At 47.4% G+C, this 71,083-nt stretch overlaps 3 protein-coding genes and 1 non-coding gene across 7 annotated transcripts in view; 1 reads left to right on the forward strand and 3 right to left on the reverse strand.

Annotated features, from left to right (window-relative positions):
• Positions 1-13,402: 13,402 nt before the first annotated feature.
• LOC103183773 (MAGUK p55 subfamily member 2) lies at positions 13,403-48,104 on the forward strand. 2 transcript variants are annotated; one of them, XM_042343350.1, is made up of 13 exons: positions 13,403-13,562; positions 16,966-17,053; positions 34,205-34,323; positions 36,917-37,069; positions 38,203-38,358; positions 38,883-39,110; positions 43,847-43,978; positions 44,286-44,394; positions 44,850-44,918; positions 45,707-45,868; positions 46,110-46,312; positions 46,899-47,027; positions 47,187-48,104. In XM_042343350.1, exons 2-13 carry the CDS (start codon positions 17,023-17,025, stop codon positions 47,361-47,363), a joined length of 1,668 nt encoding a protein of 555 aa, XP_042199284.1. In that variant the 5' UTR covers positions 13,403-13,562; positions 16,966-17,022; the 3' UTR covers positions 47,364-48,104. The 2 variants fall into 2 exon arrangements, with proteins under 2 accessions (XP_042199284.1, XP_007899609.1); XM_007901418.2 differs by having other exon boundaries at positions 34,205-34,305.
• trnaa-cgc lies at positions 25,145-25,217 on the reverse strand. The gene has a single exon. It is a non-coding gene; the product is annotated as a tRNA-Ala (tRNA).
• Positions 48,105-64,948: 16,844 nt separating the features above from the next.
• The window catches only part of LOC103183767 (galactoside alpha-(1,2)-fucosyltransferase 2-like), a 6,269-nt gene continuing 134 nt past the window's right edge, over positions 64,949-71,083 (reverse strand). The window contains exons 2-3 of one of the 3 annotated variants that reach the window (XM_042343193.1): positions 70,512-70,604; positions 64,949-67,077 (exon numbers count right to left, since the gene is read on the reverse strand). In XM_042343193.1, coding sequence (XP_042199127.1) covers positions 65,949-67,013 — 1,065 coding nt within the window. In that variant the 5' untranslated portion in view covers positions 67,014-67,077; positions 70,512-70,604 and the 3' untranslated portion in view covers positions 64,949-65,948. Of the gene's footprint in view, positions 67,078-68,148; positions 68,957-70,511; positions 70,605-71,083 lie in introns of those variants that run through there. The other 2 variants (XM_007901414.1, XM_042343192.1) reach the window with 2 other exon arrangements.
• LOC103183768 (galactoside alpha-(1,2)-fucosyltransferase 2-like) lies at positions 69,198-70,533 on the reverse strand. Its single transcript, XM_042343194.1, has one exon. The coding sequence runs from the start codon at positions 70,531-70,533 to the stop codon at positions 69,481-69,483; it is 1,053 nt and encodes a 350-aa protein (XP_042199128.1). The 3' UTR covers positions 69,198-69,480.

Genomic DNA, 71,083 nt, shown 5'->3' on the forward strand with positions numbered 1-71,083 from the left:
TGTCAGCCTGAGTCGTTGGACAAGCTCGAGAGTGAATGCCATTAAATCGCGCAGAAAAAAGGGGTTTGACACAAAGAAGCACTCTCTCCCCCTCCGTGCACACTCGCACACTTGCACTCACACTCTTGCACACGTGCGTGAGTGTTGTGTATATATATACACACACACGCACCCACGCCCGAGCATGCACACACTCTCACCCGTACACCCATGCATGATCTAACGCAACAACGGCGGGAGGACGTCCCAAGGAGAGACACACACACACGGAAATGACAGAAAAGGCAGGCACCCCTTATATCCGTACACCCCTTTCCTAGATCCCTTTTTGGAGAACGAAATCAATCGTCACCAATTCAGTTCTCTTTATAAAATCGCACTGTTTTGTGCATTTAGTGAGATTTAGCAGTCGCGGCTGGAGATAATGCCGTGAAGTCACTGCAGGTGTATAATCGATCAACTTGTTCCATATTATTTTGCTCTTTAAAAGGAGCGAGGTGTTTTCAACTAGGGTTTTACTGGAAAGTTTTGAGCTGGAAAGTTTTGAGCTTGCAGTCTAGGCTGACACTAGACACATCTCCCCCCACAGTGCGGTGCTGGGGGGGGAGATGCTGTTATTAGCTTTGGGTGATTAAACTGAGGTCTCGTCTGGCTGCTCAGGTGGACGTTAACGATCTCACAGCGCTGTTGGAAAAGAGAAGGGAATTTGCCCGTGGTCTTGGCTAGCAGCCCCCTCACAGATCAAATTGGCTGTTCATTTCATGGCTGTTTGAACAGGACATTGCTGGACGCGAATCGATTACAGATAAACAATTCAAACGTCTTACAGCAACTCTTGAGTCGTTCAAGTACAAGGATTATTGTAATATGGTGTGCAGAATTGGGTGCTTAATGTTTCTGCACCACCGAGATTAAACCAGGCGTTCTGCTCCTCGTCTTTCTCCCGCCCCGCACAGCCATACAAGCGCACGCGCTAACTCACTCACTCCCCAAACACTGGGAAAAACTGCATCACTGCTGGCAGCGCAAGCACAGCAGAAGAATAAGATCCGTTGGCTCAGACACATCTGAGCAAAGTTGCTTTCAACCCTCAATTGAGACTTGGGTTTCCTTTGAAGCTCTGTTTTGTTGGTTCTGATGGAAGAATACATTTGCATATCATTATTCCGACATTACAAAGCTTCTGCGAGCCATCGATCAGCGGCGCAGACCCATTAAAACGGTGAGAGAAAGAGGGCGGGGGGGGGGACGGAAAATAAGGGACATCAGTTAGGAAACAGTGAGTCTGTTTTCATCGTTTTGATATTTAACGATTATTTTTCCAGGGCACGAATTGGCTGATGGTTTTTCGCATCCAAATTAGGCCATTGCTTGTTGCAACCAATGAATTAATAAAAGATTTATTTTAATATATAAAACAAAAGTAAAAATAAGGTCATGTTCAAGGCTGGCGGGCTAGCTCGGTCGATAGCAGTTTTTTTGCGGGTTCAAACCCCACGTTAAGACGTGGAGCTCATCTAGAGTAGGATGACGGCAATATACGATTGGAGAGAAAAGCAAATTTCTCCTGGTGCAATGGTTAATGATTCTCCCCCCCGCCTCCCACCCCACCGATTAACATTTGATCATTTGCTTGACTGTTTCACAGCTTCACGTGGCTATTTGCGTGACATGATTGTGCGCAAATCGACTGTCTCGTTTGCCCACAAAAACGCACAGTCACTTTACAATACATCCCGCGAAGCGCTTTGGGGGTGTTCTCCTGACGTGAAAGATGCTGTATCGTAATGCCGACGGTGTCTCAACCTGATCAACACATAACGGGTGCATCAGTTGAGCGGGTGGTCAGAGGGCAAATCGGTGGCATCCACAAGACCGGAGTTGAATGGTGATGAGAGAAAATCGAGAAGAGTCTTATCGGACTTTCCTCCTTGACAATTAGTTGGAGGTGACAAAAATATGGCGTGTGATGGGGTAATTATCGCATGCGACATTCCACTCACTCCCAACCTCGCATCTCAGAGGAGTCCAGTAGCTCAGTGGTTAGAGTACTTGCCTCGCAAGCGAGAGACCTCGGTTCAATTCCCAACGGGGCACAGCGATGGGTAAATTTCCTTACCCCACACACCCGCCTCTGTTTACCTGGCAGTGGGTAGGAACCCAGTTGTTCGTCGATTGGCGGATTAGCTTTTCCGGGGGTAATAATTCCTTCAAAAAAAAATCATTTTTGATTTCAATCCACTACTGTTTGTAGGACGCTGCCGTGTTACGCCCACAAAATGCAGTCAATTCACTTTACAGTGTACTCTGTGAAGCGCTTTGAGACGTCTCGACGAAGTGATAAGGCGCTATATCAAATGCAAAGATTATTATATATATATATATAAAAAAGATGGATTCCTTTTCACAAATCTTTTGCAGAGTTTCTCTGATTCCCTTTACGTGATCGGTAACCTACATCAGTAACAAACCAACCTGGGACATCACCTCTAAGGGGTCAGGTGGTGGACCTACAAATTGCTTTAAGCTTTGTTTGCTCAAAATGCAATCAGAAACAATCGATGGGGAGATTCACTCCCTTTCACTGAAATGGAAAGCTTTGCTGAATCAGATTGAATGGAATCACATATGTGCCCTGAGGAACAGGGGAGCACAGAGCACATCAGGAATATTGACAGACATCAGAGTCTATCCATTAATGTGCTTGTTGGGTCTTCTGATGGATGGATGGATATCAATCCAATCTAATAGTGCTAAAGACCAAATCTCTCTGAAATAAGCTCAAAGTCCCAACTCGGGGCTCGAATTCACCGCTTCCTGAGCTCCTCAAGGCCATGACTCGGTTTGTTGCGAGTCTCAGGGTAGATCAGATCTTGGCTGAGGGCTTTCGATCGCAGTGGGGACAGAGTTCGGTGAGGAATCATTTACATTGATCCAGTGGACGTGAATCACAATGGTCTTTCAGGAGACAACACCCACAACAACTTGCATTTAATATAGCGCCCTTCACTGAGGGGTAGTGTCCCGGAGCACTTAGAGTAGAGTAGAGACATCAGGAGTAGAGCTCCAGTGTCGTTTTGTGCTGGTTCAAATCCTTGCGAAGACATCCCGGAGCGCTTCACAGGAACATACCGTAACGTGTAGTGACTGTGTATTTTTGTAAGCGGACGCAGCAGCCGATTTGCTCACGGCGGGCTTAAAGATGTACGTAAAATACCTCCCACGGAGCTTGCTAAGGGTAGTCCGACAAGTCCGGGGAAAGAATGAAGCAAGGCAAATGGATTTCACCGAAGCAGCCGCCGGTAACAATCCACCCATTATTTGGAAAGGTTGAAAGTTTGAGAGAGCTTCTGAATGCGGATTGCACAGAGCAGTCCTTCTTTCAAGCTTGGAATACGGAGGGTATGCGAGTGTGAGGCAGTAATAGCACTTAAAGGGGTCACCGTTGCATGCAAACAGGGTTCAGCGAGATGCCTGTGCAGCTTCACAATTCATTACAATAAATATGAGGCCGAGAACGGCTTGAAGGATGAGTAGAACTTTCCCTCGAAAGAGCAGGGCATTTATACAGTAATAACATTCAAATTCCACGTGCCATTCACTTTGACACTGAGGAATTGGGCTGCTCTTTGCAGATAGGAACTTCTGCCTTGCAAACTATCAACCATCTGGCAAGAGCGCTCCGCTCTTTTGGGAACATGGAAGGATCAGAACGCAGGGTGTGGGGGGAGGCCATTCAGCACGTTCCACCTCCGAGCAAAATCCCATACACTCGGCTANTTTTTTTTGCGCTGAAATCTTCATTACTTATTTCTAATCAACTTAATAATAATAATAATATGCTCATTTCTTACGGTGTCTTCAACCGTTATCTCTTACGTTCTCTTCAACCGTGCCTTCACCTCCCCTCTCGACTCTCTACCCCCTCCTCGCTCCCTCCCTTCCCTCCCCTCACCCTGACCATTTCCCCCCAATGCTCGGGTCCCGACCCAACTGTCCAGCGTCTTGGGACTGTCCACCCGACGTGAAAGGCGCTCTATAAATGCAATCTTGTTGTTGTTGTTGTTGTAACTTGTAGAATGAACCCTTTGTGGAGCACTTGAAAGAAAATTCAAAGAATAGCCTTTCCGAGATTTAAACACGTTTAAGTCAATGGAGTTTCACTGTCGTGTTTCGCCTGATTTCTGTTCCACCTCCTCCCTGAAAAATCACATTTTACTTTCACTATTCAGAAATCCAATGAGAAACAATACTTGTGACACGCATTGTGATTCCAGTTCCCAGGGCCAACTAGGCGCCAAACCAAGGCATTTAATGACTGAATTACTTGAATATTCCATCCAAAATAACCCATTACCGAGCGAGTGCATTCAAAAGATTTTTTGGCAATCATTGCCAGTTGTTATGAATAATGATAGCTTTTTTTTTATTCTTAGTTTTTGATCAGTCGTTTGCTAAATGCACACGTTTGTACACGTAGAGTATATCCCATGAGACGTTCTTTGAGACGTCCTCCTGACCTGAAAGACACTGAATGAAATACAAGTATTACCGTTGGGTTATTACGGGTTTAAGTCATTCTGCAAAGATGATTTGTAAGTGCTTTTCCGTGATGGGTCAGCCGGACCCAATGACACTACCGCGTTACCTATGAATCGATATTACTTTTCTTAGTGTGTTTGAGCGTCCCAAAAATAATATAATAATAATCCTTGCATTTGATATAGCGCTTTTCACGTCTTCGAGACGGATAGACTGTAAAGTGATTCGATTGTATGTTTGTGGGCGAAATATACAGTCAATTTACTTTACAGTCTATTCTGTGAAGCGCTTTGAGACATCAAGAAGACGTGAAAAAGCGCGATGTCAAATACAACGATTATTATTATTATTATTCCTTATTTCTTACATTGTAATTATTTGGGGCCACACCAATAATACTCTATTTGGTCATTCATGACAATAATACAGATGATTGTTCTATCCGTATGCACTTGTGATTCGCAGATTATTGCGATGTTATTTTTCGATGTAACTTTTGCTGGTTTGATGTTCGTATCAGTTGTTCTTTCCCATCAATATCAAAGCTTTACAAATTATCCAGTAAATATACTTAGCTCCACTACGTCTAATCAGATACTCTGAGTGTGCTAGGCTGGATTTGCTGACGATATGGTTCTGGTGCTTGACGATGTATTTGGTATTTCGAATTAACGTTTCCTTTTAACAACTTAATTTCATAATGTCGTGTCGTAATAGCTTGGTCTTGTGCTGATATTATGAGAGCTTCTGTTTCAGCTTTTAGATTCCCACCCATCAACCAGTTGTAGCTTTGGTCCCTATCTATGCCTTGTTCTTCCATTTCTCTCGGAAATTGACCGCAACCTGATTTTCTTCTCCTCATTATTCTACCACATCTTCTTTTCAAATCCGTTCATCATCATCATTATTATTATTATTATTATTATTATTATTATCATTACCAATCTTGCTTAAGAGTCTCCAAACCAAGCCGGGAATTTCATGCATCCCACCTACACGTGGAAATTCCAGAGAGAGATTGTTGGAATGGACTGCGCTCTCTCTCTCTCTCTCTTTCTCTCTCTCTCCTTGGAGGGACGCATTCCGCTTACCTAATTCCGGAGAGTTTTAGGCGCAGGTTGGCAAGAGCTTAGGAGACCCCAGAGCGTGCGTTGGAGTAACTCCTGGAGTCTAACCAGCTGACACCGCACAGCTTACCATGGACATATCTATGTGGTGATATTCACAAAACAGGTAGGAGAATAGTAACTGATTCTAATCTTGAATTATTCCTCGTGAATTACCTTATAGTTTCCTCCTGGGGCATCCTGATATAATTTTCTCCACAGGATGGAGCAAGACCAGCTGTGTCTACAGAGAACCAGTGAGCTTGACTTGTTGGAAGCACTTTACCAAAGAAGCATGGGCTTAGATCAGCTCCTTGTTACTCATTTCCAAACCCTGTGAGGTCGGCTCTGTGCTGTCCATGAATTGAGAGCTGTGTTTAATGTGTGACTGAGACTTTCCTAAGAGGTTTTATCAGAGGAGCCGCATGTGGACTGGCTTGATTTAAGCCAGCACTGCGTTTAATGAAGTTACTGTTCGATATTTGGCGGATGGGATGTTAAAGGTCTCTCAGTTTGGAGAGGCTCAAACAGAGAATTGGACATTAACAGGTCCTCCCATTCGCACACACCAGAAGCCAGACACTCGTGTTAAATCATTCAGATTTCAGGGTAATTACTAGTTCTGTGAAGTATCATCTATCAACATCCAAGGTTAATTGGAATAGGACGGGCTGCATATTTAATGTTACATTTATCAGGTGAACCTAACTCAGGCACCCACTCCCCCCAGGGGTTTTGTTTAAAAGATAATAATCTTTGCATTCTGATACATCTCACCCAAAAAAAAACCCTCTCCCAGAATTGCTATCGAGTCCGTTGACCGTTGTTTTTTGTCGGAGGCAAAACCCTGGCAGTTATTTTGCGCACCGCGACGTCCCCTAAACAGCCCTGAAATTAATAAGTCATTTTATCTGGGGGATCGTTGGCCAGGATGTCGGTTTCTGGTATCTGGCTCTTTCCCCCCCCCCCCCACCCCACCATAAAACAAAAACTTGCTCTTCTCAAGGCTTGGGACTCTGTGAGGGTTTCGTCCTGGGCTTTGAGGGGCTGAAAGGCTGTTTGGGCTTCAAAGGCAGACCCTTGTTTCGCGAGCTCATGACTTTGGCTCGGATTCCATAAGGGAACACTGTTGGTACAATTTTGCGAAGAGCTTGAGTTTGCACGATGAGGTCAAGCGCAGTGCACGGACTAATTGGGTGGGCTTGCAAATCTTTCAGGAATGTGCTCCGGCCGAGACAAAGAGAGACGGAGAGAGAGACACACACACACACAGACACAGACATACACAGGGACACACACACGCACACACAGGGACACACACACACACAGAGAACACACACAGAGGGACACAGAGACACACAGACACACACCCACAGAGAAAGAGAGAGACACACACACAACACAGCGATAGAGAGAGACACACACAGAGACACACACACACACAGAGAGACACATACACAGAGAGAGACACACACACACACACAGACACATACGCACACACAAACAAACACAGAGTGACCCACCCACACCCACAGAGGGACCCCCACACACGCATACCACAGAGGGACACGCGCACAGAGGGATCGCTCCCACACACCCCACCCCCACCCCCACACCCACGCACCCCCATCCCCACCCCCTACGCACCCCCATCCCCACCCCTAACCCCACGCACACATCCCCCCACCCCCCACCCTCACACACACACAGAGAGGGACATACAGGGAGAGAGATAGATAGAAAGAAGGCAATGTAAATGCGAGCTCCAGGGTCTCAGGGGAGGGAGGAATCCTTTTGAGGGAGCAGTTTGTGGGTGCGTCACACGGTGCTGATGTGGCGAGGAGGGCTGAGTTGCTACGAGGCAGAGAGATGTGCTGTAACCAAAGCTGGGCCCCTTTCAGGGAAACAACGTCAACGTTAGCTCCACGGGAAAGTGAGAGCAGCTTCATTGCAACTCCTTTCAGACCCCGTGGCTTATACAGGTGTACGATACCGGACTGTCAGAGCTGCAGCTGACATTCCATCGCAGGTTTGAACATTGTCTCCGAGACACAGTGATCTCATCGGTCAAACCCTAATCTCGTTAAGGATTAAAGCCGTGAATCTTTCAGTGGTTAAACAGCCAACGGAACTGCTCTTCGGTCTGTATCGGAGAGGCAGGCAAATGAAATAATAATAATAATAATAATCCTTGCATTTGATATAGCGCTTTTCACGTCGGGAGGACGTCCCAAAGCGCTTCACAGAACACACTGTAAAGTGAATGGACTGTATATTTGTGGGCGAACGCGGCAGCCAATTGCGCACAGCAATGTCCCACAAACAGTCGTAGATTGAAAATGACCAATTTATTATTGTTTTTTGGTTTTGGAGGGATTATTATTAGGCTCTGTGTGGAGTAAGGAAACTTGCCCAAGGTTTCGCCCTCTGCCTGGAATTGAACTCAGGTCTCTCACTTGCAAAGCGAGTGCTCTAACCACTGAGCTACAGGACTCCACGTCACTCCGTAGTGAACCGAGCAAGGCCAGAGGACCCGGGTTTGATTCCCGGACGGAACCTTAGGCAAGTTTCCTTACTCACAGCACGTCTCTGTTTACCTAGCAGTAAGTAGCAGCCGGGTTGTTAGCCGATTGGTGGATCGCTTTCCGGGGGTTAAAAAATACCTCCGAAGGAAAATAATAATAATAATAATTTGGTCGCTCAATCCAATCGTGCGGGACACCGCAGTTGTGGCCACGTTTCTCCCACAAAATATACACAGTCGATTCACTTTGCGGTATATTCCACAAAGCGCTTTGAGACGTGATAAGGCGCTGTATCAAATCCAAGTATTATTATAATTAGGCTTAAACGCAGAAAAAAAACCCGCAGTATTTGGCACTGTGCGCGAGGTGTAAGCGAGCTCAACAGCGTTTGAAGTTATAAATCTTGAAAGCAATGGGTTTCGAAGCTCCGGGAAATCTCATTTCCAAATTGATTTTCTATTTATCATTCATTGCAAAATTTCTTTTTTTTTTTTTTTCGGTTGCCATATTCCCCCCCATCCCTCCCTCCCTCCCTCCCCACGCGCCTGAAGGCTGGTGCTATTGTAACCCAGTCGGTAATTAACACTCGGATGCAATCTCGAAATAAAGAAATGTGCCTTAATCCTCGTCACACATCTGCATTGGTGGAAGTGGGATGGAATTACATGGGAATCCTTCAGGCCGTTTCTTCATACAAATTACACGATCTGTCCAATTCACCGTGAATTCTGTGAAGGGCTTTCAGATATCTCATGGACGTGATAAGGCACTGCACCAAATGCAAGCATTCCCCCACATTCCCTTCTCCTCGCTCCCTCCCCCATCTCCCTCGCCTCCTTCGAGACCCTCCTCTTTGACTGAGCCTTCAGCCGCCCTCCCCGCCCTCCCCGATCCCGACCACCCCCCACCCCACCCCGCTCCCCACCCCACCGCCACCTCAAGCTCGGGTCCAAACCTCTGACTGTCCAGCACCTTGGGATGTCCTCCCGATGTGAAAAGCGCTGTGTAAATGTACTTTTGCATTGTATTATTATGAACAATAATAATTAACAATAATCTCTATACTGTGATGTCTTAACACCGGTAGAAACCCCCACAACCACTCCATCTCCCCACACCCCCCCCCCCCACCACCACCCCCACACACAATCACACACATACACACACACACAACAGCTTAACTGTTGTCATAGTAACACAGCGCAGAAGATGCCACTAATCGCCAGGATGCAGATATTTCGGGTTAGGAGCTCGCTCGCTGTTTTCTGCCGCAATTTCATGTGACCCAAAAATTGAAGGCGAAGCGGCGAGTTCGAACCGGGGTCAGACTGCGGAGCTGGGAGTCTGCGGGGTGTGGGGGAAAGATTTGTCAGCGGGATGTCCAGCCGTCTCTGGGAGGCCACTGTTCGGTCACAAAGTTTTTCGCCCCCAAAATATACGGCTGTTTCACATTGCGGTGTATCCCGTGAAGCGCTTTGAGACGTCGTCTCGAAGACGTGATGAGGCGCTGTATCAAATGCAAGGATTATTATTATTATTATTCAATGGTCTCCTCTCTCTCTCGGTATCTCAGCTGATTAAAATACCTAAATAAAGCATTTTAACATCACCCCACACCACCTCCCACCCACCCCACCACACCTCTCCCCCGGCACCGAATATGGAGCTGAAGATAACTTGTAGATGTATCTCCCATACTGCCAGGAACAAGGCTCAACTGGTCCATGGAAGTTAGTCACTGTATATCTGTATGTGTGTCTGTGCATCTGTGTGCGTGTGTGTGTATATGAACGTAGTGAAATGGTTGACTTTTAAGAGGTTTTGTTGTCTTCTGTCCTCAAACCTTTCTGCAACAAAAGACCTCGTAAACGTAAGACCCACGAGAACGCCCAGAGCTTCGGGTGATGGAGACCCTTCAGCCCCTTCTGACTTTATCCTTTCAGCAGCGCCCCCACCCTCCCGTCCCATCTCACCCACACCCAACCTCCACCCCCACCCACCACCCCTTTTGTTGTTGAACCCCAGGCCTTCCGGAGGTTGCATTCGTGCTTTACAGCTGTTTCTTCACAGCGACTGGCTGACAACTAGTCCAAGGAACTAACAGAAACCCGGAGGGAACTGCGCAGTCAAACGACTGCGTCTTGATAATTGGAAGCTGTTCTTGTTCTTGTCAATGTATTTGTCCGCAGCCATTTTGAATGTAAAACATGCCGAGCTGCCTCAAATCACTCTCAAGACCTCTCCGGATTTGATACGCGGGCGAGCTCTGGAAATGCTCAGCATTTATTAGCTCCTGAGCTAATATATATTGCGCCTGATCATTTGAAAGTAGAGCTCCACGTCGGCTCTCGGAGGGCACTTCACGCTCTCGGCTCTCACTTTGCTGCAGCCCTGGAAGACCGCTGGGTTGCGAGTGAGATGTCAGTGTTAAACTGGGATCACCTCTGTGTTCGTTGAATTGGACGTTAAAGATCCTGTGGCCCGACTTGAAAGGTTGGGGTGGGAGGGGGGGGGGGGAGAGGATGGAGTTTCTCTCCTGGCGTCCTGGCCAGTAATCCCCCTCTCCCACCCTCCCCCACCCCTTTTCAAGTCGTGTTACGTTCACTTACAAAACACAGTCATTGCACTTTACAAGGAATCCTGCAAAGCACTTTGAGACTTCTCGACAAGACACTCTATTATGAAACGCAAGGGTTTATTATTATTATTGTTAATTAAAAGAAACATCTCCCTGGCACTTCCTATTTGCTTTTCCTCTTGTTATGAGTTCTTACGACACTCTGTGGTGGAGTCCTGTAGCTCAGTGGTTAGAGCATTCGCCACCCAGGCGAGAGGACCTGGGTTCGATTCCCGGGGGGCAGAGTGAAACCCTTTGACAAGTTTCCTTACTCCGCACTCCTCTGTTTAACTAGCAATGATTATACTTATTATGTGTTTGAAGTGAAACGATCTTTGTCAAACATAAGAGCCACATACCCAACGCAGCGACAAGTGGTCTGAAGTTGGTTTGTAAATGCTTAGGGCTGTTTAATCATTCTCGCCTGCTACATAGCCTGTGTCTGCATTCTTGCAGCGTGGGCTAAGCTGACATATCGGCCTCTGTGTGCCAAACACACAGAGCTGACTCTTCTTTTTGCTGCGTGGAGCTATTTTGGCGACTGAAGGCAAAATAATCTGCGGAATTTCACGACTGAATCCCGTTAGAGTTCCCCGAGCGAGACACCAGTCACCTTTGGGATAGAGTTTCAGAGAGCGAGGGCGGAGTGGCCGAAGGTTTGCGCCTGTTACGGTGGGGACGTGAAGCATTGAGCAGAGCAGAGGGAGCGGTTGGTAGGGGGGGTCATAGAGAGGTAGGGGCAAAGGCAATTCAAAGTGAGGACACGGATCATGAATTAGACCCCCTTTGATGGTGCGGGAGGGGGTGAGGGATTGGTGTGGTCGAGGAGCAGTGGAATCACGGGAGCTGCAAAGCTGGAGGCGTTTGCTCATTCTCAGCACACCTGTGTTCTCTCTTGAAGCCCTTGGGTGTGCACACGGCAGTTTATTGATAGGCCTCAAAGGAGCTCAAGTACTTATTCACTTTGATCAATGGGTCAATAGAAACTTGATCCTGTTGATGATCAGGACCTGGTGCACTGTTGGCTGACTCTACCAATAATAATAATTATATTAGATGTAGGGCCTTATCACATCTTCAAGACAGCTCAAAGAGCTTCACAGCATCCACCGTAAAGGGAACGACTGTGTGTTTTGTGGGCAATGCGTAACCGGTGAGGAGCGGGGGCTGCGATGAATCGCGGTGCATCGATTTGTCACAGAGACCAAGCGAGAACGAGGTGGCTTTGTAAAGGGGGTGGGGGAGAGAGAGAGGGACGGGGGCAAAATAATGCATTCAATTCAAAAGAAATAGAAACGCAGTGAATAGGTTTTTCGCTGCACTGATTCAGGCAGAGTGTGAGAGCGCATTAAAGGTGACTCCTTACTGCACTGAACCATAAAAGCGCTATATCAAATGCAAGGATTATTATTATTATTATTATTATATTCTGCTTAAGCTGGTTTGATGGAGATTAGCTTTTTTTTTTGCACAGCGATTGCTCGGATACAATAAAAGACGGTGTGTTAAACGTCTCTAAACTCCGCCGGTCCGGACCGTAAAGTTACCGGTCATTTATGGATCCCGCCTTCAAAGTCTCCTGGATAAGCTCCAGAGTCTTGGCACAGTGGTGCTCAAGGCTGACGGATTCAAAAGGGCTTCACATCAAAGCTGTGGGCATCGCCTCTTAACCTTTGCCTCTCTCTGTGGAAGTTGGCTCAAGTGAAATCTTACCCCCAACCTTCTTCCCCCAACCCCCAGCTCTCTCTGCTCTTCTCCCCCACCACCACCCCACCCTCTTGCAAAGTATCTGGAGATTGTTGGCCAGGACACTGCACTGGGAGAGACTCCTTTCTCTTTTCGAGGAGTGCCATCAGTCACATCTCACCCACCGCCCATCTGCCAGCACCACAGGAGCTCAGCTTTGTGTACCAACAGCTTTGCATCTCAGCAGAAAGATCAGAAAGTGCCAATCTCTGCCTGAGCCCAATAATTCTCTCTCTCCGAGCAACGAGGAAATCTGTTTCCCTGGTATTTGATGTCCTGGTCTGTTTCAGGCTCACTAACTCTTAATTATAAGAAGAATAGCTTGCTCTATTCCATATTAATTAGTTTACAGCGCAGGAGTTCAAATACGCACGTAAATCCTGCTGAACTAAATCATTTTGATACATCCTCCTGACGTAAAAGGCGCTATTAAATGTAAGGATATTTATGAGAGCTCAATAGATCTCAGCAACATCGGGCGTTTAAACAGCAGCCTTCACATCGGGGCAGCATCTCAGAGCGCTTTAGCGGTGGTTGAGTTTGACGCCGAGCCAGGGGGAGGTGACCCATAAGCACGGTCGAAGAGGAAAGATGGTGGAACATACATATGAGGGAGAGGGGAATGGAGGGACATTGGAGAGGAGAATAGGAGTTGCAGGGAGTATAAACTAGTTTATGGACCAGTTGAGACAAATGGCCTGTTTCCTTGCTGTATGTCGATGTACTGTGTTGTACTGTAGATACTTCCGATGGGATTCTGACTTGACAGAGTGATGGAAAGAAAAGCCTGAAGCAGAACATTGTAACCTTGAAACTGATTTACCGTCGGAAGCCGTGCCATTGAGAGTTCAACTCTCTCATCTTCTCCTGACTCATTCCTAGTTTCTCCTGACTCCAAACCCATCGCCCACGCTCCCGAAAATCTTCTCAACCCGGAGACCAATCTTAGAGCTTGGCTAACGAATCCGCATCGAGTGGACGGGGACGTGGGATTGAGTGCTGTAAGACGGATGAATAAAACTGACGGTAATTTCACCGTGACGTTGATTTCGCTGAGATGGGTATAAATGAACCGTAAGTGGTTTGGGCCTGAAATCTGATTTCACGGTGATTGGTTTCCTCGGTAATGAATGAAAGCAAAATCCATTCACGCTGCAGGTGGGGGAGGGGGGGGGAGAGAGAGGAGCTGTGTCGGAATCATCTATTTTGACTGATTAATTGATCGGACCACGTGATTGCTGCAATGGATCCATCCTGAACTATCAAGAGTTGGTGTTCTGGAAGGTTGAGATCAAATGAGCCGAATTGGGGGCCATTCTTGTTTTGCTCACAGAATACGCAGTCAGTACGCTCTACAGTATATTCTGTGACGCGCTTTGAGAACGTCTCGACGACGTGATAAGGCGCTATTTTGAATACAAGGATAATTATGATTATTATTATTATTATTCATTCCAAATCTCTCTCCTAATTCTATTCATCAACAGGCCGTTGGCAACTAGGACCCGAATTCCTCCGTCTTCAAACCCTTTAACTTTAAGCTGGCGGTTGTAAGCAGGGGTACGAAGTATGATGTGATAATTATCACATACCGCATTTTTACGTCCAGTTATTTTATTTTTTGGTGAGGGGGGGGGGTCCGGACACGGTCTGCCCCCAGCATTTTCTGTACGTTGAGATGAGAGCAGTAGAGGACACAGGATGTCTGTTTTCGTCCTTTACAAAGAGATGTACACCATTAACACCAGCGGGCACTTGGTATTAATCATTAGCTGTACAACATTAATCAGCAGAGAGATGGGGGGGAATGGTGATTATCTATGACAGCTGTATAATTTTATGGCATTTCAGTTTTAAAACCTTTCCGTTTACGGTTAATCATGTAACGATCAGTTCGAAAACCAGACGCGTCTGTTTGTGGTTTCCAACCCTTGGTATCCGTCCCTCTTCCCCCTTCTTCCTCCCACCACACTCGCCTCCTCGCATCCCCACTCCCTCTCTCCCTTCCTCGTCTCTTCCTGTTTGTAAACGGCTTCTTTATTTCCTGACTCAAGTTTAGGGCTGTAAAGTATTGACGTGAGGTCTTTTTATGTCTGGTACAAAAGCAACGTTGCTGACTTTACCTTCACGAACGTCACTCATGATGCTGAGCTGAAACCAGGCGCCAGAGATTACCGTAGTACGAGGAGACTTCCAATGAATTGCCCTGTTTTGAATCTGGTTTTGCGTGACTAGCGTCCGCTGTTTCGCTAACAGGATTGAAAGGCAAATGTTTTCGTTCGATTTCCATTCGCTCCGCAAACGGCCTGCTACTCATTTTCCCAGAATGGGACAGTCACTCCGCTCGACAGCCATTAGCCTCGGAGCACGTTTTCAAAAGTGCGTCAAAAGCCGAGGCCTCATTCGTTTGTCGTTGTCGCTTTCCCTTCTTCGCTTACGTTTTCTTCAATCCACGACTGGTTCGCGTGGGGACGCTGCTGTGAGCAATTGGCTGCCGCGATTCGCTCACAAAACATGCAGTCACTCCACTTATTACCGTATATTCTGTGAAGCGCTTTGAGACGTCTCAACGAGGTGATGAGGCGCTGGGCCAAATGCAAGGATTATTATTTTTATGATGAGGTGTTGCGTTTCCATTGCTTGAGCCCTACGAAGTGCCTTGTTCGAACACTAGGAGTATGAGTGAGCATCGGTAACAGTGATAATAATAATCCTTGCGTTTATCACAGCTTCGCGACGTCTCAAAGCGCTTCACAGAATACACAGTACAGTGAATTGACTGTACACAACTTGCGGGCGAACCGCGGCAGCCAATTGCGCACAGCAGCGTCCCCACAAACACTCGTGGATTGAAGTGACCATTTTATTATTTGTTTCTGTTTTGAGGAATTATTACCCCCGGAAAAGCGATCCGCCAATCGACAAACAACCGACTTAACTCTCGGTAAACAGAGGCGTGTGGAGTAAGGAAACTTGGCCAACATTTCGCCACTGCCCGGGGAATCGAACCCGGGTTTGCGAGCTGAGTCCTCTAAACCCACTGAGCTACAGTGCATCAGTTCTGATAGAAAATGAATCAGATTGCATGTCATTTTCTGAATGGAATGCAAATAATTATTGGAATTCAGCTCGGATAACGCGCCTGTCAAGGCGGAATGTTTAGCAACTTGTCGTCTGGCGATATTTAATGATATTGCGATGCATGAAACGCATGCTAAGTACCACCTGCATCGTTCACTGCTGCTATCAGCGCAAAATCACAGGGAATAAACCAAACGTGGCCATTTATAGTCTCGAGCTACATTGAAAGTCGCGCCTGGCTACACTTTCCACAATCCCGCGCAATTAAGTTGAAAATATTCTTGAAGATACGACACAAGTTACAATACGAGTCGAGTATAAGCTACGAATACAAGTAAAAGGGCGAATTGCTTCCTTTCTGTCTTACGGACCAGAGGTTCAAAGATGCTCTACATTCCTGTAACTCGAAGCACAAATCCTTTTGCTTGAACGTCACTTGTGTCCTCTCAAGTGGGACATTAATTTCCCCCTGTGCGAGCGTGTGCGAGTGTGCTTGCGTTTGTATGCAAGTGTGTGCGCGCGCGCGCGCGTGCGTGCGTGCGGGTGTTTGGGTTTGCGTGTGTTTGTGTGCACGCGCGTGCAGGTGCTCGCGTTTGCATGCGGTGAGTGTGCTTTACTTTGTGCGCGCGTGTGCGCACGTGTTGAGTGTATGCTTTTAAGTGCGCGGGCGTTTGCACGCGTGCGTGCGCGCGCCCGCGCGTGTACGTGAAGAGAGACTAGAACTGAGGTTATCTTGCTCAGAATGTAGAGCAACGGAGACAAACATTGACGTCTGTGGGGTAATTCCGTTTCGTTTGCTCAGAATTTCTCGGATTAATTTGCAGCGACTCCTGAGCTCGCACCACCCAGAGCAGATATTTGGGACGTAGGCAGCAGTTCCAGCTGCTTAGTTATGCATTTCCTTCTCTGATTCTATTTTATTCATGAAGCACTCGGGAGAACATCCGATAGATTGCAGTGGTGTCGTTAGCAAGTCAATTTAGACCTTTTATGTATTCTCGGGTTATTACCTCTCCACGTCAATGTGGCTGACTTGTCTCGTTTCAGCTAAACTCATTTTTTTTAATCCCAAATTTTTCTTAACCATTATCCATTCCCTCCTCCTGCTCCTCTGCTCGACACCCACCCCTCCCCTCCAACCCGCCCCCCCCCCGCCCCCCCCCCCCACGTGAGCTATCGTCGTGGCGCCCACGTCTCGGGGACGTGAAAAGGCTCTATATCAAATGTGAGCATAATTATTATTATTATTATTATTATTCCTTTCGGAGGGGGAGGAATTGGAGTTGACGTGAGTGGCAGCGAGCAGAGATTGGGAATTATTGTAACACGGCTAACTTCTCTTTCCCAGCTTTCCGTCCATCGCGGGAAAGATCGTCTTAAGAGCCTCGGGAGGACATCTGTCGACATGCCTGTGGCTGCTGCCCACACTGATTCGGGTAAGTTGTTGCGCTCGCCTTCTTGTCCGCGCGGGTGTGGTTTTGTGTGCGTTGGATCCCGTCTATAGGCCTTCCTCTTCGCCCGTGACCTCCTCCCCGCACCCCCCACCCCCCCCCCAAAAGCTCGGCGGCGCGCTCCGCCACCGTTAAGCGCTCCGAGACGCCGCTCGGCGTGAAGGAAGCTCTGCAAACAACGTGAGTTATCGTCGTGGCGCCCACCCCGTCTGGGGAGCCTCACCCCGAGATAGTCAGGTCGTGTGTTCACTGGATCCCTGATCTGTCGCATCGCAGCCCCGAGGACTTTCTCTGTTTCCCTCGTTAAGGAATCCTGTCGAGAAACGGCGCAAACTGGACAATCGACCGCTACCTCCCAATGCCCCGCTCTTTCCCCCCGGAACCCTAACACATTGCTCCCACTTCATACGTCTGTCCGATTCCCCTTTCGATCCCCACTTCGCTTGCCACTCGTGCTGGGCGCGCTATCGGTGCTGTAGTCCCGTTTGATCCACAGGTCGTGTTTGACAAGTCGCATGTCTGATCCTGCGTTGGATTACAGTCGCGCTGTTTGCGTTTCGCCCTTTGCTATTGATTCATCAATTGATTGTCTCTGCCCTTTGCTGCTTAGCTCCTCGTAGTCTGATGTTATACACACAGGGTAATGGTCCGGAGGGGGTGGGGGGGTGAGCAGAGGAGCAGGATGAGGGAATGGATAACGGTTAAGGAAAGATTCAGGCTTAGAAAAAAAAAAGATAGCAAATGGGGGAATCCAGAAGAGGATTGAGGAGGAACTGCTTCACGTACAGGATAGCGAGATTGTGGAACTTGTTGCCTGAAAAGGTGGTTGAATTACACCAATAATAGTAATAAAAATAATCCTTGCGTTCGATGCAGCGCCTTATCACGTCTTCGAGACGTCTCAAAGCGCTTCACAGGATCTACTGTAAAGCGGAGTGACTGTGTATTTTGTGGGCGAATCAGATCGATGCGTAGATGCGTCCACGAAGGAAGCTAGACCTTCGTGTGAGGGAGAGGGGAGTAGAAGGAGGGTGTGTGAGGGAGTAAGGAATGGGTGAAGCCTCATGCGGAGTATAATATTTCACCCACAAAATACACAGTCAATTCGCTTTACAGTGTGTCCTGCGAAGCGCTTTGAGGCGTCTCGAAGACGTGACAAGGCGCTGTTTTCTTTGCCGTTTCTTTTCGGCCATCTATCTGGCTGCGAGCGAGACCTACCTCCCTGCGTTATGTCATCAGCTCAGCTAAAGCCGTTGCCTCGGAAACGAATATCACAGAAGCATCTTCTGCAGCAAAAAAGTCACGGACCCGAAAACGAAGCACAGGGATCCGATTGACTGGGTGAAAACACGCTCGCCGTGTGTGACCATTAAAATGTCTGTAACGGTCATCCTTGGCCAGTCATTGTAAAACGGGCGGGGACTGATGGAAGCTGCGTGTGTGTGGGTGTGTGTGGGTGGGTGCGCGGGCGTGTGTGTAGCGTGGACTGGGCTGAAAAGGCAGCTGAGCGCCGTACGTACTGTGTCTCTCGCGAGCGAAGGCATTTACTCGGCCCTATTGAACTCCGACATTCGGATCTCGTCACCCGCCGACTGCTTGATTCACGCCTGTGACGCACGTTTCGTCGGGTCATCTGTCCCCAATCGCTCAAGGAAATCTTCTTGTCTCTTATCGCCACAAAACATCCGGTCAACTCACTTTACAGTATATTCGGTAAAGCGCCTTGAGACGTGCAGAAGACGTGATACGGCGCTGTGTCAAATGCATTATTAATTAATATTATTTCCCCTTCCCCTCCCCACGCGCGGACGATTGTTTAACGTGAAACTAATCGCTTTTGGTTGAGTGTTCAGGAGCTGTAATTAAGGCCGTTCCTCTTTCTTCTGTGATCTCTTTCTCTCCTCAACTCCCCGTTAGTTAGTTTTTTCCCCTTTAGAATTGGGTCATCTGACAAGACCATCCTGTGCCAACACGCTCCCCCCACCCCCGCGCACCCCGACTATTACCGACATCCACCCCCAGATAGAATAGCTCACTTTCACTTCAAAAAAAAATAATCATAATAAATTGGTCACTTTCAATCCAATTTGTGGGGTCGCTGCTCGTGCGCAATCGGCTGCCGCGTTTCGCCCACAAAGTACGCAGTCAATTCGTTTTACGGTGTGTCCTGCGAAGCGCTTTGAGACGTCTCGAAGACGTGATGAGGCGCCGTGTCAAATGCGAGGATTATTATTATTATTATTCACTTTGTCGCTGTTTATTTGTGGGACGTCACTGTGCGCAAATTGGCTCCTGCAACAAAATCCCGGAAGAGTGCCTTTGAGTCATCTCGACCGGGGTGATGAGGCAGGACGTGAAGCGCAAGGGTTATTTTTCTTACGGTGAGTGCTTTTCAGCGAACTGACAACCTAACGGGTCCCACGATCTAGTCTGTACTAACGATTCATCTCCTCTAGAGGGTGTCCCTGTCTGGCTTCAGCACTCAAAGGCGTTTTTGCCACTATCTCCATCTTTCAACGTGTGAACTTTCTCCCAAACGTAACCCTAACGCTAGTCTGGGCTTCAAGAGATTACACCAAGGCTACCCCGGCTATCAAACTCCCTTCTCCTTTCAAATGGTGCCACGGAATCGTTAACGTCCACCTGAGGAGGCAGACGGGACTTTGGCACAACACGACAGCGACAATTTGCATTTACACAGCGCCACACCCCCTCCACACACACCCCACCCCCCCCCCTCTCGTGTAGGGTAGCGACCCAGAGCTCTTGACAGTGGCGAACATCCAGCAGGGGGCGGGGTGGGGAATGAGGAGGTGACCGTAGGCACGGCCGGAGTGGATGGTCTTCAGGCGCTTATAATATAGTATAACATCTCATGTGAAGGACGGAACCTCCAACGATGCAGGGTTCCCCCTCCCCATCCTAACCCCAGCAGCGCTGCGTTGGAGCATCGGCTTGAACTGCGTGATTTCCAACCCCCGACACTGCCGCTTAACCCCCCGGATCACGGGATACACTGTAAAGTGGAGTGACTGTGGGTTAGGGTATTTTTAGTAGGTCAGGGTATTAAGGGGAGAAAGCAGGAAATTGGAATTGAAAGGATTAGTTGATGCACAGATCAGCCATGACCTAATTAAATGCCGGAACAGGCTCGAAGGGCTGAATGGCCTTGTTTCCTATGCGCCTATATTTTGTGGGCGAAAATGATGGGTTGAAAGTAAACCAGACTGCGGCGAATTAACAATGGGCCGGGGGGAGGGGTTTTGGGGGTGAGAGAATCTGAGCACCAGAAAAGCGTTTCGAAATCAGACCGGTGTCGGTCGACTTGCTGAAGCCAACGTGCTTTTTGAAGGCAATCAAGTTGTGTATGAAGTCGCGCAGATGTGCGCGGCAAGTAGGAGTTGTGCAAATGTCTAGGTAACGAGAGGGTGCTACTAACATCTAGATCTGATGAGACGTGTGTAGGTGTCTGGGGGTGTTGGTGGGTGTGTGGGTGTGTATGAGTGTGTGTGTGTGTGCGGGTGTGGGTGTGGGCGGTGGTTCTGAGGTTGTGCTGTGAAGCGATGATGGGGTTTGAGCTGAGCTCTGGGAAGGGATTATCTTACACTATGATTTAGTGAGGGGATGTCAGCAGGACACCACAGGTTGCCAGACAACCAGATTTTTTTGGTCCGAAAAACACAATTACAGTAAAAGCACTCTCATTCCTATTTTAACCTCCGCCTCAGGCCCTCCGTCAGACCTGTGTGAAGCTCTTCGAGATTGCTCCCACCATTAAAGGCCCCACATGAGTGTGAATGATCATTACTTTGCTGCTGTTAGAAGCATTGCCTGTTAGAATAATCCTAATAACCCTCGCATTTGATACAGCGCCTTATCACGTCTTCGGGATGTCTCGAAGCGCTTTACAGGATACACTGTAGAGCGAATTGACTGTATGTTTTGTGTGTCTCAGTTGCTCAGAAGCTATCAATGTTTCCCTGTGAATTTTGTCAGGTTTACTAAAGCAGTTCGGACGATCTAATACACCACAAGATTTAAAGTCAGGGATAATAAACCCTTCAAAAAAAAAGAAGAATTTGGGTCAATAAATCCACGACTGTTTGTGGGACGCTGTGCGTGCCATTGGCTGCCACGTTTCACCCAGGACCTGGGTTCGATTCCTGGGCGGTCAGGACAAAATGTTGGGCAAGTTTCCTTACTCCACACACACACACCCCTCTGTTTACCGAGCGGTAAGTAGGAACCCGGTTGGTTAGTCGATTGGCAGATCGCTTTTCCGCGGGGCTAATAATTTCTTTGAATTCCTTTGACAAAAGTCCCTAATGAGGTCTCGTTCGTTGCTTTCCAATCGAGTGTTTGTTTACAGGTCTGGAAGAAACAAGTGTGAATTGGCACCAAAAATAAATCCGACTTCGCACTTTGCCATGTACCTCTTCACGATCCTTTGAAGTTTCAGACATGACGTTGCTGCTAATTCACACTTGGGGAAGAAAGAAGCTTCAGATGTTGTCCGATCTACAAAACCCCTCGACTATCCAGCGCCTTGGGACGTCTTACTAGCGTGAAGGGCTCTATACGAGTCTAATTTGTTGCTGCTGTTGTTACAGACCGAGACATAATATTTTACCACAGGGTGTTCACAAAGTCCTGTTACCCACATGTTTTTTTACACACACACAGACTAACCAACAACTGAGAGAGAGAATAATAATATAATAATAATAATAATAATAATAATAATAATAATAAGAGAAGAAGAGAGAGAGAGCGCATTCCATTCCAACAACTTTTCATGTGTAGATGGGATGCATGGAATTCTCAGCTTGGTTCGAGGACTCTTTAAGCAACGGTGATGGGTTTCTGCGTGTGCTGACCCCTGAAAAACACCCGGAAACGTGTGGAAAAACTCTGATATTTGTATTTGGAAGTACTTCATTGTATTCGTTTCAAGTGTTTAACTCTATGTAGATAGCCAGAGGATCAGTGTGTGTGCGTGTCTGTGTGTGTCTGGAACACGGACGGAGTGAGGGGGAAGTTACTGGTATCAGATGTTGTTACACTCGACTTGTCTGCAAAGGAGAATAAAAATTCATTGTAAAAGAAAACACAATGGGTGATGTGGGCGGGAAGCGGTCATAGGACTTTGCGAACATCCTGTAGAGAGAGGCTTCTGAGCACTTTGCTTTGAAGAGCCTGGTTTGGAAGGGTTTCTGTAGCTGAGCTCGCTTTGCGTGTTCACCTCGACAATGCTGGATTAGATGTCATGTTCCGTGTCGCTAATTCCTGCCTCTGATTGCCAGGAGCTCGGCGAAACGAGCCTAGAACCCCATTCATCTAAACCAGTCCCAGAAGGAGCCCTCAAACTGCTGAAATCCAAACGCCAGCTGACTACCGCTTTTCCTTTTTAATTGGCAAATTAAGTTCTTCTGTCCTCCAGCTCAAAGCCCCTCACATCACCGCTGGATGCGACAATAATTATATAATAGTAATAGTAATCCTCGCATTTGATACAGCGCCTTATCGCGTCTTCGAGATGTCACAAAGCGCTTCACGCGATGCGCGCGTGGAGTAAGGAAACTCGCCTAAGTTTTCGCCCTGCCCGGGAATCGGACCCAAATCCTCTCGCTTGTGAGGCGAGATCTCTAACCACTCAGCCTCAGGCCTCCTGTAGCATCATCATCGTAATAATAATGATAATAATAATAATAATAATAATAAAATAAAACCGATCTCATTCGCTTCACGGCTGTTTGTGGGACATTGCTGCGTGCCGATCGAATCGAACGTCAAGCGGTGGCTGGTCGGAAGGCGCTCGCAAGAGACACCGAGCAGCGCGGTTAACGCAATGGAGGCTTTAAAACCGAGCGTAATAATAAAAAATCAGGCCTCGAAGCAGTTTAGCTGGAGCAGAGCCACTAAGGGAGAGACAGAGGGGGAGGGAGAGAGAGAGAGAGAGAGAGGGGGAGGGAGGCCCTGAGCGCTTTAAATTGTCTGCTCAGTCAGATAGAACACATGCCAGACTCTCTCCTCCTTGACAAACTCCCCGAGGGCTGGCTCGCTGGCTGGCAAGGAGCCTGTTTGACCTCGTGAAGTGATCGAGCGAGAGGGTGAACAGCGTCGGGAGCTTCAGTGAAAGACGAGCATGGCAGGCGCTCGCACAGCCTCGTCAGACCCAGGCTCTCGAGCCTCGCTGCAAAGCACCTGGTCAGAGTCAGACCCGAGCGGAGGAGGTAAGGCTGCCTTGGAGGGAATGGCTTGTTCGGCTGGTAAATAACACTGCCGGTCGCGAAGTCGTGTTGCATCAACAACGTCGAGGCTTTCCACACTGACAGGCAGGGCTCCAGCCTGATGTGCCGGGGAGGGTTAGCGTCCATCGAGACTGCGAAGGGAAACTGAGGCAGAAGCATTTGCCCAAATGCAGTCTTCAAACCGGCTTTATGTTTCGTTGAAAACAGCTTCCTCGGATTTTAATGTGAGGGTCTGAGATTGTGTGTGTGCGTGTGCGTGTGTGTGTGTGTGGAACTCAGACTTGGGATGTCCTCCTGACGTGAAAGGCGCTATATAAATATAATATTGAATGCATGTGTATGTGTACTTGTGCTTTCACTTGACTGACTGTGTATGTGTGTACGTGTGCATGACTGTGACTGACTGTGGGTGTGGGTGTGTGTGTCGTTACAAAACCACCTGTCACCTGGTGGAGCTTTGTAGTGTGGATTTCTTGTAAATGATTGTCGTGTTAATTGAAGACAAGCAAGTAAGTTCTTTTTCCTCCTCCCCTCCTCTCTCTCTCTCTCTCGCACCATCCACTGCTTTTCAACAAGCTCTACATCCGAACTCTGTCTGTGATGATGTTCCAGTGCAATGCTGGGGCGTGCTGTACTAATAATAATAATTCCTGCGTTTGATATAGCGCCTTATCGCAACTTCGAGAGGTCTCAAAGTGCTTCACAGAACGTACTGTATAATTGTGGGCGAAACGCGGCAGCCAATTGCGCGCAGCAGCGTCCCCACAACAGTCGTGGATTGAAGTGACCGATTTATTATTGGGTTTTTTTCCTGAGGGATTATTATCAGGCGGGTGTGCGGAGTAAGGAAACTTCCCCAAGGTTTTGCCCTGACCTGACCTGCCGGGAATCGAACCCGGGTCTCTGGCTTGCGAGGCGAGCGCTCTAACCACTGAGCTACAGGACTCCACAGCATGTTAAAAATCCTATGCGAAGAAGAGGAGGGTGTTTGTTTTACATACACACACGCACACACACACACATACGGCGCAGTGTAGTCAAGGCCACTCCTTTCAAATGAACATAGGACACGTGAATTGGTAAAGTGGGTAAAATGTTGGGCAGCACATTGCGCAAAGCCAACTGCGTGTTAACTCACTTTAAACATGAGCCAAGTAATTACTCTGTCAAATCACCCGAGAATAACACTGTAACTAGTTCACTCACTGCAACACCTACACTTCACCCACCAACTCCTCTAACTACACGAGTCAGTTGTTGTGTCTGGCAGCAGAACTTCAGCCATTGCCTTGAGTTCTCTCGAAGGCGAAATAAATACCTTCTGGCGTCTGTGCGTTAGAGGGAGATCCCTCTAATTGGGAGGTTGTCACCCGCAGCACAGAGTGGACACTGAACCATCTGATGTGATAATCATCATCCTTCGTGCGGTTACAGTGCGCCTTTTTCTTTGACACCAAACCTTGTGGCTGGTGCGAGTCACTCTTCGCAAGATTGGTTCGGATAATAATAGCAACAACAATAATAGTAATCCTTGCATTTGATACAGCGCCTTATCACTTCTTCGAGACGTCTCCAGGCGCTTCACAGTATGTATACACCGTAAAGTAAATGGACTTTGTATTTTGTGGGCGAAACGCGGCAGCCAATTGCGCCCGACGACCTCCCCACAAACAGTCGTGGATTGAGTGACCAAATTGTTATCATTTATTTTTTTGGAAGGGATTATTAACTCACAAAAAGCGATCCGCCAGTCGACTAGCAACCGGGTTACTAGTCACTGCCAGGTAAACAGAGGCGGTTGGAGTAAGGAAACTTGCCCAACGTTTTGCCCTTCTGGGAATTGAACCCAGGTCCTCTCGCTTGCGAGGCGAGCGCTCTAACCACTGAGCTACAGGGCGATGCCCTTCCCTTCCTCCCCACAGTCCTTTCCCGGATTTTGAGCGTGTTCGATTGAGGGAGTTGTCTCTGTCTATAGAGAGAAATATATAATCTACTACATTGTTGTTATGTGACACAAATCCCGTGGTCACTTGATTATACGTCAACTCTTCCCGGATTAACTCTGTTTTTCCGAATTATACTTAGACCTTGGCAGACAACTGGCCTTAATGATAGATTTTGTCATGTTGTCAAGCTGTAAAGATCCTCAGCCGTCTGCGTTTCTGTCAAAAAAAAAAGGATTTTGTCATCAGGACCGTGATTTTGCGATGTTTTCCCTATTTTTATTATGGCAATAATCCTCACATCTGATACAGCGTCTTACTACGTCTTCAAAACTTCCTGAAGCGTTTCATGTGACTTTATTGTAAAGTGTAGCGACTGTATTTAATTGATGAATGCAGCAGCCAGTTTTCTGCAGAGCAACATCCCAGCAAACGTCCGATAAGCAACTAACAATATAACAATCATTGGATTCGATCGAGCGCCTTATCGCGTCGCTCAGATGTCTCTAAAGTGCTTCACAGAATAGATCGTAATGTGGGTTGACTGTGTATTTTAGGGCGAAACACGACAGCCAATTGCGCACAGCGGCGTCCCACAAACAGTCGTGGATTGAGTGACCAATTTTTCTTTCGAGGGATTATTACCCCGGAAAGAAATCCGCCAATCGACTAACAACCGGCTTCCTGCTTGTTAAACAGAGGCGTGTGGAGTAAGGAAACTTGCCCAACATTTTGCCTTGACCCGCCGGGAATCGAACCAAGGTCCTCTCGCTCGTGAGGCAGGAGGGTTTAACCGTTCTTCTCTACAGGGCTCCACGCAAGCTCTGACTGGCGGTTGAGCCCTGCTGTAGCGCTGGCTTGGATTTTCTGGACCTTTTATAACGTTCATTCACTGTAGGGAAATTGAAAGGTACGTTGACCTTCTCTGCTCTCGCAGTGTCCGAACCTCTGAGCTCAAACTCAGTCGAATCACAAGTCTAAATCTGAACAATGACAACAGGTCTCATTCCTTTGTAATTAGAGGGTTCAGGATTTGTGGCTTGTTATTTTTCTTCTCTCTCTCTCTCTCTCTCTCTCTCTCTCCCCCTCGCTGTCTCTCCTTCCCATTCGGCACTATTTTGGGAACTGCTTCATGATTTAAGCGCAAATTACGGGTGGCTGCGACGAGTTTCAAGTCCCTGCCGATTTGCCGAGTCAGGAACGAAATCGACTCGCTTCACATAAGAGAAAGTTCCGCTGAGAGAAGTTTAATCTCAGCTCCGATCCCTGGAGGTGGTGAGGGGAAACAAACAGCACCTGAAACTCCCCGGCTTGTAAGTAACATTGCTGCGATCCACAGAATGCTTCGTGTTTCTGGGACTGTTGTAATTTAACTTGCCGATGATCCCAGAACACGAGACGGAGTAAAGCTCCCGTTACGCTGTGGGTCCGTCCACACTCTCAGGTCAGCGTTAGAGACACAGTAAAGCTCCCGTTACGCTGTGCGTCCGTCCACACTCTCGGGTCAGCCTTAGAGACACAGTAAAGCTCCCGTTACACTGCGCGTCCGTCCACACTCTCAGGTCAGCGTTAGAGACACAGTAAAGCTCCCTCTACGCTGTGCGTCCGTCCACACTCTCGGGTCAGCGTTAGAGACACAGTAAAGCTCCCGTTACGCTGCGCGTCCGTCCACACTCTCAGGTCAGCGTTAGAGACACAGTAAAGCTCCCGTTACGCTGTGCGTCCGTCCACACTCTCGGGTCAGCGTTAGAGACACAGTAAAGCTCCCTCTACGCTGTGCGTCCAGCGGTCTGCACTTTCAGCTCTCGAGGTGACGAGCGCGACCATGGAATCCGGGAGTGCGCGGAGGTACCCGATTACTTGCGAGGTATCGAATCTACCCTCTCTCAACCCCCACTCTCAATTGAAATAACATTCACCCCCCCCGTGTCTAATTCCGTCAGCGTCGGGGGACGTCCTCGCGACGTGAGAGGCGCTGTTCAATACAAGTCATTGTCGTTGTCGTTTCGGCTTTGAAAATCCGCCATTTGGTTTGTTCCTGTAAACGGAGCTCGCGCGGGGCTCCCCCAGAGGGCCGGCTGAGGTGGGGCTAGCGGTGGGGGTCAGCGCATTCTTTTTGCTTAGGGTCACCTTCCCTCGCCCCACCCAATCCCCCCTCACCCCCTCCCTCTCCCCCCTGGCTCGTTGTCAGACTCCACCACTGTCGGTCAAGCGCTCTGGGACGCCAGCCCCACGTGAAGGGGGCGCTATGTAAATGCGAGTTGTCATTGAAGTGTAGTGACTGTATTTTTATTAGGCAAAGCCCCCGCAAGCAGCCAGTCAGGGCCAGATTGCTGGCCAGGGCATCGGGAGAGAGAGAGAGAGAGGGAGAGAGAAAGAGAGAGAAACTGCCTTCTTTGGGCAGAGTCTCTGTAAAATCCCTTTGGCCGTTTCGTAATCCACGTTAATTTACCGAGTGAGTCACTCCGACGAAGGAATGAATCGGTTCAATTCCCCGATGCCTTCGACAGTGGCCGTAAATTGGCGTTAAAACCATTTTGAAACCCTGTGCTCCCACCCTTCGGCCGTCACCCTCTTCTGGCGACGCGCTCTTAGGAACAGGAGGAAGCCATTCAGCCCCTCGAGCCTCTTCCGCCATTCTACTATAGATCGTAGATGATCTGTACCTCAACTCCACTTATCTGCCTTTGCCCCGTATCCCTTGGTAACCTGACCCAACAAACATCTCTCCACCTCAGTCTTCAAACTTTGGGTCCAGCCATAATCCACAGCCTTTTGGGGGAGGGAGGGAGAGAGTTCCAGATTTCCCCTCCCCTTTGCCTGACAAAATGCTTCCTGATGTCACTGCTAAGTCTAAGCTGCACTGGTGCGTCACAGATAAGTAACATGGAGTCTCTAAGCTTAAAATACACAGTCACTCCACAGTGCCGTGGCCTGCCGAGTGCTTTAAGACGTTCCCCCCGACCTGAGAGCGTCGGCATACCAAGTAAAATGAACATTAATAATAATAATAATCCTTCCATTTGATACAGCGCCTTATCACATCTCAAAGCGCTTCACAGAATACACTGTAAAGTGTAGTGGCTGTGTATTCCGTTGGCGAACCGCAGCACAGCACAGCCTCCCACAAACAGTCGTGGATCGAGCGACCAAATTTTAGCAGTATTATTTTATTTATTTTTCGGAGGGAATATTACCCCAGGAAATGCGATATCCCCCCCCACCACCCCATCGACTAACGACCGGGTTCGCTGCTCACTACCAGGTAAACAACGGGCTCTGAGACGTCCCCCCGACACTCTGCAGAGATGTAAATCGCACTGTGCAAGCGGATTACAAATTGCGGGCTATAGGCTTGTCAACACACGTAAACCCAGACGTCAGCCTGTCAGGGTGTCAGAGGGCGAGTGTAGCTGAATCGACCAGGGCACAGCCAGTGAGTTGCTGGCTGTAAAATGCTTCACTGCGTTACGGTTGTCAAGACAATAAAAGCTGAGCAAAATCCAGCCTCCCGTTTTATCGGAAGCTGCCTCCGGTGTTCGCTTGCGTACGTGGGCTGATAAGCCGTTTTAAAACCCCCCTTCCGGCGTGGAGTCTGACAGAAGTGAGCAGCGACGGGTGATTTTTTTTGCACAGAATGAATGTAAATTTCTTCGCCGTCTCGGGGGTAAGGACAAAAAAACAAAAACAACTTGCGCTCTTCCATTCTCGACCGTTCCGTGGTTGGAAAAAAATGCGCTGAGCTCGAAGCCACGCGATAGGCTTTAACACTCGTCCCAAGAGCTTCGCGTAGAAACGCTTGAAAGATACAGGCTTGAAGTCGTTTTTGGGGTGGGGGTGGGGGGGAAATAGTGGGATCGGATGGGCAGAGAAGAGAGTTCCTCCCAGTGTTCCCCAACCAACGAACCCACCAGTTAAATTGTCTTTGCGGGCCGTCTCCGCGAGGAAATTGGCCGTTGCGTTCGTTCGCAAAGCACGCAGTCACTACACTTAACGGAAAACGCCTTATCGCGTCGTTCCGATGTTCTCAAAGCGCTTTGCAGGGCTCTTAACGGTCCCTAATCCTTCGGTGTCAAGCGCCGTTTGCGAAGCAGTCCGACCGATGAGACGTTGTGGGACATCACTGTGCGTGAATTTCCTGCCCCATTTCGCCCACAAAATACACCATCAATTCAACTGAAGAGTATGAGTAGCGCTTTGAGAGGTCTCGACGACTTATAATAATAATAATAATAATAATAATAACGACTCGACGACTTGATCAGGGGCTGTGCCAAACGCAAGGCCGATGATTACAAGAGCGTTTTCTTGAATGATTATCTAAACCAACTGAACATTGTGATCGAGATCGGCAATGATTTTCTGATAGTGCCAGAAAAGGGATTGGCTTTAGAGCTTAACGGAGTGTGGCTAGTACAAAAAAAAAACATTTTCATTTCAATTTGGCTGGCTCTAGTTACTGCCAACAGAATTTAAAGTGAGCGTTAAACAAGCAGTGACAGACCGAGCCGGAGAAATAATGAGACACAACAAGGAAAGCTATCACATTTGAAGAGAGAAATTGAGTTTTTATAGCCCCTTTTATTCGTTTCGAGTCTCAACGCTTTAGAACAATTACTACCCAAAAAAAAAAATCCTTGCATTTCATATAACGCCCTGTGACGCGTCGGCAGACACCGCGCACGAGCAGTTAAATCGATCTGTAAAAGCTCCGTTTGCAATTAGTTTCTGACCTTTGGTTCCTAGTGTTTCACAGCGGGTGGAACCACTTACTGAGATGGACTCACCTTCCACCCCCCCACCACCAGCCGCCAACCCCAATCCCCCACCACCCAGCTTTTTTGGGAGACTGTTATTTACCACGCTGGGAAGTCCTGTAGCGTTTGAGGCGTCTCGAAGACGTGATAAGGCGCTGCACCAAACGCAAGGATTATTATTTGTCACCAGTGGATGAAACGGAATGTGATTAAATGTCAGCCATAGAGCGAAGGGTCTCACGGGCTCACTCAGGCTTTGCGTCCGCTTGTGTCTTTCCGTCAAATCTTTGCTGACCTTCAGCTCCTGCACACCCGAGTGCGCTGGAAGCGGATTCCGAGTGAGATCCTCGCCTTTGGCGTCACAGCCTTCGGGTGTAGTGACTGTGCGCTTCCCAAGCCAGCTGCGTACCAAGGTCCAGCAAACGGGCAGAGGGCAATTTCAGGACGGAAGCCAGCGAGTGTTTCTTTATTCTGGGGGTCGATAATAATATAACGTAATCGTGACGATAAAGTGGAGTGACTGTGTGTTTTGTGGGCGAGACGTTGCAGCTGGTTTGCGCGCAACAGTGTCCCACAAACAGCCGTGGAGGGGGCGACCAATTTTATTCGGGGAACTGTTGGCCGGGACACTGGGAGAGAAAAATTCCCTTCTCTTTACGAATAGCACAGTGGGATCTTTAACACTCAGCCGAACAGGGCACGGAAATGGGGAGCTTGGTTTAACGTCTCGTCCGAAGGTTTTGAGAGGAAACCCGTCTTAGGGGCGAGGAAGACTGGGCATAATTTCCGAGCTCCGCGTATACTTCAAGGCAGAAGTCTTTAAAAAGGTTCTTAAAGAGTTACTGCTTAATGAAATAGCACTGACACCAACTCTGTGTGATGCCGCCCGGTTGGCTTTCACCTGTTACCAGCGTGGTTCTCATGTGAAATAGCTTTGTATTAATTGCTTCCTGTGTATATTTTTTTTCCTCCCCTTAAAGCACGTTGCTGGACAGAGGATTAGTGTCAGCCTGGCTCAGCGGCAGCGCTCTCGCCTCAGAGTCAGGGGTTGTGAGTTCAAGTCCGGCCGTCGGAACTTGGAATCGCACAGTCCGAGCTGACCCTCTAATGCGGTCCTGGGTGGGTGTTGTGTTGTTGGAAGTGCCGTCCTTCGGATGAGATGTTAAACCTATCTGCCTGTTCAGGTGGACGTTAAAGATCCCTGGGGCGCTATTCGAAAAGAGAAGAATTTCTCTCTCTCTCCCGGTGTCCTGGCCAACACTTTCCACTCCCCCCCCCCCCACCCACCCCACCAAATAAAATTGGTCTCTCACTCCATGGCTTTTGGGGGACATTGGTGTCTGCAACCGGATGCCACGTTAAGATTAGAATCGCAACGAGCATCACCGGATTCTTCTGTAATGCTATTTTCTGGGCAACGGTCACCTTTTTAACCGTGTAAAAGGGTAATGCTTTTCATTTAAGCGCTCCGAGGCTCTACGCGGCACGAAAGGGCGCTGTTTAAACGCAAGTTGTAGTTTATATCCGATCGAATCCATCGGGGAACAGCAGCGGATGGTTTTAGAATCGTGGAAATCCTGCAGCACAGGAGGAGGCCATTCGGGGAAGGCCATCGGTGCCAGCTCTTTAAAAGAGCTACCGACCAGCCCCGCTCACTCCCCCGCTCTTACCCCATAGCTCTGCAAATTTATCCTTTTCAAATTACCCTTTTGAGAGCTACTGTTGAATCTGCTTCCACCATTCTTTCAGGCAGATCATAACTCCCTGAGTAAAAATGCAGTGTCCTTGCCTTCCCCGTGTGATCCTTTTGATTGCGATCACTTGGCAGAAGGGTTCCTCTGGGTGGGATGTTGCAGATAACTGGCAAATCTCCTGTTATTGGGGCATAGCCTTGGGCTCCACAAACTGCGTGTATTTTCGGAACTGTGGACTGCGATGAGATGTTGACAGGCAGAAAAGCAAAGACAGCTCTAGTCAGATCTGTCCAACTCACTTCTTCCTGTTCGGGCTCTTCACGTCACCTCGAGTTAGTCTCAAATGAGGTATTTTTAACCAAAAGCGGAGGCTTGTCAACTTTCTCCCCTCGCGGTAATCCTGGGACGTCCTCCTGACGTGAAAGGGGCTATAGCGCAAGGATCGCTATCGCTCTCGTAATGTGTGAGCAGAGAGAAAATAACAACAATCCTCACGTTCGACACAGCGCCCTATCACGTCTTCGAGACGTCTCAAAGCGCTTCACGGAATCTACTGTAAAGTGAATTGACGGTACACTTTGACATCGATAGCCGCTTATCCAACGCAACCGCCGTATCATGTACCAAGCTGATGAATCATTCAACGCCGTGGCGCCGATTGGGTCCAGGGTGTGTGTGTGTTTTTTTTTTTCCTCCTCCCAGTAAAAATGTCAAATAATTGACGTAATCAAACCGGTCACGTTTCACTCGATAGGAGAGTTAGCGGGGCAGAGATGGGCAGCTATGTATCATCACCTCTCTCTCTCTCTCTCTCTCTGTGTGTGTGTGTGCAAATCTCTGCAATCTCCCCCCCGCCCGCCCGTCCGCCCCCAAACCAAGATGATATCTGCTACAGCAGATGTGCTGCTGCCGAGAGGAGAAGTCTATTTTTAGTCGGGAGCTATTACTCTGCCAGCTGTAAACTTACCGCTGGCTGTAAGTCATCTTTCCCAGCAACATTTTAATAAACTCCCATTTCCTTTTGAGATATTTCCAGGGTTCCATTGCAAAGGCTATTTCTCCGTGTACAGACATATTTTTTTCGTGTTACAAGGTCCGAGCCAGTGTTAAGTGAATCGACCTGCGAGGCACGGCGACACCTTCTGCATTCGCAGTGAATCTTCTGCTGCCGCTCTGTGCTTCGGGCTGGGCTTACAGTTCGGTTCCGTGCTTTCATCACCGCTCGTGCTCACCTCTCTTTTGAGACGCCTGAAAGCGCTTCGCAGGACACGCTGTCAAGTGAAGTGACTGCATAGTTTGTGGGCGAAACGCGGCAGCCGACTGCGCACAGCAGCGTCCCCACAAATAGTCGTGGCTCGAGTGACCAATTTATCATTACTGTCTTTTTTTTGAAGGGATTATTACCCACACCCCCCACCCCCCCACCCTGGAAAAGCGATCCGTCGATCGACTAACAACCGGGTTCCTAAATACTGCCGGGTAAACAGAGGCGTGTGTGTGTGGAGTGAGGAAACTTGCGCAGTGGGATTCATTGCAACAATATTGTGCGCAGACCCTGATTCCACCTGTGCTTTATGCCATTTGCGTTCACGAGTCTCTCTCTCCCCCTCTCTCTCTCTCTCTTATTGCCGGCTCAAGCGTGACCTTTTCCTTTAGCGGAGCCTCTCTCCTCCCCTCCCTGTTGTGATGGCTGCGCTCGAAAACCCCGGGTCTCCGCTCCTCGCTGTGAGCTGTCACAATTCCACGCAGGCAGACTGCGGACACGCAGCAGGCCGACGGCAGAAGCAGTGCATCGGCGCCTGCGAATCAGGCGTGCGTGAATCGCGCAGCTCGCTCCGCGCTGAGGGCAGTCACCGTGCAACATTGGGTTTACTCGTGCTAGCAGCAGCGTGCGGAGTGCGATGGTTCCAGAGTTTCTCAATTGCCGGGTCTCGGAACTTCCTCACGTAGTTGACTCAATATCCGAGGTGGGGAGGGAGGAAGAGCAGGGGGAGGCGGTGTTGGTGGGGTGGTGGGGGGGGGAATTGAGGGGAGGTAGGAAAGCGTGGGCAGCTGCGAGAGAAACTGAAGAGGGTCGGGGAGGGTGGAAGATGACTGAAAGCTCGGTCGAAGATTTAAGCCTTAAAGCGGATGCAAGGGAACTACAACTTGCTTTTATGTAGCGTCCTCCGTGAGGATAGCAGCCTCGGAGTGCTGAAACTGGGGAGGGAGGGACGGAGTGGGAGAGGGAGAGGGAGTGAGGCGAGGTTGAGAGGAGGCGGAATAGCTGAACGCTTGCTCTCTGCCGAAGGCAAGTATTATTATTATATTGTGAGTACTATTTGACTGAGTTTATGTGTTTTTGATGACTTTCCACCAATTGGACGGGGGGTGGGGGGTGGGAGGTGGAGAGAGAGAGAGCCGGGATGGTGGGGTGGGGGGGTGGGCTTACATGGAGGATTCGTGGTGTACTGGTGTACTGACCCTTAAAACTGTGTGTTTTTTCCGCTAGCAATGCAGCAAGTGCTGGACAACCTGAGCGAGCTGCCCAACTCAACCGGAGCCAACGACCTGGACTTACTCTTCCTCAGAGGCATCATGGAGAGCCCAATTGTACGATCACTGGCTAAGGTATCTCTGTGATCAGTGGAGATTAGCCTCCGCACTGTATTGTGATTCTCTCTCCCAACCCTTGTCTTGCCCGTTCCAGCCGGAACGGACCGTGGGTTAGGAACAGGAGTAGGCCATTCAGCCCCTCGAGCCTGTCCTGCCGCTCTATTAGATCAGGGTGGTCCAACCTTTTAGCTGTTGAGGGCCAGGTGCCTTATTTGAAAAACAACCCTTACGCCATTTGTGGGGGGGGGGGGGGGCAGGGTGGATGAAATTGGCCCGCGGGCCGGATGTGGCCCATGGGCCACCAGTTGGATGATCCTGTACAAGATCATAGCTGATCTGTAGCTCAACTCCAATTACCCGCCTTTGCTCCATATCCCTTGCCACGCTGACCTGAAAAACGGTGAGACTTCTGAATTACCCTCTCCTTTGGGCGTGAAAAAACGCTTAACTGATTTCCCCCCTAAATGGCCTAAAACTAATTCTAGAATGACCCCCACCCCACACACCCCTCATCCCTCCTCACCTTGTTCTGGGTTCCCCCCCCCTGTGCGCTAGAGGCAATAGTTCCTCTGTATCGACCCTCTCGATAAAATAAATAAAATTCCCCGGCAGCCAAACAAAAATAATTAAAGGAAATGTGGGAGGAGGTCGAGTCTGTAAAGCTTTGCGCGAAACGAACCTCTCGCGGTTTTACCTGAGAGCGAGCAATCAACAATTCTTCGCTTGGACTGACTAAGTCGTTGATGTTTGCGGCTTGACAACAAACGGGAATCACAATACAAAAAAAATCTCTGCTTTCCAAAATCCGAATGTTGCTGTAATTGTAAATTATATTATATTAGCTTCGCACCGCAAAATATACGGTCAATTCCATTTGCGGTGTATTCTGTGAAGCGCTTTGAGACGTCTCGAAGACGTGATAAGGCGCTGTATCAAATGCAAAGATTGATATTATTAATACTATATTAATTGTATTATTAATACTATATTATCTTGGAATACAGCATATAGTTTGGGACTATACATAGTATATATTATTATTATTACTGTTAAGGGTATAGACTATGTAGTATATTGTTAAGGGGATATAGTGTCCTGTTACACTATCTTGCGTGAGGGGTGCTATATAAATGCAAGTTAATGATAATCCCTCCAAAACCAAAAACAATAATAAATTGGTCATTTTCAATCCGCGACTGTTTGTAGGACATCGCTGTGCGCAATTGGCTGCCGCGTTCGCCCACAAACATACAGTCAATTCACTTTACAGTGTGTTCTGTGAAGCGCTTTGGGACGTCCTCCCGACGTGAAAAGCGCTCCATCAAATGCGAGGATTATTATTATTATTATAAGTTGTTGTTCTTGCAGTACACTGTTGAGGGGAATGGAATGAGAGAAAGACAGAAAGACAGAAAACAGAAAGACGTTTTTTTTGCCAAGCGCTGGAGAAAGGATTCCCTCCTTGCTTCCCCACCACCCCCCCCCCCCCGCCCCCACCCAAAGGCAAACCCAGCTCCGCTCGTTGAACTGAATCATCCGAGATCTTTGTCCCTGCTTTTCTGTAGAAGGAGTTTTGATAGAAAAACACATTAATCTGCTGCTGGAACAAAGTGAGTCACAGACAGTGCACACGTTCCCAAATGCTGCTGTGGGTGGAATATAAAGTCCCATTGGAAGCTGATTCGGCCTCGTGCTGATCCCGTGGTTGATATTTCCCTTACCTGTTTGCTTTGTTCAGCAGTCAGTAACGCTCTCCAACACCGAACATAAGTATTTGCCGGACGAAAGAAGACCAAGGTCCATCCAGTTCGCCACTCGGCCATCCTAGTCGCTTGCACGTGTACACGTGACGTCCCACACCGAGTCCCACAATATTATTTCCTAAAAGAAATCGTCCTGATCTGCTTTTGAAAGAAGGAATCAACTCTTTCTGCTTCCACCCGTCTCCCCAGAGAACCTTTTTAATTTCCCCCCGCTTTAACCGCAGGCCGTGTTCCTTTGGTTCTACTGTTCTGGACAAGATAAAATAGCTTATCCTGGTCTACGTTACCCGGTCCCTTTTGAACCTTCAAATCCGAATCAGAAGGTTGGGGTTTCGAGGTTATGTCGGGACTTTGAGCTCACAGTATAGGCTGACGCTCCAGGGCAGTGGTGAGGGGAGCGCTGGGGTAATATAGCATCCTTCACCCAAGGATAGCGTCTCAGAGCGCTTCAGGTAAGTCAGTGTGTGTAAGATGGTGCGGAATTATGGATTAAGATTGAATCTTCAATTCAATCTTAACCCACAAGTGGCTTTCCTTTAAGAACTGCGGAAGAAAACGCCTCTCAAATCGAAATTAAATCAAACAACATTCCACAGTTCTGATGCACCTTAAATTCTTAAGAAATAACCATCTCGTAAGGTGAGATAGTCAGTTCTTAAGGTTGGGTGAAACTGGTTAGACTTGGTGAAAATCCAGGCCTTTCGGACCGGTGAACCGACAGAATTTCCCCCCCCTGTGATTTTAATGGAGAACTTTTGCTAAACTTTGCCACGTGTGTGTGTTTTTTGTGTTTTTTTGGTGGTGGGGGTCGGTGGGTGGGGGCGGGGGGTGGCGTGTTGTGACAGGCTCACGAGAAGTTGGAGGAGACTAAGCTGGAAGCCGTCAGGGACAATAACCTGGAACTGGTGAAGGAGATCATCGAAGACATCACTCCCATCACCAAGGCCAGCGAGACAGCAGCCGAGCTCACCCAGATTCTACAAGAACCGCACTTTCAGGTGAGAGAGCGCGCGAGTGTGTGTGTGCGCGCGCGCGTGTGTGCGCGTGTGAGTGTGTGTGGGTGTATGTGCGTGTGTGTGTGTGAATGGGTGGATGTGCGTGAGTGTGTGTGTGTGTGTGCGCGCGCGCATGTCCGTGTGAGAAATGGGCTCAAAAGAAGAGATCTTTAAAGAGAATCAGCACAAGACGCAATGTTTTGGTCTTCTTCCACGCTATACATTCCCCAAACTCTTTGCGAGCGCTCAACTCAGCCGTCGTTTCGCACGGCAAACAGCCACAAAACTGCTCCAGCTCCTATCGTCCCCCCACAACCCCCCCCCCCCTCCCACCGCATACCACCCCCCACCACCCCTCCCGGCTACAACCCTCTGTGCGCAGCCCTAAGTGAGAGGGTGTGGGGGGGAAATTCCTTCGAGGAATTCTGTAGATTAAATCTATTATCTGGCTCTCAGAATAGGGCAGAATATAATAATAATCCTCGCATTTGATACAGCGCCTTATCACGTCTTCGAGATTCAGTGACCTCAAATGCTGGTGATGGGTTCAATGAAATTCCAGCGTTAGTTATTCTACGATACCCACGAGGACGCAGATATAATCCACATCTATCAAACAGAACGCAATTATATAACGAAATTGGCAAATAAAGTCTCTCCCTTCTAACGGGAGATAAGGGAATCGAGTAGTAAGTCCCGCCGACGGGTTTCGGCAACAAAGAAAGTCCTGCCCTGAAGGGGAGAGAAACAAACAAGCTGCGGTTTCGAATAAATAAGAGCTATATTTAACGAAGAATCTTTCAAAGTCACCGAGGAGAGGATTGAGGGACAGTAAGGTCACTTTGACCAGGTATCCCTTCACTCCCTGGCACCTCCCTACCTCACTCCCCAACCCACCACTCGGCTCCTCCGGCCGACTGGCACCGGCCTCCTGCTCGTCCCTCGCGCCCTCCGCTTTATCATCGGAGGACGTGCTTTCAGCCACTACGCCCCAAAGCTCTGGGACGCTCTCCCTGAATCCTCCCGCCTTGCCCACCCCTCTCACCCCTTTTGCAAGTCCCGCCTTAAGATCTTCCTCTTTGAAGTTGCTTACGAGTCACCCTCCCCACCTCCCCCTCCCTCTCTCTCCCCTGCAGTCGCTGCTGGAAGCTCACGACTCCGTTGCATCCAAAAACTATGACACGCCACCACCCAGCCCGGAGTCAATGATGGACACGGCGCTTAACAACCAGCCCGTGCCCCCAGACGCTGTGAGGATGGTGGGCATTCGCAAGACCAAGGGAGAGCACCTGGTGGGTACAATGGCTTCTATTCGCACCCACCCTCCCCTGTTCAGGTGCACGATAAAGGTCTCCTTATTGTAATAATAATAATAATAACAATCCTTGCATTGGACCCAGCGCCTGATCACGTCTTCGAGACGTCTCAAAGCGCTTCACGGGATACACTGTCAAGTGTAGCGACTGTGTGTTTTGTCGGGAAACACGGCAGCCAATTGCGCCCGGCGACGTCCTCCCACAGACAGTCATGGATTGAAGTGACCAAATTATTGTGATTATTTTTGTTAGGCATTGTTATCCCCGGAAACGCCAATCGACTAACAACCAGGTTCCTACTTACTGCTGGATAAACAGAGGCATGTGTGTGTGTGTGTGCGCGTGTGGAGTAAGGAAACTTGCCCAACATTTTGCCCTGGCCGGGAATCGAACACAGGTCCTCTCGCTCGCTGGGCGAGTGCTCTCACCGCCGAGCTACAGGACTCCACGGGCGACGGGCAAGAATTGCCAGCGGCTGACTCGTGTTGCGATCTTTACAGGGCGTTACGTTCAGGGTAGAGGGAGGAGAGCTGGTGATCGCTCGCATTCTCCACGGAGGCATGATCGACCAACAGGGCCTGTTGCACGTGGGGGACATTATCAAGGAGGTGAACGGCAAGGAGGTCTGCAACGACCCCAAGGTGCTCCAGGAGATGCTCCAGAACGCCAGTGGGAGTGTCATCCTCAAGATCCTCCCCAGTTACCAGGAGCCGCAGCCTCCCCGACAGGTACAGGGTAAAACCCCGGCCATCGGCCCATGTAATTATTATAGTCGTCACTTCGTCGAGACCTCGCAAAGCGCTTCGCAGGATTGTGCCGCAAAGTGGAGTGACCTTTCGGGTATTTTGCGGGCGACGCAGGGTTGGGGTTCAGGGAGTGACGTACGACGACAACAACAGCTTGCACTTATATAGCGCCCTCCGCGCGGGGTAGCTTCTCAGAGCGCTTAGGATTCACGGTTAGATGGACGCCAAGGGATCGAGAGGCCGATCGAGGTCGTGGGGCGGTCGTGCGGGTTTCTCAATCAGAACGAGGCAGGAATTTTTTTATGCGATGCATGAGGGACGAGACATTATAACAATAATAATAATAATAATCCTTGCATTTGATATAGCGCTTTTCACGTCGGGAGGACGTCCCAAAGCGCTTCACGGAACACACTGTAGAGTGAATTGACTGTATATTTGTGGGCGAACGCGGCGGCCAATTGCGCACAGCAATGTCCCACAAACAGTCGTAGATTGAAAATGACCGATTTATTATTGGTTTTGGTTTTGGAGGATTATTATTAGGCTCTGTGTGGAGTAAGGAAACTTGCCCAAGGTTTCGCCCTCTGCCTGGAATTGAACTCAGGTCTCTCACTTGCAAAGTGAGTGCTCTAACCACTGAGCTACAGGACTACAGGCAGAGCTTGCAGTCAAAGCAAACAATCATAAGGGCTCGGCGCCCTTCACGCAGGGAGGGCGTCACAAAGCGCTTCGCGGGATCGTCAAGCGCGCAGTATAGTGACTGCGCGTTTTGTAAGCGAACGCCTCGCTTTTCACCCACAAATATCGGTCAATTCACTTCACAGTCTATTCTGTGAAGCGCTTCGAGACGTCGAGAAGACGTGAAAAGCGCTGTATCAAATGCAAGTATTATTATTGTTGTTATTATTATTATTATTATTATTATCCCAGGAACTGGTTCTGTTTTGTAAGTAGAAACTCTGGGAGCCATCAGCGTTAACAAATCCTCTCCCCCTCCCCACCGCCCCACCAATCCCATCTTGCTCAGTCAGGGACATGATCCTCTGTCACTCCGGGATAATGGATGTAATTACGACTGAAGCAATCTTTTGAAAGCCCTAATTTATCCTCCTCCGGGCTGCCACAAAGAGAGTCTCTCTCTTTTCTGCTCTTCTTTTTTATACGTATCTGTGCAGTGACATTTCCAGCCCCGCCAACCCATTGCTCTCGTTACATCGACGCCCGTGTTTTTACAAGACGCCAAGCTGTTTTTACAAGCTGTTCCCCCTCTTCGCTAGACGTCTCTATGGCTCCTTTCCATCTCTGCCTCTGGAGAGTGCACCCACCTCGCAAGCGAGAGGACCCGGGTTCGATTCCCAGGTTAGTTTGCTCACTCCTCTCGCCTCTGTTTCCCCGGCTGTAAGTAAGAACCCGGTTGGACGATTGGCAGATGGCTTTTCGGGGGTAATAATCCCTTCAACAGTACATAATAATTTGGTGACTCAATCCATGAGTGTTCGTGGGGACACCTCTGCGTTTCGCCCGCGAAATGCACGGTCGCTCCGCTTTGCAATATGTGGTGCGAAAGGGCTTTCAGCCGTCTCAACGACGCGATAAGGTGCGGTGTCACACGCAAGGATTATGATCATTATTATCATCGTTGTTCTAGAGAAGATCACGTAGGCAGGTGCGACCAGGCGGAATCCATTGCGGCATGTCTCAACGAGAAGAGACCCTGTCTCGTCGAGGTGCCTCAGCGTTTCGTCTGTCAGCGCGCCTCGCCTCAAAAAGGCTTCCACGCTTCCGAGACATAATTAAAAACCCACCGATCAGGAGAGGATGAGGTGGAGCTCTCAATGTTGGACCAAACCCACACTGTTATCCACACACCACATGTCAGTCAAAGGCTCGACTTTATTCGTTTTTTAAAAAACGACGGTTCGACTGTGAAGAACAATAGTAAATACCGCAATTTAACGACGAAAACATTTTTTTTCGTGAGGCCGTGTCCCAATTATTTTAATCGGCTTATACTCCCCCGCCGCTGTGTGTGTCCCTTTCGGCTCCTCTCAAGTCTGGTACTGGGGTACGTTTCCGTGGGTTCTTCTACCCCAAAGGGTGAGGGTCGGGTGGTCCTAGCTGGACAAGCAGTGAGAAGCTTGCCCCCCGCAGTGCTCTCAATGGCACCCTACCCATTTTTTACCTGATTTAAAAGTCCTAGCGGTAAATAGACACCCGGTTGTCGGTTGATTGGCGGATCGCTTTTCCGGGGGTAATAATCCCTTCGAAAAATAATGTTTGTGGGACACCGCTGTGCCCAATTAGCTACCGCTTTTCCCCCACAAAATACACGGTCACTACCCTTTGCAGTGTATCGTGTGAAGCGCTTTGAGACGTCTCGACGACGTGATAAGGCGCAGTGGCAAACGCAGCGATGATTACTGTTCTATTGAGGAGCATTAGCTTTCTTGACAAAGGTACGAATTGTATTGTATTGTATAAAGGTGAGTGGTGAGTGATTCATGCTGCGATTTAAACTTGCAAGAGCAGGAGGATGTGTGTCAGCTCACACCCAGCCGCTATTTGCAGGTTTAATATATTTGGATCACTGGGTCAGCTGTGGAAGACGAAAGATGGTATTAAGTGGTTTTAAGTGCGGTGTAAATGCCTTTTCTCTCCCCCCCCCTCCCCCACCACCCACAAAACGCCGCCAAGCCTGACCTCTCCCCACCTGGCTGCTACATGCGTGCGCGCGCACGCACTTCACCAGTAAAGGGTGCTGTAGAGGGGCCAGGAGCAGGGACCCTAGCTGACTACCTCCTCCCTAACCCGGCGAGACTGTGAGCTCGAAGTCCCCGACGTGGGGCTCGAACCCACAAAACCCCCTGACTTCGGAGGCAAGAGAAACAGACAGTGAAGGGAGCACTGGCTGAATCAAGTCATTATCGTTGGCGCAGGCGTGGTCCAATTTTAGTAGGACCACAAAAACCAATGGATGTAGGAAATGACTATTTATTCCAGTTCAGTGCCCCAGAGCAGCAATGTGGAGGACTTAACAGCGTCAAACCCAAAGGTTGTATTTGACAAGGAGACACTTTGTTAAAATTCTATTACCAGACTTCAATAAAAGGAGTGAAATCCAATTGAATGCTTTCCTGAGGCTACAGACTGGATCCAAAAGCAGTCAGCCTCATACGTACTTAATTAGAACACACAATCCCACCCCCTTCACCCCCCCCCCCCCACCCCCAGCCTACGGAAAGTCATTTCAGGACATTGGGTATGACGCTGGTAGAACGTCCCAAGGCACCGTTATTATTTGTTACAGCGCCTTTCGCTTCAAGGGGACTTCTCAAAACTAAAACGTTTCATTTTGAGTCATCCCCCCCACCCACCCACCCCCCCCTCACCCTGGAAGTGAAGGCGTTGCATCGACCAATAATAATAATAATGGTCCTTGCATTCCATACAGCGACTTATCACGTCGTCGAGACGTCTCAACCAATTCACAGCACGTACTGCAAAGTGTACGGTTTGTGCATCTTGTGGTTATACGGTGAACGAATTGCTGAATGAACCCACTTCCCTCCCGTTTCACAGTCGCTAAGTCGTGAAGCTGGGGAGCAGATAACCCGACCGGCAGACGGACGGACAGACAAACAAACAGACTGTCCTACAAATATTAATGGCCCTCTGCGTTTTCTCTGTGTCTCTTAAATAAACGAGTGTCACGTCCTTCAAACCCCCCCCCCCCGTCACATTCCAGAGTGCTGGAATTCTATAACGGGACGACAATGCCGGCGTTCGAAGGTTGTACAGCAAGAAAAGAATGTTCCAAGCTTGTACAGCAACACAACACAGTAATCGTTTAGCCCAGTGCCTACTAACACTTGTGGCGTAATTTGTGACTCGATGCATTACTTGGATCGCGAGAGAGCTTTTAATTTTAATTTCACATTCTGCCTCAAAAAACATGACACGGCCCTATATCAAAGTGCAAGGATTATTAGCGTTATTCCTATCGCGTCTTCGCTCCATTCCAAAGTGCAAACGCACCTCCACCGTTCACAGATCCTGACACTTGAGAATACGATGAGGTACAATTTACCTTCACACAGCACCTCTCACGAAGGGGAGCACAGAGCACTTGGCATTCCTGGCTGGATGGACGTGGAGCTGAGGGCTGGGAGGGAGGGAGGGAGGGAGGAGGGTGAGGTGAGGAAAGTTGAATGAAAGCGTGTTACAAGATCCCACCGCGCTCTTTGAAAAGAAACGGCGGTTCTACCCGGTGTCCTGGCCAACAGGTAAACGTCGTGGCTGTTTGTGGGGACGCTGCTGTGTTGGCAAATTGGCTCCCGCGCAATTCTATAAGGCGCACAGTCCAATTTAACCTGGAGGGCTGTTGGCCACTTTTCAGGAGGTGCTACTGGGTCTTGTTAAAGCTCTCCGAGACGCTAGCCCACGTGAAGGGCGCGGTGTAAATGCAAGTTGTGTTGTCGCCTTTCAACATCCAATTGAACGGACCTCGGTTTAATGCCTCATCCGATACGAGGTCGCCCGAGGATTCAAGCCGCGACGTGTGGGTGGGGGCTTGAACCCGCAACCTTCCCGACTCGGGGGCGAGAACGCTAACGGCTTGAGCCAAGGCTGACACCGACCCCCACCCCCTCCCCCCCTCCCCACCATGTGGGTCACGGAAGTTCGAGTGACCCCTCTGCTCTTGTTCACCCCTTCAGGTCTTCGTGAAGTGCCACTTTGAATACGACCCCAACACTGACAACCTGATCCCCTGCAAGGAAGCTGGTTTGAAGTTCGCCTGTGGGGACATTCTGCAGATTGTGAACCAAGAAGATCTCAACTGGTGGCAGGTTAGTCCAACCACGCATGTGTTGGGCTACCACCTAGTGGTCACGGTGCACAAGACCATAGAGGATACATAATATATTAAGAATATTAATATGATAACTAATAATAATCCTTGCATTTGATATAGCGCCTTATCACGTAGGGATGTGTGTGTGGGTAGACGGAGTGGGAATGGGGAGGCCTGGGGGTGGTTGTAGGGTATGTGGGTGGAGGGAAGCCTGGGTCCCGGTGCGGGGCAGTCGAGGGGGTTCTCTGTCTCTGTCTGGTTCGTGATCAGCCTGAATAGGTTCACGCTCGTTCCCCATCCAGGCTTGTCACACAAAGGAGGGTGGGAGCGCAGGCCTGATTCCTAGCCAGCTCTTGGAGGAAAAGAGGAAAGCGTTTGTCAAACGGGATTGGGATTTCTCCACTTCTTCAGGTCAGTGCCGGGTAACTTAACAAGCTATGTATCTCACTCTGCCTCCCTCCCTCCTTCACCTCGTTCAAGGTCCGTCTCTTCGCCCGTGCTTTTCGGTCATCTTTACCCTCCACGCCCACACACACCCCGCCCCCTTCACCCTCGGCTCCGACTTCCAGCTCGGGAGCTAAGTCAGGGAGAAAGGGCGGAGGGATTGAGTGAGGGAGTTCCAGAGCCTCGGACGTCCGTAGCGGCTGAAATGGAAAGTGCTGTACAATTACTCGTGTGTCGGATTGTAGGAGCTGATCTGGTTTAGGGCTACAGTTGGCCTCAACGCTTCTCATTCGAATGTTGGCATCACACCAAGTGACATTTTGCAAGCCTCATTCCCTGTGCTGTATTTTCCATTGCCTTTTGTTTCTCCTGAATACACACGTACTCTGCTCTCAGGGTGAACACGTTGCTCTCTGTTTCAGGAGGGCTGTGTGGGAGCATGGGGGGCAAAAAGAAGAAAAAGATGATGTATCTCACGACCAAGAATGCAGGTGGGTCCGGTCTGATTGTTGCTCATTGTATGATCAGCGCAAGCGGGCTACCTGTTTCTCAGGTAACTAGGCCGCGAAATCGGAGCCTGGGGGTGGAGTGGTTGCCACTGTCCCGTGGTGTAGCGGTTAGAGCCCTCGCCTCGCGAGCGAGAGGACTCGGGTTCGATTCCTGGGGGGGGCCAGGGCGAGATCTTGGGCCAGTTTCCTCAATCGACACACAGGCCTCCCTCCGTTTATGATGTGAAAGGCGCTATCCAAATGTAATCTTGTTGTTGTTGTTGTTGTTGTTTTTCCTCGCTGTAAAGTAGGGAACCCGGTTGTTAGATGACTGGCGGATCGCTTTCCGGAGGAGATTAATCCCTTCGAAAATAAATAAATAAACAAACAAACAATCAAATAAATGGGTCACTCAGTCCACGACTGTTTGTAGGACACTGCCGTTGCGTAATTGGCTGCCGGGACTCGTACAAAAAAGCCGTCAATTCACTTTACGGTATACAAAGTGCTTTGATAGGTCCTGCCGGTGTTACGTCAAATGCGCCGATTATTATCATGGTGATGATATAATAATAATCCTCGCATTTGACAAAGCGCCTTATCGCGTCTTCGAGACGTCTCAAAGCGCTTCACCGGATACACTGTAAAGTGAATTGACCGTATATTTTGCGGGCGAAACGCGGCAGCCAATTGCGCACAGCAGTGGTGATGATGATGATGATTCCCAGTGGAAAGCTTTTCGAGGATACGGGCAGAAGATCAGTGTGTGTCGACGTGTGTTCAATCCTCAGAGTTTGATCGTCACGAGCTGCTGATCTACGAGGAGATGGCAAAGATGCCTCCGTTTCAGAGAAAGACTCTGGTCCTGATTGGAGCCCAAGGGGTTGGGAGGAGAAGCTTGAAAAACAGACTAATCTTGTCAGAGCCCAAGCGCTTTGGAACAACCATCCCTTGTAAGTCTCTGCGGTATTTTGTGTTTTGTTCATGTTCGTGTGACGCCGCTGTGCGCAATTGGCTGCCGCGTTTCGCCCAACAAAATACGCAGTCAATTCACTCTACAGTATGTTCTGTGAAGCGCTTTGAGACGTCTTACCGCTCGCTCGCCGAAGTAGTGTTTCCAATCGATTAAACTGTTGTTGACTCCCGAGTTGCCCGAATGGTTGACATGAACGGCTGACGTTTCTTTCCCCGCAGTCACCTCTCGTAAGCCGAAGGACGATGAAAAGGATGGTCAGGTGTACACCTTCGTGTCTCGCAACGAAATGGAAAACGATATCAAAGGTGGGCGTTACCTGGAGCACGGCGAATATGAAGGGAATCTTTACGGCACCAAGATTGACTCGATCCACAGAGTCGTGGAATCCGGAAAGATTTGCATCTTGGATGTGAACCCACAGGTAGGGTAAGCCGGGGTTGTGGGGGGGTGGTGGTGGTGGGGGGGGTGTGGCGTAGGATATTGCTTTGTGGGTGTCAGATCCTGCAGGTCCCTCGTGCCCTCCGTTCCCACCATTGGTAGCCGCACTGCCCCGAAACTCTGGAACATTCTCCTCCGCCTTGCCCCCTTCTTTGCCCCTTCTTCAGATCGCACCTGAAAACCTTCCTCTTCGGCCATGCCTATGGTCTCCCTCCACCTCCAGCTCCCCCTCCCCCCCGGCTTGGCGTGGGGGGCTCCGTCACTGTCAAGTGCTCCGGGACGCTACGCTGTGTGAGGGAGGGCGCTGTGTAAATGCAAGTTGTTGTGGTTGTTATCAAATCGGCCACCACGTTTGCCTGCAAAACACGCAGAAGAAGTCGTTGCGTTGGCCGTGAATTCCGTGACGCGACTCGAGACCTCGTGAGGCCAGGAATATTCTTAACGACTACTTCACGGCTCGCTTTGGGATTCGGACAGACTTTCTAAGTAGCTTTGTGATAACCCGTTGCTGGGTGGGGGACATTGTAATGGTGTAACCCTTAATCTCTCCGGGTCTGTGTCTTTCGAAGGCTTTGAAGGTCCTAAGGACATCTGAATTCATGCCCTACGTGGTTTTCATTGAGGCCCCAGATTTGGATACTCTCCGAGCTATGCACAAGGCAGCCATCGACGCTGGAGTCACCACCAAACAGCTAACCGTAAGCGTTGATTGTGTCGAAATATCATTAAAGGATTACTATTATTATTTTATTGTTACTATTATTATAAATACAAAGCTCTGAAACTTGCAGTTGTAATTTTCCATAAACGTTTCACCCCCCACCCCCCCCCCCCACCCCACCCCCACCCCAAAAAAGGACACGGATTTGAAGAAAACAGTGGATGAAAGCTGCAGAATTCATCGATGCTATAATCACTACTTCGACTACGTCATTGGGAATGATAATCTGGACAAGGCTTTTCACAAACTCCAGTCAACTATGGAGAAACTGTGCATAGACCCCCAGTGGGTGCCAGTTAGCTGGGTTTACTAAACGCATCCGGAAGACGATGGAGTCTGGTTGGAATTGGAACAAAAACATCAACCTTGTAGAAAAGAAGTCCTATGGAGAATTACCAGCGAATTTGAAAAGGTTACAGCTGGGCACAGTCGGTTGGCCTTAGCCCTCATATTGTTCTGGTTATCTCAGTCCGATGGTTCAATAAAAAGGGTGTTTTTTTTTTAAGGAGAAAAGTCTTTAGTCTCCTGACACCACGTTGGTGTCGGGAAACCCAGTACAGTTCGGAGGCAGTAATCAAAGCGTGTTTTATTTGAACTCGAACCCGTTTCACTTCGATGGGGGAGTTTATTGACTCAACAAATTTCTGGGTTTATCAAATAGATTTCATGAGATTAGTGAGTTGTTGTGAGTATCACCCAGACGGCCCCCTATTTTGTTGCATTCCTTCCAAGTGAGAACAGCAGTCTTGTGATCTGCGTTCAAACTCGGAGATTCAGGTTTGTGCTCAATTCAATGTTTACCCACCAGGTGCTTGGTTTAAAAAGTCTCTTTTCTGACCTGCTTTACAATGACATATGTGCAAGTAAAGAAGGTCAGACGTCACATGGGATTCATCCATCTCCTGATTTGTTTTATTCGTCTCCAAGGATCACTCCATCGGGGTAGAGGACAGGGTAGCGAGAAATCCCACCTGGGTCTAGATTCAGTGGCATTTCAGTGTCCAGAAATTTGCAAATTGCCCACAAAACAGGCAGTTTAATTCACTTTACAGTGTATCCTGTGCAGCGCTTCGAGATGTCTCAATGACGTGATAAGGCGCTATATCAAATGCAAGGATTATTATTATTATTAATTGGCAAATTGAATCATAAAGTTGGTTTTTCTCTAGTCTCTTAAAGGGAACTTGGAGGGAATCAGTTTCAAAAGCAAAGCTTTTATCCCAGACTTGCCAAAGAACTTGCTGAATCCTAGACTCTCCTAAATGCTATGAAATGAGAGTAAAACCCAGAGCCAGGTGGAATTTAATTCCCCCACCCCGTGTCTCTGCATTGCCAACCTTTTGACTGCTACGTACAAATTATCAATCCAGGATTCGAAAGGATGTACCGCCTTTGCTCTCAAGTGGAAGGTGATTTGGTCCAATTTGATTTAAATGGGACGAGCTGGGCTTAATCTTGCTCACCAATTAAAAAAATATCTGCTTCCAGACACGAGACGACTGCAACACCAATGGTCAAACCGAGATAGAAATGTTCCAGAACCACAGATTAGCTTTTTCTTCAAGAAACACTCACACGCTCGTACGATCGCGGACTTAGCTGGCCAGTAGACCGACCCATTACAGGGGCGGAAGAAGGCAAGGTACGATGTGATATTTATCGCGTCCGATATTTTCCGTTGACTTCAGAAACATTCCATGCCTTGACTTTTTTTTAAAAAAAATGATGATTAAAGTAAATATTTGGAGTTGGCGTTTCATCCTTTTAATTAAAAAAAAGTGTCTGTTTAGAGAGTATTTGTGAGGTATCATAGCTGCTGACTTGAGAAAAAAAATTCTATTAATATTTTAGAGGCCATCCCTATATATTTATTTCACAGAGATTCTCTGTACAGTTTCCCTCGGTATATTTAAGATTGCTATTGGATGTGCTCTATACCTGCCAGTCTGTAGCTGTTAGGTACAGGTTGGTGTGGATTATTTTTTATAGGAAAGACAAGGGAAGGGAAGGCAGGCTTTAAGAATTAAACGGTATTAATATAAGTAGAACAATATCCTTGGTTAATTTAGTTTTGTAACGTTTGTAAGTGCAACCCAATAAACAAAGGTGCTGTCTCCGCTTGTTAAAACAAATAGATGTCCTCCCTCTGGATCCATGGGAAATGATATAATATATTGCAGTTTTGTTGTTGTTAATAAATCCCTGAGGAACGGAGGGGTGGGGGGGGGGGGGGTGGGGGGGTGGGGAAGCTTTTAAAAAGTCTTGTTTTTTTTATTGCATTTTTAACTTTGTAAAAGATTTAGGAAAAAAACTATTCTATGTGTAACACGTGAAGGAATTAATGCTACGTGGTTAGGGGTGTGGGAAGGGAGCCAATTTCTAGGTTTTGATGTGTAGGAGATGAGAGGTAATGTGCATTTTATTGCTGAACGCAGAGGAAAACATGTCCGTGTGGCTTTTTTTTAATAAAAATGTTTTGAACGCGCCTTGCTAAAGTGAAGACGGAACATCTAAAATAAAAACCGAAGTCGCTGGGAAGACCCGGCAGGTCAGACAGCATCTATGGAGAAAGGAAAGTTAATTAACGTTTCAGGTCAATGAACTGAAATGTTATCTCGCTTTTCTCTCTCCATAGAGCATATTATTTTTCAAAAAAATAGATTTATATATTAGGCAATAAATTCACCATGTATAGCTGAGTCACGCATTCCTGGGAAGTGGGTAAAGTTTGGAGCGAGAGAAATACAAACTTTTTCCCAGTTGTTTTAATGGCGATCGCTTGACACAAGATCACAAGATCGGTTTGAGCGAAGACCTTCCCATCACGACATCCCATCACATTTTCTAAACGCATCCTGGCCTCGACCACCCTTCCTGGTGTCCCTTTTTGATTGCTCTTTGTGAATCTAACTTACAGCTTCGTTACGGAGGAATCCTGTTAGAAATTGGCATTTATTGAGTATTTAATGTCCACCTGAACAGGCACAGATGTACACAGTATAGAGCTTTAACGGCTCATCCGCAGGGCGCTGCCTGCAATGGGGTAGCACTTGCCCCTAACACTGTGAGCTCAAAGCGCCTAAGATTGGGCTCGAACCCACATCTTTGTATGTGACTCAGAGGTGAGAATGCCACCATCTGAGCCGGCCTGAAAAGGCACTACTGCATATCATGCCGGAATGATTATAATTATTATTAGTATTAATAGCAATTATTTCCAACCTTATATCTATTCCCCTATTTATAATCGATATAATATATGACCATGGCAATTGTACATTACCTCTCACCGTTAGTTTAAATGGTTTGCCTTTTACTCGATCAATTATTTTCCTGTATGACACGGACATTGTGTGTGTGTGTGTGTGTGTGTCAGTAGTCTGGGCGAGATTGCACTTTGCCAGTCAAAACTCGAGTCAAAATATTTTTCTTGGTCTGTGACCGAAAAGTATCGTCCATCTGTTACGCAGGTGAATTGCTTGCATCGTGACTGTGACGTTGACTGCTTTTTTTTTTGTAACCCCAAAACCCGCCCGTTTCATTCTGAACAGTGTTTTAAGTCGTCGTATTTTCTAAACGATTCCAATGGGGAAAATGGTGCATAAAGTTTGAGTCTTTCCATGACGTGGATAAGAATATATATTGTGTATGTAGTGTACAGTATTATATATCCAGTTGTATGGTAATTTGTCACTCGATAAGCAATAGCCTTGGATTGATTTTTTAAAAGAAAAGAAGGATATAATCTATATTAAATTTTGTTCGTCTGTGAAAATTTATTTGGTGAAGTATAACACCCAGGGAACACATTCTTTGGGTTAATTATTCATTCATTGTGTCTACTCAAAAAAAAACTGCCTTGACACCTCGGTTTTTTCATAAGTCATAAAATATGCTGGAGATTTTACTTGGTTTAACAATGCAAAGCATCTCACTGTCTGCTGTTATTTTCTGATACGTTGATGTAATTTTCTAATTCTAAATTAAAATGAAGTCAAAATCTCACCAAAAAATCATCTTGGAGTTTTTCTTTATAAAATAGTCGTTTATTTAAGACTATAATGGGCAATAAGGAAATGGCAAGCTTGTGGAGTGAATAATTTGCTTTTGTTTTCACAGTAGAGGAAGAGGACAAAATGCCAGCGGTATAAGGGAACCTAAAAATAAGCCAAAGAGAAGTACTAAACGGATTTGATATTAATAAAAAAAATCTAATGAAGAAAATAATGGGACTAAAGATAGACAAATCTCCAGGACCTGATAAATTCCATCCCAGGGTATTCAAAGAATAGCCGAGGAAATTGCAAATTCATTAGTCATAATTTTCCAAAGCGCTCTATATATTAAGGAATTGTGCCCTTGGATTGGAGAAATGCAAATCTCACTCCATATTTAAGAAGGGAGGAAGAAACCAGGTAACTGGTGAATTTTTTGAGGAGATCACTAACATGGTGGATAAGAGAGTATCTGTAGATGTCATCTACTTGAACTTCCAGAAGGCATATGATAAGGTTCCACATAAGAGGTTATTAGTAAAAATAAAAGAGCTTAGAATCGCAGGTAACCTTGCGACGTGGCTTGGTAATTGGGTAGTAGGCAGGAAGCAGAGAGTAGGGATAGGGGGAGGACATGACGAGAAGTGTTCCCCAGGGACTGTACTGGGATTCCAGGTTTTCATACACTGCTATGCACAATTAGCTGCCGTGCTTCGCTCACAGTATATACAGTCAAGTCACTTTACAGTGTATACAGAAGACTTGATAAGGTGCTGCATCAAATGCAAGGATTATTATTATTAAAGGCTCAAAGCTTCTGTCGCAGTTAGCACCAGTTGATCATACTTCATGGGTTCATTGTGATTTCGATGACAAACATGCTCCCGGTGTTGTTTTCAGAAAAAGATAAGTGATCTGGAGACACAATCACTGGAGACCACGTCAACAAGAGTCTTTGGAAGTGATGGAGTCAAATATTGTCAGGAATAGGATGTACTTTGGAGTTGTGTTGTTCACAGTGACTTTACTCACATATTATTTAATGCCATTTCCTTCACCGACCATTCTTAAAGGTCAATTTTCAGAAAATTCCTAAAACATGGATTTGTCCGTCGCAGAGAAAAACAAGACAACTAGAGCAGGTCAAGGGACAAACTCTGTTATCGCTTCCAAAGGATTTGGGATAATTAATTCCATAGGGCAATCAAATGGGGGAAAATGCCTGTGACGTCGTGTGAGTTTGTGTGTGTGTTTTGTTTGGGCAAACAATGAGGAGCGGGGATAAGAATAATAACAGCGAAACCGTCTTGTAGAACCAGGGGATTGACGAGGACATGCTTTGTTTACAACTGTTAGGGGATCGGACTCGTTTGCATCCGAGCCTGCACCCAGAAAATAAGTTCAAGCTTGACAAACCGAAAGCATATTAAGCGTACGAATAATGTCGGTTATATAAAATGAATGCAATATAAAATAACAGAGCAATGCCACCGGTCCTTCTCCAGTCTGCCCTGGACAGATCTCTAAAGACCACCCCTTAGCCCAAGTTTATATACCTTTTGTTTCTTTTGGTTTTTTTTTTGTCTGGTGGGCCCCGACAACTTGTTTGCACCAGTTTCAGTCTGACTTATTTGGGGCGTGTTTTTCACTATTCTGCCTGCTTAATCAGAACACTTCCTTATCTAAAACTAATAGAAAGAGGAGGCTAATCAGGACATACAAGTATATAATACAGATATACATTCCAACACAACCGGGTTTCCATTGATAGCGATGCCTTCAGTGTGTCAGTGTCAACAGGAAGATACATGACGATTAACGATTTCCACGCATTGTTGCTGCAGAGGGTTAGAAGTGGGCGGCAGACTTTCGCTGAGGGGAAGGCGCTAACCCGATTGAACTGTGTGCTCTCCCCAAAGACAGTGAGCGAGACTTGTGCAGATTGGCCTCAATTCTGCGTGGTGTTGAGGCTCCCGATAGAATAGGTCTCATTTACTTATAGGGCAAAAGTGCCGGATGACTGGGAATCCCTTGTTCCCTGTGGGAGGACATCCCAAGACGCTGAAAGGAATATGTTAATGAAACATCGCGAATATCACCCTCAGGTTTTCAGTAGACACGTGTGGAGTCCTGTAGCTCAGTGGTTAGAGCATTCGCCTCGCAAGTGAGAGACCTGGATTCGATTTACGGGCAGGGCGAAATGTTGGGCAAGTTTCCTTACACACAAACACACACACGCCCCCATTTGCCCGGCAGTATGTAGGAACCCGGTTGCAAGTCAATTGGCGGATTGCTTTTCAGAGGGTAATAATTCTCTAAAAAAAAGTTGGTCATTCAATCCAAGACTATTTGTGAGACGCTGCTGTGCGCAATTGGCTGTACAAAATATACGGTCAATTCACTTTACAGTGTATCCTGTGAAGCGCTTTGAGAAGTCTCGAAGACGTGATAAGGCGCTGTATAAAATGCAAGATTAATATTATTATTATAAACTGAACTGAAGCGTCAATCTGGTCACTCTGTCAGCTCTGAGTCAAGAAGGCTGTGGGTTTGAGCCTCGCATCAAACTCGCCCCAACTCTCCGGGCTGATCATGTTCAGTCAGGCGATGAGCATCGAACCCATCTGGCACAGTGCATACAAAATAAAGAGCTGAACAAACAATAAAAGGTAATAACATATTGCTCAGCAATAAACAAAAGTCACGTTACGCAATGCCTCTCTTGTTCATCATCGAAACTTTGTCAATACATTAAGTCTTAAAGTTTTTAAGACATTGCCCAATAATTCGCCCCATGATAAGATTGGTCATTCACTTCACGGCTGTCTGTGGGGGCGTTGCTTTGCGCAAATTGACTGCCGGGTTTGCCCACAAAACACACAGTCACCACATATGTTAAGGCGTAGAACATTATTGTGATATGAAAGGCAAGGATTATTGTTACTAACCCAATCATTAAATGCTCCTTGTATTGATGTAGGTGTGACTGTCAGGAAAGGTCAGGAAGAGGTGTGTATCGCTGCTCCTCTCGTGATCTCTGATGCTGGAATATTCAACACTTACCAATGTCTTTTACCCAAACAAATCCAAGCTAAACCCAGTAAGAGGAACACCGCTTCATAACACCGCGTAGTCTACAGAAATGCACAGTCACTATGCTTTAGGACCATAAGACGTAGGACCAGGAGTAGGCCATTCGGCCCCTCGAGCCTGCCCCGCCATTTAATAAGATCGTGGCTGATCTTCTAACCTAATTCCATTTATATAAATCATTTATATAGACTAAATAATTGAGGCCCAAGCACTGATCCTTGTGGCACTAGACTGGACACAAACTGTTTATCCCTACTCTCTGTTTTCTTCCTGTCAGCCACTCTCCAATCTATGCTGATATATTACCTTTAACTCCATGGGCTCTAATTTTATTCCACAGCCTTTTATGTGGCACCTTGTCAAATGGCTTCTGGAAATCCAAATACACCACATCTACTGGTTCCCCCCATCTAACGTGCCAGTTACATCCTCAAAAAACTCTATAAGATTTGTTAAACATGATTTCCCTTTCGTAAAGCCATATTGATTCTGCCTAATCATGGTATGATTTTCTAAGTACCCCACGACGATGTCCCTAATTAAGGACTCTAGAATTTTCCCTACCACCGATGTCAGACTGACTGGTCTATAGTTCCCCATTTTTTTTCCCCCCACCCTCCTTAAATATCGGCGTTAGGTTTGCGATCTTCCAATCACTGGGAACCATTCCAGAATCCAGGGAATTTTGGAAGATCAAAGACAAAGCATCCACTATCTCCGCCGCCGCCTCCTTTAAAACCTTAGGATGCAGGCCATCTGGTCCAGGGGATTTATCAGTTTTTAATCCTATCAATTTCTCTAGTACTATTGCTTTACTGAGGTTCATTTCTTTAACTTCCTCACTAACATTAGCCTCCAGGTTCCCCTATAATCTCGGTAAGTTTTTAGTGTCCCCTAATGTGAAGACAGAAGCAAAATATTTGTTTAATGACTCTGCCATTTCCTTATTCCCCATTATAATTTCTCCTGTCTCTGCCTGCAATGGACCCACATTCACTTTTGATAGTCTCTTCCTCTTTATGTACTTGTAAAACTCTTACAATCTGTCTTTATGTTCCTAGTTAGTTTACCCTCATATTCCATTTTCTCCCTCTTAATCAGTTTCTTGCTTTTCCTTTGCTGATCTCTAAAGCCCTCCCAATCCTCAGGTTTACTGCTCTTTTCGGCAGTATTATAGGCCTCTTCGTTTAATTTTATACTTTCCCTAACTTCACTAGTTAGTCACGGTTGAACCACTTTTCCTGTGGTATTTTTATTTTTCAAGGGAATGTGTGATCGCTGGGAATTACGTGTTATATCTTTAAACGTTTGCCTTTGCTGGCCTACCGTCGTATTTTTTAATCTAATTTCCCAGTCTGTTTTAGCCAAATCTTCTCTCATTGCAAAATTAGCTTTATTTAGCTTTAAAACCCCTGCTTTGGATTCAACTATATCACTCTCTAACTTAATGTTAAATTCCATCATGATATGGTCACTGTGCCCTAGAGGAGCCTTAACTTTCAGATTGTTGATTAACCCTATTTCATTATACAAAACACGGTCTAGGATAACCTGTTCCCTGGTTGGTTCCTCAGCAAACTGTTCTAGAAAACTATCTCTAATGCATTTTATAAACTCACCCTCTAATTTACTTTTGCTATTTTGCTATTCCCAGTCTATATGACGATTGAAATCACCCACTATTAGTGTATTCCCCTTGCTACATGCTCCTCTAATTTCCTGATTAATACCCTGCCCAATACTGTAACTGCCGTTTGGGGGGGTCTATAAATTACTCACACTAGTGTTTTCCGCCCCGTGTTGTTTCTTACCTCCACCCATAATGACGCTACATCCTGATTTTCTGATTTAAAATCCTTCCTTTCTACTGTTTTTATCTCATCCTTTATTAACAGGGCTCTCTCCACACACACGCCCTCCACACCCCCCACCCACACACCCCCCACCTCATTTTCCACATGGCCTATCTTTCCTATACCCTGGAATGTTTAGCTCCCGTCCTTGGTCTCCCTGTAACCACGTCTCAGTAAGGCGATGTCCTGTGAAGCGCTTTGAGACAACCTCCTGATGTGAAAGAGTAGTAGTGGGACAAGTGGGGTAACATAGAAACATAGAAGCAGGAGGAGGCCATTCAGTCCCTCGAGCCTGTTCCGCCAATCTATAAGATTGCCGCAAGTCTAATTACTCACCTTTGCCCCGTATCCCTTAATACCCTGACCGAACAAATATATCTATCCACCTCAGTCTTGCAGGTATGAATGGATCCAGCATCCACGGCCTTGTGGGGTGAAGGGTAGCGCGTATGGTGAGGGGGAAACTGTGATTTGAGGGGCTGGCACTTGGATTCATTTTTAGATTATTATCCCAATGACACAGAACAGCAATGACGTTAATCATTCCTTTACATTTTCTTCCGTCCAGCCATTCAGTCCCAGCTTGGGATGGTCCATCATGGAATTGGCTCCTTCCTTGTGTTTGTTGGGCTCCGAGGAACAAAAGAGGAAACTAGGGTTGAGGTCGAACAATTATTGGATTTACCGAGAAAACAACCTGGATGAACTGCGAGTTGCCAGAAACATTTATCCTCGCCTTCAAGGCCATCCACAGTCCTACCCCTTCTTACCTCTGTGACCTGATAACCCCTTATCAACCCCTTATCACCTTCGGCGGTCAGACCTTCAAGCTCTCCGCCCCCACCCTTTTGAACTTCATCCCACATGCCCTTTGCCTCGCTCCCTCCCTTGCTCGACTTCAAGGCACATCTCAAGACCATCCTCTTCGACTGTGCCTTTGGTCACCCTCCTACCCCCGCCCCCCCCCTCCCCCACCCCCCCCGCTCAGGTCCAAATCCTTGAGTGTCCAGCACCTTGGGACGTGTAAATGCAATTTGTATTGTTTTGTATTCGGGATGTCAGCTCGACAGCTTGCTTGCCTTTTAAGTTATTACCATGTGCAAATTGACAGTGGTGTGGTCAATGCAACAACAACTTACATTTATATAGTGCCCTTCATGCACGGTGATAAGTCAATGCCAATGACTCAGAGCAATAAACCTTGCGTTTGAAATGGCACCTTTCACGTCAGAGGACGTCCCAAGGCGCTGGACAGTCAGCGAGGGATTTGGACATGGGGAGGACATCTCGAAGCACTTCGCAGGGTTTTACTCTGAAGTGCATTGAACTTTGCGGTTGCAAAGTTTTTCTCCTCCTGTTACAGAACTGAGCGCACGGTGTCCTCAAGCAGAGGGGAGTTCACAGAAAACATTCCCATGTTGTTCATCACCTTCCCCTCGGCCAAGGACCACAATTGGAACGACGGGCATCTAGGTAACAGGAGACGTCAATCCCTGTTCAGCAGCCAGAAGTCAATGGAACAAAATAGAATGTTTCGCCCACAAAATACACAGTCAATTCACTTTACAGTGTATCGCGTGACGCGCTTTGAGACGTTTCGAAGACGTGATAAGGCGCTGCATCGAATGCGAGGATTCTTACTATTATCATATAAATGCAAGTTTTTGTTGTTGTTGTAGATTTTATGTAATGGACAAGAGAAGGCAGCTGAGGTGAAGTTTCTCCACAATTCCATCACCAGAGAAGTCCTGTATGACCATCCGGACCATGGTGCGTTATGAGCAGTTCGAAGAATGGCCTTCCATTCACAAACAGGTGAAGAACCGAGGGAGGAATATGAGCGTGTGAAGATGGCTATAGCCAGGAGACTGATCAACTGGGCCACAGATCTCTTCCCACAGCTGAAAGATAAGGTACGTGAGCCACAACCGTTGAGTGCGTATAGGAAACGGTCCTAAAATGCTCCTAAAGCTTCTAAAGTTTGAAGCCCAACCTTTGCCAATGGGCGTGTCTTCTATGAATATGTATCTGGGGAGAACATACTGTGAATCGTTTGGCAAATGATTGATGAATCTGCAGAGCAACAGGTCAAATCCTCTGCATGCTTCGAAATGCTAAGACAAGGAAGAAATCTACTGTAGAATCTAGTATCCTGATCGGTGACGGTGTTCCTGCAAATGGTTTAGACTGAGCACATGGAAGCAGCACCACCGCTCACCAGCCAGCGTGTATATGCATTTGATATAGCGCCTCATCTTGTCATCGAGACGCCTCAAAGCGCTTCGCAGGATTTACTCTAAATCCACTCTTCTGGGCGAAACTCGACTCTCAAATGCGCACAGATTTGCCCCCAACAAACAGTCACTCCTGTGGAGTCCTGTAGCTCAGTGGTTAGAGCACTCGCTTTGTAAGTGAGGGACCTGAGTTCAATTCCAGGAAGGGCGAAACCTTGGGCAATTTCCTTACTCCACACAGAGCCTAATAATAATCCCTCCAAAAAAAACAATAAAAAAAATTGGTCATTTTCAATCTATGACTGTTTGTGGGACATTGCTGCGCGCAATTGGCCGCCGCGTTCACCCACAAATATACAGTCATTCACTTTACAGTGCGTTCTGTGAAGCACTTTGGGTCGTCTAGAAAACGTGAAAAGCGCTATATGAAATGCAAGGATTATTATTGTTATTATTATGGATTGATTGACGGAGTTTTTTGCTTATTTGTTTGAGAGAGATTATTAGCCCTGTAAAGCCAATGGTTCTGCTTGAAGCTAAGGCAAACAGAGGAGAACGACAAGGTTGATTGAAGGGAGTGAGGAAGGAAATTCCCCGAGAGCTTTGGAAGTCCCTTCCTCACTCCCTTCGCCTCGTCCCCTCTCTTCCCACTTTCAGGTCTCGGCTGAAGACCTTTCTCTTCGACCGCGCCTTTGGTCACCTTCCTCCCCCCCCACTCCCTCCGGCCCGGGACCCGTTACTGTGAAGCGCTCTGAGACGCCATCCGAGGTGGAGGGAGGGCGCTATGTAAATCCAAGTTATTGTTGTTGTTGTTGATAATTCCTGCTCACATTTGCCAGGGTCAGCAGAACAACACAAAAAGAGGCTCAGATAGAAAGACATGTGAAGGGCAATTGAAGTCAGCCTGGCTGTAATGAACAGAGCGTCAACATTTATACTAACAGTCGTAAAGCAAGGCAGCTTTGGCCATTAGCAACAGGGCTAAATATTATGGATTACTTTTGATTGCTGATAAATCTGGTGCCAATTAACTCATTTCCCTTTTAAGGACGAAGGAGTGTGCTCTTAGAACTGTCTCTGGTGACAAAGCTTCCCTCATATAGCAGTAAATATCGTCTTACTGTTCCAACTTAACCCATCACTCCCTTCTCGAGAAACGGCGACCACTTTTTCTTTCTTCCCTTTAAAGAAAGGAGTCCTGTAGCTCAGTGGTTAGAGCACTCGCTTTGCAAGTGAGAGACCTGAGTTCAATTCCAGGCAGAGGGCGAAATCTTGGGCAAGTTTCCTTACTCCACACAGAGCCTAATAATGATCCCTCCAAAACCACAAACAATAATAAATTGGTCATTTTCAATCCACGACTGTTTGTGGGACATTGCTGTGCGCAATTGGCTGCCGCGTTCGCCCACAAATATACAGTCAATTCACTTTACAGTGTGTTCTGTGAAGCGCTTTGGGACGTCCTCCCGACGTGAAAAGCGCGATATCAAATGCGAGGATTATTATTATTATTATAAATCAGGTGGCTGTTCATAAACGGATTATTTGAACGTACAAAGTGCTGTGGAATATCCCCCCTTAGGAATATTTAGGCGTTTGTAGGCAAATTTTTTACACATTATTATCTGATAATCAAACAATGTGGTGATTGTTGTTTGCATTATCATCCTTTAAAACAATAGCAAACTGTCTCTAATACTTCTGGGTGTGGGATTAAACTGTCATTTTCGAGTTCAGTCCGCACCAGTGACAATTCTCTTTAAAACGCCTTGCTATTCGGAGGTTATGCTTGGGCAATGTTTTGAGCCAATGCTGAGGCACTGATCCAGGAAAAAGGGAACACTGTTTGCAGCACTTGGAGGACGTCTTAAGGCGCTTCACAGGATATACTGTAAAGTGTAGCGATTGTCTGTTTCGTTGGCGAACGAGGCAGCCAATTTATGCACAGCAATGACTCACAAACATCCTCGAAGTGAATGATTTTATTATCATAATCCTTGCATTCGAGACGTCTCAAAGCGCTTCACAGAATAAACTGTAAAGTGAATTGACTGTATAGTTTGTGGGCGAAGCGCGGCAGCCAATTGCGCAGAGCAGCGCCCCCCACAAACAGTCGTGAATCGAAGTGACAAATTTGTTATTATTATTATTTTTGAAGGAATTATTACCCCCGGAAAAGCGATCCGCCAATCGACTTAACAACCGGGTTCCTACTTGCTGCTGGGTAAACAGAGGCGTGAGTGTGGAGTAAGTAAGCTTGCCCAAGGTTTCACCCTGCCCGGGAATTGAACCCAGGTCCTTTGCTTGTGATACGAATGCTCTAACTACTGAGGGGGTTGGGGGGGGGGATTAGTTGATGGGCGCTGAGAGAAACTCCCTTCACTCGCTTTAACGTCCACCTGAACAGGCGATGATAGCAACGGCAACAGCTTGTATTTAAGCTTCTCCCTTTGGAATAGGGTAACGTCAACATTTCTGACGAAGGGTAGTGGACTCGAAACTTTGACCCACTTTCCTCTCGCCATAGATGCTGCCTGACCCGTCGGGTGTTGCCAGCGACTTCTGTTTTTGTTTCAGATTTCCAGCATCTGCAGTATTTTGCATTTAGCTTATCATTATGTTGGCTTGCACGCCTAATCAGCAAAGTGAGAGTCAACGAGTCTGTGGGAAGTTCAAAGTGGCGACAGAGCAGTGCAGCAAGTCAGATAAGTCGTAGCCAAACAAGGCGTGAATGTGAGCTGCAACAAAACTATTGTCAATTGAACCACAGGATTGTCAAATTTTTCCATTTAGTTCCTCAGAATTGGGCTCAACACGTTGGCAGAAGCCGCCCTCTGTTACCAAATTGATTTTCTTTGTGTGCGTGCGTGCGTGCGTGTGAGATGAGTGAGTTATTGGTGTGTATGTGGGTGAGGAGGGGGGGAAGAGCATCATAACCGAGTCTCGGGATAAAGGATTGGAACTGGACAGCAGAAGCAGCTGGTTGAGGCCAGGACTTGTCTGACTGGTTCAGGAAAAGACTTGGCACTCGTAACGGTAATGGGTGGGTGTATGGAACAACCCGGCAGCAAATTGCAGTTGTATACGCCTTTCATGTCGGAAGAATGCCCAAGGCGCTGGAGCCAATTGATAAAAGAACCTCAAGCGATTAGAGAGGCACAGGAGAGGGAACTAGGACAGGTGTAGATGTGTGTGGAGCGCTCCGAGACCATTCCGCCTGTGAGGCTTTATAGTTGTTATTGTCGTTGAGTATACACATTCCTAGGTACCGTTGGGCCTGTTTTCCCCATTCAATGTAACCTTCGTCATTTGTTACTCTCTTGCGGTCTTGTGACCACAATTTTCCAGCCTGGGGAGAGGTGAGCTGGGTGTAGGGTGGTGAGGAAACAAATGAGGAACAAAACATTGGTTGCATTTTTTTTTCCCGGTCCTGAGAACTAGGGCACGCGACTAGGCCAATTTTAGCAACATCGCAGTATGCCGTTGCAAGTTCTAATGCGTGGCACCTTTCACGCTAACGTCCGTTTTACACTCTCAACACAATTACAGACTTGTTCCCCCCACCCCCCCCCCCACCCCACCCCCCCCACTCTCAACGGGGCAATTTTTATCAACTTTACAGTCTGTAAAAATAATAATAATAATATAATAATAATAATCCTTGCATTTGATGTAGCGCTTTTCACGTCTTCGAGACGTCCCAAAGCGCTTCACTGTAAAGTGAATTGACTGTATATTTGTGAGGAGGGGGGGGGGGAATAAACTTGCCCAACGTTTTGTCCTGCTTGGGGAATCGAACCCAGGTCTTCTCGCTTGCAAGGCGAGCTAACCACTGAGGACTCCATGTAATTAGGAGACTGTGTGGGAGGAGATATCGTTGAGTGGTTCCACCGTTGAAGTAATGAACAAGAGGGCACATTATCAAATATGGCAGGTTGTTACTGGAACTTTGATGAGAATTACAACTGAATGCCGCACCCCCTTACCGTGGTAAGGCAAGGAACAACTCATCTGAACAGAGAATGTGAGCAGGCATTTTGTAGGTTAAAGCAGGTTCTATGCGTCATTTTTTTACTCAACTGTGAATGTGAGAGAGTTTATTGTTCTAAACAGAGAAAAAGTAGTGTTGGATAACCTGACAATACCAAACCGGTGCCGAAAGTTTATTTGTTGTAGACAGACTCGATTTGAATCAGTAATCACAGATCACAATCAGCAGTCAAAGAAAACAGAATCACATTACCCAGTTCTCCAACCGTGGAACAGTAGAGGACACATTGTCTGGAGCTGTTTGTCCTTCTCCTCTACTTGTCGAACTACTGTTATTACTTCTCCTTCACTTTTAATAGTTCACTTTCTTCCTGGAGGTAAATTCCCTCACCCCCTGCTACATGTACATAGATACGGTAGAATCAATATCAATTCCACTGCGTAGTGTGTTGACCCTCTACACAACTATTTCAGAGTTACATCTTTGTTCTACGAGTTTCTAACTCCACCTCCCCTGGTCACAGAAATGGCCCCCACCCTTTGCAAGCTGATAGCGATATATGAGCTCTTTTTTTGCATGGGAAAATAACTGATAAGGAGAAAGAGATACGCACAGCTAATTGGGAGGATTTCTTTCCTATTTCTTAGTGTTGAGCTAATCAGATTTCCAGGAACCCGCTTCTTTCTCTTAGTCTCCCTGTTTAATAATAATAATAATCCTTGCATTTGATATAGCGCTTTTCACGTCGGGAGGACGTCCCCAAGCGCCTCACAGAACACACTGTAAAGTGAATTGACTGTATATTTGTGGGCGAACGCGGCGGCCAATTGCGCACAGCAATGTCCCACAAACAGTCGTGGATTGAAATAGAGCAATTTATTATTGTTTTTGGTTTTGGAGGGATTATTATTAGGCTCTGTGTGGAGTAAGGAAACTTGCCCAAGGTTTCGCCCTCTGCCTGGAATTGAACTCAGGTCTCTCGCTTGCAAAGCGAGTGCTCCAACCACTGAGCTACAGGACTCCACATGTTTACATCTGTGCTCAAGGTCATGATTACTCAATTCTTCGATGGGAGGATGACAACGGAACCCAGGCACTGAGAGAACGAGGGAAAGTTATCAGAATCTGACCTCAGCCTGCGTCAAGTCAACATATCCTTTACCTTTGCTAACGCTAACTGGCACACGTAACCCTCTAGGGGGCCCTAAGTTAGTCAGTTAAAAGCACACACCCTTGTCTATGCCCCTAATAGCTAAGGAATGCTCTACTAAATCGTGTTTGGTTATATTTGAAAAGTTTACTAATCAAAATTCTTAAAAACCATAAGCATTACAAATATAATCTTACTGAGGTTGGTAAATGAGAGTGATCAGCAACCCTATAATCCAGGAGTAGAAGTGGAGTCCTGTAGCTCAGTGGTTAGAGCACTCGCTTTGCAAGTGAGAGACCGGAGTTCAATTCCAGGCAGAGGGCGAAACCTTGGGCAAGTTTCCTTACTCCACACAGAGCCTAATAATAATCCCTCCAAAACCAAAAACAACAATAAATTGGTCATTTTCAATCCACGACTGTTTGTGGGACATTGCTGTGTGCAATTGGCTGCCGCGTTCGCCCACAAATATACAGTCAATTCACTTTACAGTGTGTTCTCTGAAGCGCTTTGGGACGTCCTCCCGACGTGAAAAGCGCTATATCAAATGCAAGGATTATTATTATTATCATTATTATTATTATTAGAAAGTTCATACCGGGGTGGGGAGTGGGGGCTAGCGATTGAGTCATCATTTGACCGTGGTCTTGCTGACCACCGTGACCTATTGACAGCACACACCTGTCCCTCCACTCGGGGGACACTGGTCTTCTCCATATCCCCCGCCCTGCCCGTCCCACCATTGGCAGAGGGAGAGGGCGAGCCTTTCTGCCCCCAACCTTTGGAACTCCATCCAGCGATCCGTCCACCTCGCCCCAATCCCTTGTCTCCTTCAAGGGGCCATCTCAAGACCCCTACCGTCTTTTCAGCCACTCCTACCCTCCGACCCGCTTGATTCCAACCCCCGGCTTGGGTGTCAACCCTTAACTGTGCGGCGGTTTGGGACATCCTTCCAACATGAAAGGTGCTGCTCAAATGTAATTTGTTGTTGTTGTTGTTTGGGAAGCTATAGAGGATGGAAGCCTCACTGCGGCCCGTCACTCCATCGCAACCCACTCAACGTGAATTTGTCGGGTGTTACCGGCGTGGAACATCACATGGCGATCCTGTGAGGACGGGCGCTGCGAGGGCAACAAGTACAAGTCACATTCACACGGCAGCTGCCTTTTCCGTCGGGAGAACGTCCCAAGGCGCTGGATTTGGAGCAGAGTCGTGGGTCGCGATCAGGAGGGGTGGAGGGCGGGGAGGGCAGTGATAGGGCATTGAGACGGGCTCTGAGGGAGGGAGGGACGGAGGAAGGGAAGGAGGGAGCGAAGGACTATTGCACGGAGTTCCAAAGGACGACCGGGGGTGGGGGGGGGGTGTGGGGGCAGGTGCGATGGGAGCGCTGGTTAGTTTTCACGGTAGGATTGGTGCGCGGTTAGGCACATGCAAGCCATCGTCACCAAGCTCCAATATTGTGCTGCATCTTTATTAGAAGATTAATCCAGGGATCAGCAACGACGACGACGACAACAACAACAACAACTTGCACAGGGAAGCGTCCCAGAGCGCTTGATACGGATTCCAGCTCAGGCACGTCTTATAAATAAGTCACACTGGATCAACAGTCTTTATTCATTCTGTAAGTGTTAACTTGGCGTAAGCATCTGGCTAGTCATAGTGTGGTATATACTTATCCCATGTTTTGATACAATTCATTATTTTTTAAGGCTTATAAATACAGCAGCTATCAGTGCTTCACAGTAAGGCATCATCTTCAGCCCCTTATTAAGGGGTGACTTGAAGGCCACAGAAAGCAGATGGCAATAGGAATTTGGGGGAAAAACAGAGGACGAGTTTTAAGAAAAAAAGGGCAAACGAGAGGTCATCTTGACGTACATTAAAACACTCCGTCTCCCCCGCTCCCCCCACTGCGATTTCAGTGTGTCACTCACTTTTGCTGGACGGCGGCCTGTGTTCGAGAGAGAACGAGTTTCACATCGGCACTGAGCAGGGCCTCACTGTGTCAAAGGTTCCGGTGATAAGACTCCAGCTTGGGAGAAAGCTTCCGACTCCGAGCCCAAACCCACAACCTTGATACCAGCAATCGAGATTGAGCGCCTTTCTTAACGCTCACGGGATCAGAGAAAGGAGTTCGGACGATGGACGCACGCTCACAAACACGCACGCACGCACATAGCCTCCCACCATCTTGTTGGCCCGTTCGAAGATCGTATCCGTCTTTAGTCCAATACAAGTGGTTTCAGTCTGTTAAACACAAAGGAAATCTGACACGCACCCACACACAAAAAGGCAGGAAGAGCCACTACAGTGCCAGACGAACGTATCCGTTAATGTTTAATACTGTTGCAAACTAAAGACAGGCAACAGATTGAAACAGATTCCAGATTTTTTTGGGGGTTACATTGATACGGTCAAAGGCACAAAACTCCGGCTCGTCATAGCTGCTGAGACTCTTTGGTTTTAATATTTAAGGTCGTGGCAAGGTTCTTATGACCCAATCTTAATTTGGAAGCCGGTTCCTTTTAAGAACTGCAGAAAAACATCTTTCGGAAGTCACCCACCCTGTCAGCAATCATTTATTTCCTGACCAGAACAGGTGAGAGGTCAGCGGGAATCCCTATCCACTCGGGTAAGAAAGCTGCCTCATATTTAAAGAGCTTTAAAAAGGGTGAATCAGGTAAAGTGTAGTTAGAGAGGTAGATAGTCTCCCCGCCAGCGAGGTAGGCAGCCCAGATACCAAAGGTCCCGATTGTCATGATAGTGTGATTGCAGTGAGCGAGGAGGGAGAAGTCTCTGGCTGGACTGCCTGACTGTCCATCTCCTGAGAAGTGAACGTCTCCTTTGGAGGCATCTATGTTGTCCTTGCACCAATCCATTCCTTCACTTGTCACCACAAACACCACGTTGCTGTACTTCTTCCTGAAGTAAGACATTGCTTTTTCCAAATAGACTTTATCAGCCACAACTCCCTTCCAAATGTTTGGCATCACCTCCACATAATCTCCTCTTCGTACATGGACAGCAACATAGGTCACATTGGCTTGCCCTTTGCTGATGCTTCTCAGGAACGTGTTGGCCTCTTCAATTAGATAGTCATGGAAGGTGAACTCACGGAGGATTTCCTCTCGGATGTGATGGTAGAAGGTCCAGGAACAGGGATACCCTGTGAGTTTAACATAGTCTCCAGGGATGTGTCGGTATCTATCCTCCATCCAGTCATTCAGCTGATAGTTCTGCCAATGTACTTTATTCCACATACTCTCATGGAGGGTGGGAAGGTTAATTCTGAAGATGGGAGACAGGTAATTGGCCATGGCCTGGGGAATGTAGGCTTGTTTGCCATTCAATTTGGCCAATGCGTACAATGTGGCATACTCCCCCATTTGATTGCCCAGACGCCCTATGGAATTAATTGTCCAAAAGCCTTTGGATGCGATAACAGAGTTTGTCCCTTGATGTGTTTTAGTTGTCTTGTTTGTCTCTGTGATGTACAAATCCATGTTTTGTGAATTTTCTGAAAATTGACCTTCAAGAATGGTCAGTGGAGGAAATGGCATTAAGTAATAAGCGATGGTGAGTAAAATCGCTGTGAACAACAGAACTCCAAAGTACAGCCTCTTCCCGAAAATATTTGACTCCATCACTTCCAAAGACTCTTGTTGATGTGGTCTCTACTGATTGTGTCTCCAGATCTGTTATCTTTTTCTGAAAACAACACCGGGAGCATATTTGTCATCGAAATCACAATGATCCCATGAAGTATGATCAACTGGTGCTAACTGCGACACAAGTTGTGAGACATTAATAATAATAATAACCCTTGCATTTGATACAGCACCTTATCAACACCTTATCACCTGTGGGCGAAACCCGGCAGCCAATTGTGCAGAGCAGTGTCCCGCAAATAGTCATGGATTGAGTGACCAATTGATTTATTTATCATAGGATTTTTTTTGAAGGAATTATTACCCGCCCGGAAATGCGATCCGCCAATCGACTAACAACCAGTTTCCTACATACAAGGAACAAAGGCGTGTGGAGTAAGAAATCATGCTCATCGTTTCGCCCTGCCGTGAATCGAACCCAGATCTCTCGCTTGCGAAGCGAGTGCTCTAATCACTGAGCCAGAAATTGACATACATTGCTCTAGCGTTGCATAAGGAGAAATCCAGCAACACAACAAATGTTTGTCTATTAGGGAGAACAAAGGTACAAGCAGAGAATTATAATCCTTGCGTTTGATATAGCGTCTTATCACCTTGTTGGGACGACTCAGATTGCTTCACAGATTATAAATTGACTATATTTTGCAAATTGACTATATTTTGTGGGAAAATTGCAGCGGCCAATCGCACACAAGAGTGTCCCACAAACAGTTGTGGACTAATTGACCAAATCATTTATTTATTTATTTATTTATCTATTTATTTGGGGATGGGATTATTACCCCCAGAAAGCGATCCACCAGTCGACTAACATACGGGTTCCTACTTACTGCTCAATAAACAGAGGTGTGTGGAGTAAGGAAACTTACATAAGGTTTCTCCCTGCCCGGGAATTGAACCCGGGTCCTCTCGCTTGCAAGGCGGGTGCTCTAACCCATATGCTGTGAGTCGCCACAGGTTGGAGCACATCTGACTTTACTGAGAGCAGAAAAGAGCCACATTTTCCTGCCGAAAATTCACTTCATTTGGAATTCACCTTACTTTGTGAAGTGCATTGGTGATCGTATCAAGATAACATTCTTACACATTGAGATAAGCCGTCATTACTTACCTTCCAGGTTTCTAGGAAATGTAGAGGAGTTGAGAATTGAAGGGGAAAAGTTACTCCAAGATCCAGTGCAGTTGCGGAGAGAGGTGTTGGAGACAGGGCAGTGACAGGAAGTGGAAGAAGCAAAGAAATATTGTTGTGTAGCAAACATTTTGCAGAATTTCAAAGCCAATGAATTAGGTCACTATCTTCCCACTTCCTCTTCCTCTTCCAACAGACTTCACAGGCGTCCTGACAACTGGTGAATTTATTTAAACCAGCAGCGCTCAAGCCTGGGCAAGAACTGGTTCTATTCCTGAGTCAAGATTTTTTTTATATACAGCTTCCGAGAATCAAGAGCATAATTGGTGAAACAAATATCTGTGATCATCCCCCAAAACAACATGAAACCAACCCGGCAGTGTGTTACGCCAATGGGGGAAATGCATCCACTGCCCTGAAGGAGACACTGTTGTGAGCACATAAAACAGATGAAACAGGTTTCAAAACAAAGCCTTTCATATTCAATGAATATGAACAAACTTTTCCCAGTTTCCCGGCCCTGAAATCAACCTCCAGGTGAATGATATACCATGAGAATCCACCCATTTTCAGACGTGCCCATTGACATAAATTGGGCTTCTCTCGCTTGCAAGATGAGTGCTCCAATCATTATGCTCCAGGACTCCACAGGTTAGGATAAAACTAACCTGTCTCACAACAAGACCTGGGTTTGATTCCAGGTAGGTAGGTTTCCTCACTCCACAAGCTTCTGTTTACCCAGCAGTCGGTGGGACAACCTAGGTAGGTAGGTTGTTAGTCAATTGGCAGATCGCTTTTCCAGGGGTAACAATCCCCTGTAGAAATCTGGAATTCTCCTCCCCAAAAGGCAGTGAATGTTGGATCTATCTACAACTTCAAGAGTGAGGTTGATAGATTTTTAGTAGGTCAGGGTATTCGGGACTATGGGGAGAAAGCGGGAAATTGGAATTGAAAGGATTAGTTGAGGTACAGATCAGCCAGGATCTAATTAAATGGTGGCTCAAAGAGCTGAGCAGCCTCCTCCTGTTCCTATGTTCTTATGAATGGTCAAGAATGTCCAAAAGCAGCAGAGAGGACAAGAAGGACACGGGGCAGAACAAGTCCTGGTCGCAGAGAGAGAAAGAGAGAGAGAGAGAGAGAGAGAGAGAGAGAGAAAGAGAGAATATGTTGTTGGTGACTTTGACAAGGACCATCTCGATGCTGTGGGAAGAGTGGATGCCAGGTTGCAGGGGCTTGACAAGGAGCGGAGAGAGAATTAGGAGCAAAAGTGAGCGACATTGGATAGAAGGGCATGTAATTACTAGAGTGCTATAATCACTTTAGGATTGTATTTAAATCTTTCTTGGTCAGAACAGGTGAGAGGTCAGCGGGAATCCCTATCCACTCGGGTAAGAAAGCTGCCTCATATTTAAAGACTTTTAAAAAGGGTGAATCGGGTAAAGTGTAGTTAGAGAGGTAGATAGTCTCCCCGCCAGCGAGGTAGGCAGCCCAGATACCAAAGGTCCCGATTGTCATGATAGTGTGATTGCAGTGAGCGAGGAGGGAGAAGTCTCTGGCTGGACTGCTTGACTGTCCATCTCCTGAGAAGTGAACGTCTCCTTTGGAAGCATCTATGTTGTCCTTGCACCAATCCATTTCTTCACTTGTCACCACAAACACCACGTTGCTGTACTTCTTCCTGAAGTAAGACATTGCTTTTTCCAAATAGACTTTATCAGCCACAACTCCTTTCCAAACCTCTGGCATCACCTCCACATAATCTCCTCTTCGAACATGGACAGCAACATAGGTCACATTGGCTTGCCCTTTGCTGATGCTTCTCAGGAACATGTTGGCGTGCTCAATGAGGTAGTCATGGAAGGTGAACTCATAGAGGATTTGCTTTCGGATGTGATGGTAGAAAGTCCAAGAACAGGGATACCCTGTGAGTTTAACATAGTCTCCGGAAATGTGACAGTATGCGTCCTCCATCCAGTCATTCAGATGATAGTGGATCCAGTGTATATTTTCTGACACACTCTCATCGAGGGTGGGAAGGTTTATTCTGAAGATGGGAGACAGGTAATTGGCCATGGACTGGAGAATGTAGGCTTGTTTGCCATTTAATTTGGCCAATGCGTACAATGTGGCATACTCCCCCATCTGATTGCCCAGACGTCCATCGGATTTAATTGTCCAAAAACCTTTGGAAGAACCAGCAGAGCTGAGCTCTCCACACGTTTGCTCCTTTGTATGTGTAGTCTTAAACTGAAGTATGGCAAATGGATAATAATATGAATAGAAGACATAAATTATGAAAAGTAGCATGGAGATCAGTAGAATAACTCTAAAGTATTGCTTCTTACTGTAAATGTTTAACCCCTTCATGTCCAGAGACTCTTATTGACCTGTTCTCCAGTGATCGACTCTTCACTTCATTGACTGTTCTCTGAGAAATCCTAAAACAATACCAGCGACATGTTTGACATCGAATCCACAATGAACTCGTAACAATTCTACAAAGTTAGCTCAATGAATCATTCATATCTGTAGTGAAAAGAAACCGTAACTAGCAATCGCTGGCATTATCCCTCAAAAAGATCCGCGATACGTTAATGTGCACGGTGTTTGTCTTGGGGGAGAAATGATAGGACAGGGTGTGACAGGCGTAGGAAAGAAATCAGTCTAATTGCAGAAAGAGCAAAGAGGCCAGGAAAGGTTTCAGCTTAGCCTGCGTGAATTCGAGAGGCATGAAGAGTGCCACCATCTGAGCAAACTCTGCAGTTGGCTTTTGGCCAACTGTGGAAAATAAAGGATTATCGAGAGGCAGAAACTTGCAGTGACGAATTAGTCGAGAGAGAGAGAGAGAGCGAGAGAAGTGATGTGGAGAAAAACGGAAAATAAATATAGAAGAGCAAATTCGTTCGTAGCAAAAGAG

This window comes from Callorhinchus milii, unplaced genomic scaffold (genome assembly GCF_018977255.1).
Source record: "Callorhinchus milii isolate IMCB2004 unplaced genomic scaffold, IMCB_Cmil_1.0 Scaffold23, whole genome shotgun sequence".
Lineage (NCBI taxonomy): Eukaryota > Metazoa > Chordata > Chondrichthyes > Chimaeriformes > Callorhinchidae > Callorhinchus > Callorhinchus milii.

Coding starts and splice junctions, on each gene's coding strand:
- LOC103183773 (XM_042343350.1), top strand. CDS start 17,023: ATGCCTGTGGCTGCTGCCCACACTGATTCGG. Junction 46,313..46,898: donor TCTTGGATGTGAACCCACAG/GTAGGGTAAGCC, acceptor TGTCTTTCGAAG/GCTTTGAAGGTCCTAAGGAC. Junction 47,028..47,186: donor TCACCACCAAACAGCTAACC/GTAAGCGTTGAT, acceptor ACCCCAAAAAAG/GACACGGATTTGAAGAAAAC.
- LOC103183768 (XM_042343194.1), bottom strand. CDS start 70,533: ATGAAGGGGTTAAACATTTACAGTAAGAAGCAATACTTTAGAGTTATT.